This window comes from Chenopodium quinoa, unplaced genomic scaffold, assembly GCF_001683475.1.
Source record: "Chenopodium quinoa cultivar QQ74 unplaced genomic scaffold, ASM168347v1, whole genome shotgun sequence".
Lineage (NCBI taxonomy): Eukaryota > Viridiplantae > Streptophyta > Magnoliopsida > Caryophyllales > Amaranthaceae > Chenopodium > Chenopodium quinoa.
Genome location: NW_018744460.1, coordinates 30056 through 99377, shown reverse-complemented (window position 1 = coordinate 99377; position 69322 = coordinate 30056). Strand labels below are relative to the sequence as shown.

Genomic DNA, 69322 nt, shown 5'->3' with positions numbered 1-69322 from the left:
TCATTTTTCTTATGCTTGATCCTAACTCTTTTAGTGTTTTGCTTGATTCCAAACTTATTTTGGTGCATGCTTCTCTGATTTCTTCTGGGAATTTTTGTGGTTTCTGTAACAAATCACACAAGAAAAGTTAACTATTGTTACAACTAGTTGTATTTGTAGACCATATTCTCTTTGCAACAAAAAATTCATTAAGTAAAATCGAGATATTTAGTTAAGTTTAGTCAAAATAAGTTGATAAGAACAAACTCTTATTATCATTCAATAAAACTATTTAAATGTAAGGTTTATAAAATTATTAATATTAGGTAGATTGTACGTATTTTTAACCATATACCTGTGTTTGAGGATCAAAATAAGCATTAAGAGCATCAATTCTGTAGGCGCATTGCCTAACAAGGCCTCCTAGCTTAAGGTATTGATTCCATGGATGATGGTATCTAAACCGCCCGTGTCCTGGCTCCCACCTTGCGAAATTTGCCTACAATTCGAATAAACGTACATGTCATTTCGTTGAATTCTAGCTAGGAATCATACATTCTCTAGGAGACCGAAACGATGAAAAGAAATTAACGGCATAAAAACGTACCATGGTGTCTTCCACGTTTTTGGAATTCAAAACGCTTTTGTAGCCTTGAAAAGATGTTTTATTTCCATCCTTAGATTTAACTTCACCTTCAGATGATTTCAAGTATATAGTTCCAAATCCTGCAAAATTAGTATTTAATTACGTTACTAAACTATACAACATGTTACATACTTACATAGTTACATGTATGCATGCACTTTAATTCTTTATAGTAAAATAGTATAAGATGACCAATTTATTATGTGTACCTTCTAAGAAAAGACCTAGTTTTTCCATATTAGTGGCAACTGATCTATGTAATTCTTCACCGGCCCAAACAGGAAAAATGAGTGAGTTTATAAGCAAGCTAACGGATCCACCTATCGCGATAGTGGACAATCTTTTGTGCGCCAATTCTACGATTTCATCTGCTCGATACCCTGATATGGATACGAAGCTGAATGTCAATATGGATATCAAGAATCCATAGTCATATCGCGCCTTAATTTTTGGGAAAAATCGCATGAATGTTGATGCTGCAGCTGCATTTTTGTCAATCAAATAATTTCATATGGTTAGCATCATGTATGATGTATATATCTTAGGTTTAAATGTTTTATATATGGCTAAACAATTTTTTTTTTAATGTAATGTTTATATTACTCGTACCAAATATGTAGACAAATAATCCAATAAGGACAGGTTCACCAATCTTGCCACAAAGACTAGCCAAGTGATGCGCCCCAACTCCTAAAGCACCTGCTAGTGAAGTTGCTAGAGCCCTATTTAATCCTTTTCCTAATGTTGCGCCTGAAAAAAATTAACCAATAATTTTAGTTAATTAGTAAAAAAAAAAATCATGCATTTACATAACATTATATTTAAACAATCCAAATTAGTATATACTTACCAACAGTAAATTCAAATACAACAACCACTGTCATAACAACCCACATAGCGGAAACACCAAAACTATTATAAAGAGGTTGAAAATAGTAAAACAAAGACACCAAAGTTATAGCTAGTCCAACTTTGAATGAATGAATAACCCTTCTTGGATCATCCCTAGCTAAGTTTCTCATCATTGTTGCAATGCCAACAACCTTCGCGACTAACCTCTTTGGCAAGTGATGGAGCCAACACCATACTCGCGATACAAGGCTAGTTTTATCATCATCGTGACTAATAACATGATCATTAGTAATAAACCCCATGATTTTTGTGGTTAAATAATGTTATGCTTTGCATTTGCATATGTTGTATGCTAAGAGCAAATGAGTAGTGGGATGATTTATGAGAGTTAATAAAAGCCAAATCTACATATTTATAGGGGAAAAGAATGAAAGATGTGATGTAAAAAGATAAACAAATAGTTATGTCTCTTTCAATGGAAATTGTACAATGCAAGTACAGGGGAATTTTTGTTTATGGTTGTCACTTTCTGCGGTCTGCTTTAATGGTATTTTTTGTATGGTTGGTTGTTAAGTAAAGCAGGATTTTTGTCTGTCACTTTCTATGTTTTTGTGTAGGCCACATACATTTGAAATCATCAATATTAGCAACATTAAAAAAAAAATTTAAAAAAAAAATCAAATAAATAAAAAGAAGATTAAAGATAGTGGCAAACTTGTGTTTTATAGTGGGGTTGAACTTTCCTATCCTTTCATTTTCATAGTAAATTATTTTTTCTTTTTAAAGTGTTACAGTTTAGCTGACACATGATTTTAGGTATTTTAATTGATTTTAGTATAATAATTTGTAATAACAATTTAAAAAAAAAAAAAGGCATGAGTGAGTAGAAGTGGAGAGATGTACTATATACTTTCTCTATTATTTTTAGTTGACAAGTTATTTATATCAAGTGTAACAACACATAAGTTTAAATATGGTTAATAACTTTTATTACAATAGAAGTAGATATTATAAAAATATATATTGAGATGATTTAAACAAGATTTCACATAACTATGCTTTATTATATTTATAAATCACAAAAGTTAATCAAAGTAAAGTTTATAAGTAATATCAAAAGTCAAAGCATATCAAATAAAAAAAATTGAGGAAGTATAAAAAATACATAGTATTAGTGCTAGTAGTTTGCCCAAAAAAAAAAAGGTTCAACGCTAAAAAAAAATCATTAAGACAATGCAACACTTAAAAACAATTATAACATATACTATACTCCCTCCACCTTTTATTGTTTGCACCATTTGACCCAAAAAGATCTCATAAAAGTGGGCCCATCGTGCAAACAAAAGGAGACTGAGGGAGTATATGCTAGTGGAAAGTAATATTTGTAATAATTAAAATTGGCAGCTTAATAATCCCTACGCATTTCCATAAAGAGTAGAAGATTTATGGCATTACCATATAACATATTATTTTTCCCATTGTTTCTAAATACATTGCATGTGTATGCTACTTCATTTATAATATATATGTATACACTAGTGACTACTAATTAACACAGTACGGCATTAGTTAAGCCACAATATATATTACATAAATGTGGACGTTTTAATTTTTTGTAAAAAATACGGAATATTTTAAGAGAGATCAAGATAATTGTTCCAAAGGCTATCCACATATATTATTTACTTTTAGTTGTAATTGAATATCTTTAATTTTGTGATTAAAAATTATAAAAATCAAAGTATTTGAAAAAGTGCATAATATGAATCTAATGACATATCATTTTTTTATAGTGTTTTTATCTTAAAAAAAATAATAATGCACAAATAATAAAAAAAATGGTTAAAGTTTGAGGATCTTTTACCAAAATGGCTAATTTTACAAAAGTATTTATCAAAACAGATAGTTGTAAATTTTAATTCCAAAATAGCTAAAATGTTGACTTGGAAGAAAATTATTTATTTCTTATTTTCCTTTGAACCAGTTTGGTTCACTTTTTTGGTGTTTTTTTTTTTTTTTGGGTTTATTTTAATTTTTTTGGGTTTTTTTTTTTAGTTGGAAAATTTAAAAGCAATATACAGATATACATAATAAAGTCGCTCATTAGAACCCTAATTTCAAGATCACACACACAAAAAAAACAATTTTTTTTATCTGATCGTATCACAAAAAATTGGAGTTTGAAGAGTATTGTTCTATCAACACAACTGCAAAATTATATGACAATAAGGAATTTTAAGGTATTGTTCATCTTTTTCATATTCGCTAATTGTATGCTCTTTGCTAATGACAGCTAATTTTTGTTAATTGGAAGTTTGGAACAATTTTTTGAGTGATTTTTTTTACTTTGTGTAACTTTATAAAACATTGAGAATTGTTGCAAATATATTATGTTGAATGTTATTTCCCAAATTAATGGATATTTTAGCTATGACTTTAAAATTTTCCAAAAAAAACTAAAAAAAAAAATTTAAAAACCCAAAAAACAAGGAATGTGGGCTAACCGGAATTTGAAGGTCATATACTACGTACAAAATTACTGGCCTTTAAATTTTCCAACTACAAAAAAAAAAAAAAAAAAAAAATTTAAAAAAAAAACCCAAAAAAGTGAACCTTTCCGGTTCAAAAAGGAAAATAGAAATAAATAATTTCCTTTCTAAGTCAATTATTTAGCTAGTTTTAGAATTAAAATTTTTAATTAACCATTCTAGATAATACTTTTATTAAATTAGTTATTTTGGTAAAAGATCCAAATTTTGATAAGATGAACATATATGGCTAAAAAATAATAATAATAAAATAAAATAAAATAAAACAAACCAAACAAAGCCAAATTCGATTACATATTGATCGCGTTTTCACAACATATACAAGATCGTGGAGTAACATCATATCCGCAGTGCTATATGACGATAACAATAATTAAAGTTGGACCAATATACTTGTAATAAACCAATTTATATATAGTTTGGTGCCACTATATAATGAAATAATAATAAAACTTTAGCAAAGTACTCCGTACACATTGCTAAATCAGGCATAGGATAGAAAAGTAACTGATTGAATTAACTAATTGCTAATTCGAAGAAGAAAACAAACAAGAGAATGTTTTTATGTTTAACGAAAAATAGAAGTTAACTAACAACATTGGTAAGTAGCTTAAACTCTAAAAATGCATCTCCAACTACTATCAATATCTTCATCACATCATATATAGGGAGTGCCTCTTTAATGAACTACTCCGTACTATACATTCTAGTGTTGTATGCAGGGGCGGACCCACCTTTAGTCATAGTGGGTCCGGTGACACAGTATTTTTTTTTTAAAATAAAATATCAAAGAGACCCCTTATTATAGATAGGCGGTCTCTTTGATGCTGCTATTGGTAACAACAAACAACATCAAAGAGACCTCTTATTAAGGTAGGCGATCTCTTTAATGCTGCTATTGCTACTTAAATATTAAAGAGACCTGTTATTTATATAAGAGGTCTCTTTGATGCTGCTATTGCATTTCGCAATTTTTTTGCGCTACTTTCTTCTTTCATTAAAGAGACCAGTTATATTTAATAACTGGTCTCTTAAGTTATCTCACTTTTTTTTGTATAATTTTTTAATAATTTTTTTTCCCTTTTTATATCTTATATTTGTACAACCGATTTTAATATTTCCCCATAAAGCTTATCAATTAACTAAAAAATCATAAAGTTAATTCAATATAATAATTTTATTGTACCATTTGTTTATAACATGTTATTTGTAGTATTTTCGACTTGTAAAATTGAATTCTTAAGTACTGTATTTGGTTGTGGTATGTATTTTTGTGTCCTATTTTTGGATTGAAATCAATTTGGTGAAATATATATATATATATATATATATATATATATATATATATATATATATATATATATATATATATATATATATATATATATATATATATATATATATACATAAATATAATTTTTGGATTGAAATTAATTATGAACAAGACATGGAAAAAAAAAATTGTACTTTCACAAATGATCAATAATTGATGGTGACACACTATCTCGGAAATCCTGGATCCGCCACTGGTTGTATGTGCATTTGTACTTGAACCATAATTACACATAGAACATAAATAACCAATAGGGTATTAGCCTAGTGCGTAGTTAAGAATGAAGAAGGGTTGTGTACAATATAGTTAACAAAACACAAGTTCAAATCTCATTGTACTTAAAACACATTTATATTGTTGTTGTGACTCATTTAGAACAATAATACATATTCTGGTTACACTTTCAAGTTTTGGTCTAAAGTTGATGAAAACTAGATCTAGAGAAATTCAGTGAGATAAAAATAGCATACGTGAAATAATAATCATTTATAAAAATTATGCTATGAGACAAACTAATTAAACAAGACGTATAAAATAATACGAAGCAATCCTAGTGCGATGGAGAAATTCTAAATTATGCATGGTAAGCAAACTATGTAGAAAATATAAAGATTCTCTTACTAAATTGGTAGAAACCTAACGTTAGCATGCTTAGATCAGAATCAATCCTTATCCAGAGGCCTAAATAAAAAGTAATAATAAAGCTTACATAATATTATAGTGCGAATCATATCGTCTTGTGAGCTGTGACATTTTTACCTTATCAATAATAAACGTACATTTCATTAATAAGAAATTAGGCACATCATAGAATAATATAATTCCGTGTGAATATTATTGTTTTTATATTCTAAACACCATACATCAATCTTTTCTGATAGATTGTAAAGGATAATGGTATACAAATGAATTTTATGTGATCCTAACTCTTAAAAAATTAAATTACCATCCTTCACAAATATTGCCACCAAAATTGTCTCAAATACTCTATGTTGTACCTAATTTGTACATTCTATGCATCCTATATATTTTATCCAAAAAATTCAGAGTTACTCTGTATATGCTTGTACACTAACACATTCTGTATATTTTCTTGCGACTCTCATTCTCAAGTGTACATTTTTAAACATTAATATATTTGGTTTCATATTAGAAAATAAAAAATAAAAAAAATGATGACACATTTAATTAGAAAATTCATATCTTATAAAGAAAATTCGTAGCTTACAAGATTACATATAATAATATTCTCAACATAGAAATTACTTGATAATGGTACCCCTCTAAATTTCAAACACCGTCAAGGGATTATTGCAAATTTTCCAAGGTTAATGGGAAGTCAGTAGTCAGTATAACACAATGTCACTACTCACTAGCATACTCAATCCCATCACCCTCAAATAGTCAAAATTCACCATACATTTGAACCTTAGGTAGTTGTAGCCCGTGCATTACACCGGATTGCTAGTTTTTTTTTTAACAAATCAATTCATTAATCAAAAGCCATACGACATTTACAAATGAAATCTAAATCAACAAATACATAAAATTGAATCAAATAAGGGTTTCCTTTATCAAAACTACGATCGTTGAATAGATCTTGCAGTGTGGTACATCTCTCGCACACATCGCTGGAATATACAACCTTTTTCGGAGAGACGGTCTACAATTTGTTGTAGCCGTAAGGATGATTTTCATCTGATTCACTTGAAAGCCTTTGAAGATTTGACAACCGTTGCGATCCCAGACTACTCTTTACCAACGAACTGATAATAAGGCAAACGATGATTACCTTTTTAATAAACCGTAACACAAAAAAAAACCCTAAACAAAAACTAACGACTTCACCATAGGGAGACGGATGAATATCTCGATCTACACTACTTGTGTAGATTTATTGAAAACTAAATTGCAAAACTAAAAAAAATTAAGGAAAATGGTAAAAAATAGTCTAATTTCCGAAGAAATTAGACTATTTCCAGCCTAAACGGCTAAAAACTTGGAGAAACCCTAGAAGAGAGGAGGAGAGAAGAGGAGAGGCGAGAACTCTTGTCAAATTCTCACCGGATTGCTACTTTAATTATTTCTTGTGATTATATATATGTATTTGATATTTATGGTGTCTTTTTTTTTTTTTCTTTTTTTATTTAGATCTTGTGATTTGCAATTATATATTCATGTTTATAACATGGTTAATGATTAGCTTAGATAGTTAAATAATCGTCCATCTTATAGAGATAGACGTTCTTTGAGTAGGTTCATTACCTGATTACCCTCATCAAGTAGATTAGGAGAAATTGGCTTTTTATTTTGAAAATTGAAAATAAACGAACTTAAATGTTGAATGGTGGTCCTACCCTGGCGGCCTTATGGCTCAAAGTATCTGGACCGTTTTAAGGTTACCATTGGGCCTACAGGAGAATTTTGATTGAAACTAGTAGCTGATTGAGTCATTATTGGTAAAAAAAAAAACAATTCAAGTGCATGCCTTAAACATCACGTAAGTTGCAATAAATTTCCTTAAGTAAATGTAAAACTAATGTGTTAACGTAAGTGAAAGTCAAATAACATATTCCTACTTTCCTATCTACCATTGGACTTTAGAGTTTGTAGTCATAATCTTGATATGACTTTCATCTTCTACCATGAAAATAATGTGTGACATTCAGGAAGCGGGCTGGGGGGCTGCTGGGGGCACGAGTGCATGACATTGTGCTACACAATGTTGATTTGGCCGTGTCTAGGCTAATTGTTGAGGTCGGCATCAGGGCTCATGATTTATGACATGTACGACTGCATATTTTAACATAAGCCCAATGGTACGACAAGACCCAACATGTGACCTATGTACTCGTGTTGTATGTGGCTTGTGCCAAGGTTGGTCCTTAAACCTAACGTCATGGTACAATACTACAATGCCAATACACCATTCATGCCCATAAAAGAAGATTTTGTTACAAAGTATTTAAAGGTATGACCTTTTTTCTCAGATAATTTTTTGATTAGTACACTGTAATTTGTGTAGAGTTACAAAAGGGAGCTGAAATTTTTGTGTAGCATGCTCTAATTTTTGTTTACCACTTAAAATAGCTGGAAATTATAATGATTCCATGCTAAAAAGTAGGAAAAATGAATGATACCATTTAGGTCAAGAAGCATTTTTGCAATCTAAGGCCCAAAGAAGTTTATCATTTAGCAAGTAACCAACTGGACCCAGCCCACATAGAAAGAAAGCCCAATAATTCTGGATCTATGTGGCCAGTGGCCTAATAACCTACATTTTCTCAACCACAATGGAAAAGGTAATGCAAGTACAAAATGTAGGAGTATGAGAGAATGTTGTGGCAAAAGCCTCATTTTCAACAGAATTCAACATCTTAGAATAAATTACGGAGTAATAAAGCGTTTTATGATACAAATATAAGTCATAATCGAGTGTATTATTACCAATAAATTTGTCTTCAGTTTAGTCTCCAAATCTAGACGAACACATTACACGTGTTCACATTCTATTTCATTTTATACTAATTTGATCACACTTGCTTAATCCCAATAGATCCTATATTTTAATCGCCTAAATAAATAGTTGTAAGAGTATTATGGCCTTTATGGGTGATTGGAAATTTGACCATCAAAATTGCTTCCTGAAGTCCTAGTGCAATTCTTTAGAGTATGCCCCAAAAAAAAAAAAAAAAAAAAAAAAACATAATAGTGTGTCGTATTTTTTATATTGTTTGAGGAGCGGGCTTCTTTGTGGTTGAGTAGTTGTTAAAATCTTCAAAACTTCGTGTCAAAAAAAATAATTCTTCAAAACTTATTTTCTTTTCCGGTTGTCTTTCTAATTTTGAATACTTGATACTCCATAATATTTGCTTTATTTATTACCTAAACTAATTTGTTTTTAAACGTCAATCAGTCAATCCTTAATAATTAACTGTCTCTGATTTTGTTGATTTGTATTAACCATTGATTTTATTTATTGCTTAGAGAGGTTTTTTTTTATTTAAAATAAATAAATAAAGACATCAACATTTCACTCCTCCCTCCCCCTTTCTTTATATGGTAGAGATCATTGATTCTTGGGGCGAAATTTTTAAGCTGTTACTCTGTTAGTGTTATATTTATGTGCATAAATGTGTTAATATACATATCAGATTTGATAAGTATTGAACTATTGATTAGTAAACATCAATGCTTATTAAAAAGTTTAAAACATACAAGGTATTGGCTATTAACATAATAACTAAGTCATAAGTTATTATTTTAATATACAATATACACTAAACAATTTTCCTATCCATCTCAAATAAAGTTTTATCTTTCCTCAAAAAAAAAAAAAAAAAAAAAGTTATAATTTTTTAGGTCTACGTTTTTCTTCTTAGGAGCTAAGGCACTTAAAAAAAATAAAAATAATATGTTATCCTTCTACTACAAGCATTACCAAAGAAAAGCTCTTGTAACCGTCAAAAAAAAAAAAAAAAAAAAAGAAAAGCTCTTGTAAAACTGCCACTTGGAATTGGAAAGCTCTGTCAAGTCAGAGACCACCATTGCAGTAAAATTTTTTCTTCTCATCTCTCCTCCTTTTCTCAACCAATAAATTCAATCTTTTTCAAAAGCAACCATAATTCTCACTATAAACAAACTCACAAATTCACAATAACTAAAAAAATTTCTTAAAAAATAAAAAGTTTTCCCCTTTTCTCATCAGATTCCACAAATCTAATGTTAAAATTTCAACAAATCTTCAATTTCAGCAAAACCCATTAATTTGCAATCTGATTCTTTTGTCAAAAAAATTGAAGAAAATTTTTGGGTTAAGTTGAACTGATTGAATCAGGAACTGGGTAATTCTTAATTTACAATGGGAAGTAATAATGAGAGAGAAAATAATGTGCAAATGGTCAATTATTATGCTGAAAATACTGTATTTGTTGCTGTGGGAAAGAATTTCAAGGAGAGTGAATCTGCGTTGACATGGGCAGTGAAGAAATTTGGTGGGAAGAAGAGAATTTGCATCCTTCATGTTCACCAACCTCACTTGCTCACTTTTTGTAAGTTCTTCATCTTCTTTTTCTCTCTTCAATCTCATTATTTTATGATTGAGAATTTTGGAATTGTGAATTTCTTATGATATTTGGAGGTTGAATTTGGTGTGGTTTGGTGTTGATCTAAGAAACAGTGATTTCTTTTGATGTTAAGTGTGATTGACTCCATTATATTGTTAGACCCTTGTTTACTTCACGATCTAATGGAACAGTGAATTAATTTACCACTCCTTTGGTAGGTGGTAATAAATCGCGGGTAGACTGATTGGAGGTGATTTATGGAGTAGTGAAATTTGTAGTTTTGGGTTGCAATTGATTGCCTTATTTCTAACACTTTTTGGGGAGTTCAGTCTGAATTATAAGTATTTAATGTAATATTATAAAGTATTTTTATTAAAATAAGATTATAAGAATGGGTTAATTTTCCCATTGGAATGAAGCCAAAAGAGTAGTTAATCTTTGGGTTTGGATTATACTAATGGAATATTTCAAGGGGCTCTTTGGAACTGTTTGCACTTCATTTTTATGGCGAGGTAGCAGATGGCCATGTTTGGAATTCGGACCAAAGGATAAGTGGAAATAGCTTCATTTGTTATCACATGTTTTTCACACAGGTGAAATGCTTACGTTGTACTCTCCCTTAACATGCCCGTGCTTGCCTGGTAGTCAGAGGAGCCTGTTTAGATGTATTGAGGTAATGTTGAGGCTTGTGAGCAAGATAGGATTGACCTACTATGGTGGAAAATTATATGTTGTGTTTTAGCTTATTGTCTTAGTAGTTAGAATTGTCGTAGTAATGAGTTTGACAGCCAATTGCTGAAGTAGCAGATCCTTCATTGCAGTTGCACTTGAATATAGTATGGCATGGTTGCATATCTACCGCCTTTAGGAATAGTTTCTATGTTTTATGATATTAGGGATAAGCCTGATTGTCGTACAGTGGAGATATAATGGCACTTTGGCACTTCAAGTTGAACCAAAAACATGGAACACTTCCTATAGGTTTCATAGTCCAACCCTTAGACCCCTTTTATATTGGAGTTTTAAGATCAAATCCACCATACCTCATTGTCCATTTTAGTGTGAACTATGAGATTTATTTTCAACTCGAACACCTTAATGGTTGAAGAGAGGTGGACGCAGGCCTGAGCCCCATGACTAATTGAATTCATTGACCTATTCAATTCTGAAACTAGTTTTTGGATGTCTACAATGGCGTTTCAGATACTTTATTATTCTCTATCTCTTATATGATGGACTTAGGGATCATTTGCTGCGGCATTTTGAGTGTTTAACTAGGCCAACGCCAAACTGTCAAGTTTCCTGTGATGGATCTGCTTATAGTGAAATAAAATTCCCTCGTCCATTAATGCCACTATCAGCTCACAAACCAAATATTTTGGCAGTTTTGATTATTGGACTGCTTATTTGCTGCATTTGAGCAACTTTTTATCGCTTGATAATTATCATTGTGAGCCATTACTAAAATACTAACAGAAGTATTCCTGTATTTCTACTGTTTAAAATACTTCAGTAGATGGGAAGTTATCAATCAGCAAATTCAAACAAATAGCAGTCAAGGCACTCCATGAATCACATATGCAGAAACTCCATAAACTCGTCAGTCAATATGTTTCCTTTGTTTCTCAAATGGGGGTAATGCTCACTTTCTTTATTCAGCTGTACTTCATACTCTTTATTGCATCTTTATTTTTTTGAAAATGTTTTTGTTGGTTTGTCCATCTATATTAAGGCAGTTGACTGTATTGACTCGTGTCCCTAGGTGCGTGCAGATAGGATGTGGATAGAAATGGAGACTGTTGAGGATGGAATAGTTAAGATGATTGCTGAGCATGGTATCAAATGGCTAGTGATGGGAGCAGCGGCAGACAAAAATTACACAAAGTATGTGGAGCCTTTTGAGTTTGCATGGTGTGTTAAGATATCATATTAGCTGGAGGATATCAAATAGAACTAAATATTTTAACTAAGCGAATATGCAGGGAAATGGCTGACTTGAAGTCCAAAAAGGCAAAATATGTCTATGAACAATCCCTGGTTTCCTGTCACATTTGGTTTATTTGTAGGGGAAAGCTTATCTGTACAAGGTTCCTTCTTTTCCCTCTTCTTTTATGTATTCCTTCAGTAAAAGGATGTCATTGCAAATTTGTTACCTTTCCTCTTCTTTATCGCATATTCCAGTCTTGTCTACTCTTGGTGCTCTGAATAACTTTAGAAAGCTTATATAAACAGGGAGGGTATTAAAAACTATCCTGGGGTGGATATGTCAGACGCAGCTGAATCGCAAGTTTCTAATATGGCCACCAAAGAAATAGAAAAAATAAGATTAGCTGGTCCTGGTGCAGAATATCCCCCAATTTCACAACCTCTAGATTTGAGTGGTGTGGCTGAAGAAGTAGAACACCTGAGAGTAGAAGATCGTCTCGTAGGTGGACTATCATTGGATTCAGATGTTTCATCTGAAGGGTCTTTGTCAGGATCTTTAGCATCAGACGTGGTGACTGAAGAAGTAGCAAGTGTCAGAGTAAACGATCTTGGTGCCAATACACTATTGTTAGAGGCACAAGTGGTTGCAACTGAATCACAAGATTCTAATATGGCCACCAAAGAATCGGAGAAGATAAGATTAGGTTGTCCTGGTGCAGAATACCCCCCAATTTCACAACCACTAGATTTTAGTGGTGTGATTCTTCCGAGAGTAGAAGATCGTCTTGTAGGTGGACTATCATTGGATTCAGATATTTCATCTGAAGAGTCTGAGTCAGAATATGTAGAATCAGATGCAATGACTGAAGAAGAAGTAGAACGTGTCGGCGCAAAAGATTTTGGTGCCAATTTACTATTGCTAGAGTCACAAGTGGTTGCCAAAGAATCAGGGCCTGTGAGAATGGATTGTATGGCTGATGATCACAGATCACCCCCACGGCTGACATTTCGGGAACGTGGCTCCATCCTCCGGGCCTGTTCTGTTGATTTCAGCTCTGCTATGGAGAAGGATACGGTGTTAAAATCTCCAAACAATAGTAGGACTTCAAATGATTGCATAGACAAAGAGAAAGAGGACCATGGATATGATAGCAACTTGCAGTTATTCAAATTTCGTTCTTCATTCAAATCATTGTCGTCTGAAGGCAAAATGGTAGGCCTCATGAACTCTCTAGCAATTGCATGTTAATCTTTGTCTAGCTCTGAGTTGCTGAAAAATGACATGCTAAAAGACAGTTGGCTATTTTTGAAGAAACGAACAGGACTATGATGTTTTGAGTCTTTTTGCCCTTTAGGACACTGACTGATAGGAAAACTTCTTGAAAGCTCACTGTGGTTGATAAATGTTTGCACAGGCAGGAAAAGCTAAACTGCAAACACCAAGAGAAACTTATGGTAGACTGGAACAAGCCACTTCTGATGCTGAAAACTTGAAACAGTTAGCGTTTGAGGAATCAGTCAAGCGATGGAAAGCTGAGGATGAAGCCGTTGATGCTAAGAGAAAGGTATCTTGCGCTATAGTATACTATCGTCTTCTTTTTTCTCTAACTTTTTGATTGTCCTACTATAAAGCAGGAAGGTATGAGTGAAGTGGAAGGCAAGGATCTGATTATTGGGTAGACCCCGACCCTAGTCAATTAAATTTACTGTGATCAGACTGATCACTCTAAATTTTTTAATTGTTGCAGGCTGATGCTGCAAAAAGTAAATATATTGAGATGGTGAAACAAAGATTAGCAATGGAGGAAGCTTTGGTAAAAAGGAACCTAGAATGTGGAAGAATCAAAGAAGAATATGAGAAGTGTAAGAAAGAACTTCCAATGGTCCAAAATCAATGTTTTGGCCTAAAAAGCCAGATCACAGAATCTGAAATTGCAGCTAAGGAGCTGGAGGAGAAGATTATTTCTGCTGTTGAGCTCTTGATATCTTTCAAAAGTCAGAGGGACCAGTTACAGCTGGAGCGTGATAAGGCTGTCCTAGAACTGAAGAATCTGGAGAATTTGAAGCAACAGAGAACTGCAGCATTGTCCGGCCTACAATTTTCAACATTTTCCTTGGTGGAGATTGGTGAAGCAACTTGCAGTTTTGACCCTTGTAAAAGAATTGGAGATGGGAGATGCGGAAGCATTTATAGAGGGATCCTTCGACATGTAGATTTTGCTATAAGGATGCTGCCAAATGATGGGTTCTTGAGCCAACAGATGTTTGAACATTGGGTAAAATCGTAAATGTACCTTAAGTTTGTACAATCTTTTCTTATTTTTATATGATCAATCTGAACCTCACATATTAGCTATGTTACTCGGACTCTTTATTTCGCCTCAAGTATCCATGTTGGATTTTGGAGACTTGACACTTGACTTTTCAAAATAATAGCCAAGTCCGAGTAACATATCTTTTTATAAGGGGAAGACATTTATAACTTAATATGGGTTGGGAATTGCAGGTTGAAATTCTTAGCAGAATACGGCATCCAAACATAGTGACTCTTATTGGGATTTGTCCGGAAGCGCGTACTATAATATATGAGTACCTTAAAAGAGGTAGTTTGGAAGACCAGCTAGCATGCAGGGGGGAAACTTCCCTTCTGCAATGGCAAACTCGAGTTCGCATTGCAATAGAACTGTGCTCTGCCCTGATCTTCCTTCATACAAATAATCCTCCAATTATTCATGGGAATTTAAAGCCCACTAAGGTCCTTCTTGATGCCAACTTTAAGAGCAAACTTGGTGACTTGGGCATCTTCTTTTTGATCCCACAAAATGAGATTACTATCAAAAGCCAACACTGTACCTCTGTTTATGTTGACCCAGATTTTCTTGAGACTGGAGTAGTTACTCGAGAATCAGATATATATTCATTTGGGATGATACTTTTACGACTTTTAACCGGTAGAACTTCTTCAGGAATTGTGAAGGATGTCAAATGTGCCTTACAGAAAGATAAGCTTGAGTTTATATTGGATTTTTCAGCTGGAGACTGGCCGATTAATCAAGCAAGGACACTGGCTCGAATGGCATTACAGTGCTGTGACAGAAAACCATCAAAACGACCTGACCTAGCTTCGGAAATCTGGAGTGTTCTTGAGCCATTGAGAAAGTCATGTGACACTCAAGCATCATGCTTGCAGAAGAAGGAAAACCGCCGGCCTCCCCCTCACTTCCTGTGTCCAATTTATCAGGTATATTAAGTTATTAAAATGCCATTTTTGCAACTTTTACCACCAGTATATATGAATATCCGTATTAGAGTAAACAATTATCTTATACCTACTTGAATAAGTTTAGCTCACAATGATGTTGTGTTGGAATATTAAACTGATGAATAATGCATATTTCTGTATTGCATTGCTGGATAAGATGGAATGAAAGTAGTTAAGTTGCCTGATAAAATGAATTTTAGGGGCACAATTTATGCTCTTAACTGTTTGCTTTTGTAACGTAATCTACAGGAGGTTATGACGGATCCGTGTACGGCAGAAGATGGCTACACCTACGAAGGAGAAGCAATAAGAGGATGGTTGGACAGCGGCCATACAACTTCACCCATGACAAACCTGAAACTTTCAACCTGTGATCTGATCCCCAATCATGCTCTTCAGTATGCGATCCAAGAATGGCTGCAGGGCTCATAATTGTACATTCTACACATTTCTAGCCTTAAGGTTGCACATAATATGGCTACAGGGTATACTTCTGTAATTCTTTTATCTGTCATACTTGGTTAATAGTTCTGCATATATACCAAAGCCTTAATAATAAGCCTGTGTGGAACCCAAGAATGACCAAATGCATACTGTTGGAAGATATATAATGTTAGTAATTATATTATGCTGGACTACTGAGTATCTAAGTTTACATACTATAATTACTAACATTAAGATGTACTCCAACTTATAGACAATTTTAGCGATAATTACACTTATAATTAGATAGGTTCTGCAGTACAGTGAAGACTAGGGAGAACTAATATTTACCTGTGTTCCCTTCATGTGTTCAAAAGGATTCTGAACTTTGATCAAGAGTTTTATCATCTTTTTAATCTAATAATTTTTTATTAATCCATGACACAATAAAGTTTATTAGATTAATTATTGTAGGCATTTATTCACTGTCTCCTGTCTAATTATCAGATACTTGTCTCAGTGTGCAAAAAATGTTTTGGTTGGCGCATTGCTCATTTTAGTAGAACCAATGTCTTAAAGAACAGGAGAAAGCGAGTAGCTAACTAGCTAGCCTGCGGTCTAGTGCACGCCCATTTGCCCACCAAGTTCAACTCACTTAAGGGAGAGGGGTGAAGGGGGTGTATGTAACCTTAGATAGGCAGGTTAGACCCATGATAATATGCATAATGGTGTAGTTTAAAAATATACGAAGTACGGAGTGTATATATTTCGCATTCATCAAACTTGCCTAATCACCATGGCAAGTAAGTGAAATAACACTCAAATAATTATCCATGTTACAAAAAAAAAGGCGCTAATTGTGGGGAGGAACTCTTTTTAGCAAAGTTGGTTGATAAAGGACTCATTGCTCCACATTGATGAAAGTAGATGGGACTCATTTGATTGGGCTGGCAGGTCCCCGAGTTGTTCCATGGGTATGTTGTATGATGAGAGTTGCCTATCTTTCATTCTTTCCCTCAGCTTTCACCATTATTTGGCCTTAAGTTCAATCAATAATGAAATCTATTAGCTCAAAATACTAAAAGAAAATAGTAGGCAGTCAAAAGATAAATTTGTGTTTAGGTGATATCTGAAAAGAAGTTGGTCCTTGCGTTTCAAAATAATTGTATTCCGTAACATTCTTTTTCAAGGAATTACATAGTTGACTATTAACTTTCATCAATATATAAGAAAACTATAATCACATAAGATCTTGTTAAATATGAAGTTGTTTACAATAACAAAAATCAACGATAGTAAATGTAAATGACAAAGTAAATGCAAATGGTGAATTCTCATTGGTTAACCTAGGTAACTAAATTGTTAGTGAAAAAATGGAAAAGTTAATCACCTAAAGTACCCTTAAATCACAATAAAATCTACAATAAAGTCTAATATAAGTATGCACTACCTCCGTTATTTTTAATTGTTCCATGTTGATTTGTCAACACTCTACATTATTCACCCAATTCATTTTGTCCATCTTGTATTAATTATACATAATAAAAATTATAGTTATGTTGGTCTCATTAAATTCGTTTTGAAATATATTTTCCAAGTATAAAATCTTTATAATCATAGATATAAGTATCAAAATTATGCTTTGCAAACATGCTAAGTTAGAATGGAACCGCTAATAAAAATTAAAAAGAAATTTTAATATTTACTCATAAAAAGTTACGATAGTAAATATGTTTCTTTATACGAAGTATATTTTATAGATGCATTAATTTCACCCAAATTCGAACATGTAATTGCCTAAACAATGAGATATTGACCAAAGTAAATTCAAGATCAATAACATGTTTGTTCCCGATTGAAAAGGAAACTATTATAGCTTTAATTAAATACGGAATATTAATACCACTAATTAATACGTAATCTTATAACGAATTGCTAAACCAGTTTACTTTTAAAAATGTAATTAATACACGTACTTACTTAAGAGATAATTCCAAATCAAATACTGTACTCTAGATGAGAACAATAAAATGAGATTTGAATTTCTCTTAGTAATTTTCCTTGAAAAAGATAGGAGATCTTTCTATTATTAAAGGCTTAAAGCAAGGAAAAAAAAAAAAAAACAAACACACACACAAGGAGAGATTTATCAAAGGTGGCATTTCCCTTGCTCTTCTTCTTCTTCTCTCTCACCGTCTCTAAGCTTTCGCCGACCACCTTTCTTCACGTTCGTGCCCTTTTTCTTCCAGAAACTTCTTCCGTTTTCTCTCTCCTCTTCAACCCAGAAAAGCGCCGGCCATTCTCTATCGATCGACGCTTCTGATTCTCTTTCCTTTGAATCATAAAGTGTCAACTCATCACTGGGTACGTCACACTTTTTTTCAAACTATTCAGCAATAAGTTTTTGATGAATTATTATGATTTCAATATTCTTTGTTGTATTTCATGCCTTCCCAGATCATTTTACGCCTGAAACTTTGTAAAGTTGTTTGAATTTGATCTGATTTTTCCGGGGTTTTGGAATTTTGGTGATCTGCACCCTTTTTGTTTTGAAGGGTTGTAGTTGGTATTTTGATTTCTTAGGGATTTTTTGTTGATTTGGGATCGTCGTGGATCCAATGTAGATTGTGGGTATCGTAGGTTTATTGCTCAATTTGATTTTAGCTCATTGATTTTGGGTGTTTTTGGTGGGTTTTGTTTTCTGATTTTCCCTTTACTTTTTATTCATTTAGTATGTTATTAAGTGCTATTGATTGATTTGATTCGTGCCCTTGTTATTAAAGAGTGGTCTTTTTGTTGCTTGTTTTAGGTTTTTTGGTGAATATTTGTGTACATTGTGCTGTATGTTGTTGGCAAATTTCTGTTGTGTGGAATTTTTGAGACATTGTTGTTTGAATTGTTTTTTATTACTTTTGCGTATATGGAATGCATTGCTCGATTGTTCGGACTAGTAAAGTGTCAGGTTGAGCAGTCATGGTTTAGTACCTAGCCTTGTGTTGAAGATCTCAAACAATTTTTAGAAATGGTGTAAAGCGCCCTCTTGTCTGGTGGCGATCAGGTTGATTGGAAAGTCTTACTTTGTAGTTGTTTAGAACATTTAACTGTTCCGCCATTTCCGCTCTCATCTCATTGAAAAGCTATGCAGTGTACTCAAAGCTTTCAAGGATTAATATAAGCCTTGAATTATTTGGAAATGCAGTTTTTGAGAATGAATACGGTCTCGGCTTTAATCAGGAAGGAATTTGGAACTCACTTGTGGCTGGTCCAAGAACCAATAGAATGGGTAATTATTCATGAGCTACTTTACCGTGAGAAATTTAAGCTATGTTACCTGTATGCAGAAATGATTTTAGCCGTTTTGTTATAAGAGGATGCCAAGGGAAAAAAGCTGATTTCAACAAGGGAAGATGATGAATTAAATAGAAGTTTTACATGAAGGTTAGTACGTACCTCTTTTCCATGTGAGGTAACAACACGTTATTGGTTCCTGAAAATGGAGCATAAGGAATTAAGCAGCCATACAGCTGTCCTAAAGTTTGGCTTCTATCTATGGGTTGCGACCAAGATGTGATCTCGTGATTTCGTGAAGTCCCAAGGAATTCCTATCCAGCAAAAGTAGCTATATCTTTTGTTCCTTTCTATTTCGTTATCGTCTCACTAAGTGATGGCCGCTTTGCATGTCTATCGTCTTGGAGGGTTGGAGACCTGCAGTTCAAAATATCTGGAGTAAACTTCTGATTGTCTTCTCTACAGTTTACTCTAGAACGCTACAGGTGGCTTTGGTATTTTGGTGCTAGTGAAGTCCATATCTGTAACCTGTTTTCACTGCTCACAAATTAGGCTAAGCCTAGATACCTATTAATTGCAGAATTTTAAAATTTGGGCTCAGATCAATTTGTATGCTCATTTAATGGGAAGATATCTGATATCTGGATATTTTGGCAGCAATGGGCTCTCTTAATCTTAGCTCATTAAAGATATGAAAACGGTGATTATGACAAAGACATTTGGGAGAAATAATAACTTGTGGTTAAATAATTCTTCAATGCTTTTGTCACTGGCTCACATCTGTCTGGTCCTTTGACCGTTAGAGCATAAATGTACTTGATTTATTTCCTTCTTACATTATTCTATAGAAGGAGAAAAGCGAATGTTATTTCTTTATTGCACTGAATCATGTTTGACCTTTGACTATCTTATGTTGATATACTTGATTACTTGCATATTATAGGGGCTTGCCATTCATTCAATAAAGTGAAGGCACTTATTTTTTTCATGTAATTTTATGTTTACTCCTAGTCCTGTGATATCTTTATTTTTCATCAATGAGTTTTTTGACCTAAAGAAAAATCATTTGTGAATATAGAGCTTTGAACAAGCATGTCTAATATTCTGATGAAGTCTTGTGTTCAGTACTTCAATTTATTTGGCTACTTTATGTCAGATGACATTGATTAAATTGTTAAGGTCTTACCTGCATTTCATAGATCCATACTATGGTTTCTGAAGAGAAATTTTCTATGCAGTACATTATCCTAAGGTTGCAACCATTACAGTCGCACTTGGAAGATAAATGCCACTTCCACAGATCAAGGCCGCTGGTGCAGCAGATGCAATGAAGACGGAAGATGGAAATGACTCTTTAGACACATTCATCAGACAAGCAATAGGGAAAGAGCCTTTTCTTTCTTTCTCCAGGGCAAATGACAGTCCAGTTCAGTGGATTCAGTTACTTCATGCCTTGGATCAACAAGGTACTAGCAAATTTCTAGTGGTCTAGAGTGTAATAGGATAGAATTTAAGGAGAAGTTCTGGAGCATGTCTTCGTTACAAATCGCTTATACATATGAGGTTACTAGTTCAAAGGAATCTTTTCACTATGTTAAATGAGGTTGACACAATAAAGATGCAATGAATAATGTACAATTTTCTGGGCCCATGCTAAGGCCTATGGCGAGTCTGAATATGTGTACATTTCTAGCAGGTCTGCAGTCAGAGGTCAGGATAAAGGTGTGATTTGTGTAGTAGCACTTTTTCTGATTTTTTTTCCTTCTCTATGTTCCATGGCAGATTTGCCAGGGTGGCCTTTGTTATCTCCATTGAAGGTTCAAATGCAGAAATGTGATAAATGTTCTCGTGAGTTTTGTTCAACTATCAATTACCGAAGGCATATGCGCCTCCATAGGAGGAATTTGAACATCGATAAGGTATCCTTTCTTACATACCTTTTGTCACCTAGCTGAAGCTGTGTTATACGGAAGTCACAAAATGGTTGCTAAATTATGACTAGAAAAACATATCTGTTAAACCTCACTGTCATCCAATTTTTTTTTGTATTTAGCTTTGACTAGTAACCTCTTTTACCTTGGCTTATGTTTATGCACGTTCTACAGGATTCAACTATGAAAAACAGGGGCCTGTTGCAAGCTTTTTGGGATAAGGTACTTAACTTATTATTTTTTGTGTCACCTTTAGGTCATTTCTGTTGGAAGCTCTATTTAAATCTGTAATTTTCGGTTCTTTTGACGCAGCTTTGTCCAGAAGAAGCCATGGAGGTTATCTCATTTGATGACGTTTCTCTTGAGGTAAGAACTTTGTCTGGAATCATGGTTGGATTCACAAGTTTGTGGCTGCTTTAATGTTACTTCGTAGTTAATGTTTATAGAATTTTATTAGTTTTTTGCACCATTTATTAGTTACTATCTGCAGCAGTGTCCTACTACTAACCTTTTCAAAGTCTATAATCTATTAAAATTAGGAAAATTTGTGTAAAAGGACCTTTTCAGTGGTCGATTTTGTTTAAAAGGACCTTTTAAGTGAAAAGTTGTGAAAAAAGACCTTTTAAGTTGTATTATGTTGTGACGGGGTACTAGGCTGAGTTTTCCAGGTGGTCAACGGCGGAGCTCCGGCATTGACTCTCACGTGGGAGTCACGTGACTTTTTAAAAAAGCCCACACGTTTTTTTTCCCCTTTTCCCCCAAATTTCCCTCCTTTTCGAAGTACCTCTTTCATTTTCCCCCTTTCTCTTTCTTTCTCTCTCCTCTTGGAAACCCTAGAATTTGTTCATCTGCAATTGCTCTCAATTTGTTACAGAAATAGTTAACAGATCAGATATTGAGTTCAAAGCTCAACAAGTAAACCCTTCAATTGATGAAGACATTATAGAATGGCAGAAGGATGTGACTAATGCTCTGTCTTCAATTCATTGCTCACCAACAATGGCAGATGGAGTAAATGTCTGGCCCTCCATTTGCACAGTACATAAGTGACGAATTAGAGAGGAGGAGAGAAAAAGAAAGAGAAAGGGGGAAAAATGGAAGGAGGGAAATTTGGGGGGAAAAAAATGTGTGGGCTTTTTTTTTAGAAGTCACGTGATCCCACGTGAGAGTCAATGCCAGAGCTCCGCCGTTGACCACCCGGAAAACTTAGCTTAGTACCCCCTCACAACATAATACAACTTAAAAGGTCCTTTTTCACAACTTTTCACTTAAAAGGTCCTTTTACTCAAATTTTCCTTAAAATTAACATGCTAGGTGCAAGAGTTACTTTCAAATTACTTTCATGTACGTAATCTCATAGCTAGAGCTTATTGGTTTGGAAATGTGATATAGAAACAAGAGAGGATAAGCATATCACATATGAGTTTAGGATTAATAACAGCGTGGAATTTGAATTTTCATACTATATATTCTGTTTGTAGATTTTTTAATATAATTATCTCTATTTTGACATGTTTGGAACACCTGAATTATACACTAATTATATTTTTCATTGATCTGTCTCTAGGGGGGAGTTAGTGGGGGCTCAATTGTGAAGGCATTGACATCATTTATTCGGAAACCTGGATTCACTTCTCTACCACAGAGTTATGTAAGATCTGGGTCTGCACTGCTGGTGAGAAACTAGTTGTGTTTCTGATTATATTTTGACAACTAGCTGCTGCTGCTGCTGCTCTCTCTTGATTATTGTCTCCAATCAAAATCTTTTCTGTTATATCTAGCTTGTTAACAGTATAATCTTAGCTTTACCACTGGTTGTTAAAAATTGCAGGACATTGTCCTGGGTAGACCTTCCAGGTTCCCGATATCGTCACAGGAGCTGTTTAGTATTTTAGATGATGCAAGCGAGAAAACTTTTTTATATGCTGGCACTGCTACATCATTACAGAAGTATGTGTTTGACGGCGAGGCTGGAAAGATTGGGCTTGAGATGAGGAACTTGGTTGCTTGTACCAGTTTCCTTGTTGAGCAGAAAGTGGTAAAGACTTCACTGATTCTTCAGATTTGTGATGTATTCTCTATACAAGCATTTTTTTTTTCTAAATTGTGCACTTCTTCATGATTTATGTTTGGATATTTCATCTGATCTATTGTTTTGCAATTTGCAAATGTTTATTCTCTGTTCATGAGCAGGTCAAGGCATGCCTTGCTGATAAGGATGCTGAAGCTTTAAGGTACCAGAAATTGCTTGTGGAGGAAGAAGAAGCTGCTCAAAAGAGGTATCTTGCTGTTATTATGTTTTTGCAACTTTCTTGACTTAAGTAGTTCACTAAAGATATATATACACTATCCCAAACTACTGGCCATGCTTGACTACTAAAGGTATCTTGCTGTTCAAGCATTATTTGTGCACATACTGCTTTTATTGTGTGTGTGTGTGTGTGTGTGTGTGCGCGTGTGTTAATAAGCTTAATTACAAGCTGACTTCTTCTCTTGAAAGTTCATCTCTGTAAATGTTAATAACTTTTGGACTTCAGTAAAGTCCTTTTACGTAAATTCTGGCATATTTTGAGGATGTTGACCAGTGGATTGAGCCCTTTTTAAATTAAAACTGATGCCTCGGTATACATTGTTACAGACAAGCTGCTCTTTTGGAAAAGAAAAGACAGAAGAAAATTAGGCAGAAGGAGCAAAGGGCAAAGGAGCAAGCCAGGGCAGAAATAGATGATTCTCCTGAAGAAAGTTCCCCTTCTCCGCCAATATCAAGCCCTGTTAACACCCCTGACTCTATTCTAGATGTTCCAGAAATTCTTCACAACTTAACTCTATCTTCTGAGCCTGTTCAAATAATGAATGTAGAAGCAGATAGCACCAAAATTCAAGAATATGAATATGCAGAATTTGATACTTCCCAAAATGTTTATCCTGATTTGGTTACTTACCCCAATGTTGAGCATAGAACATTGCATCGAAATGGCCGAAGGTACGTAGTTAACTCTCGTTGGCAAGTACCAAAATTGCAGAGAACACCTAATGGCTTCCACACCAGTCACAACTATCAGGCACCAAAGCTTGGACCCATGCAAAAGCATGCGTCTTCCAGGGATTCCCGCTCTGCTGCTACCAATGGCATTAAAGTGTGGACCCCAAAACCAAAATCAGACACTGATGAAGAGGGTTGCAAACCTAGGTTACAGATTGAAGCACCAAATCCGCCTAGCCAGGATAAAAAGCATGAAGTTCTAATTGGTTCTATATCTGTCACACTTGGAAATTGTAATAACCTGCAACATGATGAAGATCGTGTTCGAAATTTAGAAAGCAGTGCCTTGGAGGTTTCTACACCAAATGTAAATGGTATTGATGAGAAGCCTATGAAAAATGAGGCAATTCAGGGTACTGCTATTCGTTCAACTGCCAAGTTGTGGAGACTTGTTAGTCGACATGATAAGGGAGGCCAGCTCCCCATCCAATATGCCGGTAGTTCTTGTGAACTTGGTAGCATCCCTTGCAATGATTGTAATGAGGTCCAGCAGACATGTGAAGCAGAGACTTGCTCGAATTGCCGTGGAGATAATTATGCTTCTGTTGAAGGTGGACTTCAGAGAGGCTCAAGGTTTTCCAGCCATGTGGCAGAAGCTTTTCTTGCAAAAAGTATGTTTTCAGTCTCTCTCTCTCTCTCTCTCTCTCTTAACATCTCAGTTATTGAATACTACTCGTAGCTGTTTAGCTGTAATTTGCTTTATAGCCTTGCATGCTTTTCCTAACTTCTTTTGTAGATATAAGGGAATGTGTTTTCGTTAATGAGACCAGTTAGGGTGATTAAAGTTTGTAGAATCTATGGCGTGAGCTGATGTGATATATTGGTATAGATGCTAGTAGTGATATGTCATTAAAATTTAGTAATATGTCAATTGTTTTACTATTTTTTTGACTCTCGATTTTTCACTGTAGGGTTTGATGTGAATATATCTGGGCTAAAAGTTGGTAAGGCATAGCATGGGATTGATGATAAAATTCTGGAATTTTCTTAAAAATTAGATAATGGGTCATGCACCAATCTGTGGAGAGGGAGAATAGTTTAGATTTGCACCCTAAGGGTATATTGGGGAATGAAATAGGTTAAGATTATCCAAAGAATAATGGGAAAAACATTTTTGGACTTGTGAAAATAAATTATAATACTCCCTCCGTCACTTTTCTATGGTTACGTATTCTATTTTGGGGCTTTTTTTTTTCAAGGTTACATATCTAAACTTTCCTAAAATAGACTACTAATTTTACACATCTACCCCCATATTTTTCACACTCCCAATACACTCACCCTCATATTACCTACTTCAAAAGCAACTATTCTCATTTACCAAAATATTTGCATATTTATTTCCATTTACCGAAATATTTACCTACTCCCAAGGCATATATTTCCATTTACCAAAACATTTACCTACTCCAAAACAAATATCCTCATTATACATACTCTCAAAGTTTGTTTCTTCACACCTGCGTAAAAAACCAAACGTAACCGTAGTAAAGTGACGGAGGGAATAATAAAGGGACAGGTAATTTTTTGAGGTATTTAAATCTTGGTCCGAGTGTAAACCATATATCTACTCATAAATTAGTGTACAAGTGGTCTTTTGTTGACATGTTTTGCATTAAAACTCATATAGGGTGGAAGGAGGCTATTGCATCAAGCTATGTGAAGCTGGTCTTACTTCCTGAAGCTAGACCTCCTGAAGGCCCTGATGTGCAGAACGAAAACAAAGGCTCGTCCAGGTTGGAACATCGTCGCATCCTTCATAGTGCAGAGAACCGTTTGGAGAATTACACAAACCTTGAACATTCAGTGGCTGTCAAGTCAAAGGCCAGAGCTAAGGCAGAGAAGGGCAGTAAGGTGAAATACATTCCAAAACAAAAAAGTGCTTATTGAAATTCTGGGGATTCATAGGTGGTATAGCATATGTGCAGTTTTCATTTACTATATCTTACATTCTTAGCAGAGGTTCCAGTTTTAACAGCGGTCTTCTGTCCGGAAATTTTTGGGGGAAGTGATTATTCAGTAGCAATCTAGTTTCTTTTCTTGGTTTCAGGATGCAGTAACCTCTATTTTTGCCTTCAATAGGTTAGATTTTTTCTCATGTAATAAACTGGGGTTTTTATAAGTGATGTTGCAGATCTTACCCTCTGGCTTTTTGTTGGCAATTTAAGGTTTTGGTCTTCTCGTCTCTTTAAAATGCTAAAGTGTATAGCTTCTGAAGTTCAAGATGATAAGTTTAGTATAGTACTAGTTAGGAGACTTAGGACCTGACCAATTGACGTCACAGCAAAATTTGTGCATCTATCATTCTTTCCTGTTATTCCTATAATTTTTTTCTTTTTTTTTTATTTTTTTTGGTGAAATGTTATTCCTATAAATGATATCTATGCTGCATCTGTACATATTAAGAGAGTAAAATGTATTGTGCAATAGTGCTATTTTAAGTCTTCTTAAAAACTAACCCTCAGTCAAAATGGTTTTTTATTTACGTGGAGAGAGTGAATTGTGTATAATTTTATTCCCAGGGATACTAGTAAAAATGGCTTATTATTTATGCGGAAAGAGTGAATATGTATAATTTTAGTCCGGGATACTAGTATAATACGTGGAGTAGCTTGTTGAGAAGATTATACGGAGTAATAGTTACCTCAAGCTTTTGTTGATCTTGAAAACAAGGCGTGTGAAAGGGTGCTTTAAAAGGTTGGTTTTTCTAAGGAAGCTGTCTTAAGAGTTAAGACAGTATGGGGAAGGTATAGATCTTATTATTTATAGCATCATATCCACTGATTTAATACTTAACTGAAATCCACTTTCTACACACACTAATTATAGGATGTATTTTAGAATTTGTTTCTTGTATTACTACTATATAGTATCTTAACATGTCAATACTTTGTACATGTATAATATTAGTTATGCAAATGTTAAAAGGAAAAAAAAAATCATGAAAACTTTGTGAAAAGTGAACTTTTGCTCCACATTGGAAAGATAATGGATACTTTTGATTGATTTTATATGTGGGTTAGTTTATGTTTTTGAAAACATTATACTCCCTCCGTTTTTTTATTTTTTTATTGCAACATAGGTGATGGGCACAAGTTTTTTTTGGTAGTGGAAAAAAGGATGAGAGAGAAAAGTAAAAATACAAGATTGCCTATATGATGATATACATAAACTAAAAAATCAAGCGATGAAAAATAAGGGTACATTTGGTATTTGTAGTATGAAAACAAATATTTTTTTTCCTAAAATAGAAATGGTGCAATATTTGTGATACTTCCTTAAAAGACAAGTGGTGCAATATTAAAGAAAACCGAAAAAGTATTAATAATGATAGACATAGATCGGTTCGTGCACATGATTACTCTTTTTAATATTAACTTTAACACGTTTAGTATCAATTACTAGTCTCAACCTCATAGCTCATGTGTTATATGAACCTCTTACAATTTGTTAGAAATTTAGGTTAGCCAATAAGTTGCCACATTTGAGATCCAAATTGTAAATAATTTCTTCTAAGAATACTTGTATAAACCAAGCAAGATGTATTTTATTATCATGATAAACAAATAGCGCAAATTAAGTGGCAAATTTTTAATCAAATCATCTACTTTTGCTTAAATTAACTACAAGTCTACGGAGTACAATTATAATATTAAATATTACAACATTTACAAGTGTCAACCCTTTGCAAATTAAAATTGACCTCCAAGAATCAAGAATGAATGTATAAACACAAAATTGTTATGGTTTCAAAGATTAAGCCTCTTGAATTCTATAATTGCACAAAGCTTTGAGATAAAAAAAAAATAATAATAATATAAATAAATAAATAAATAAATAAATAAATAAATATGAATCTAGAATAGATGGGGTAGGTGGGTAATTTGGAGGGAGTAATTATAAGTAAGTAACTGATTAGTTGAATTTAGGAAATGCAAATTATAAAACCTACCGTAAATAGAATCGTATTAAGTAAAAATAAACTTTCTACAAAGGAATACGTCTCACCTTAAAAAAAACGGTGGTAGTAGATAGGATGGAATCTTGATACTGGTAGCAACAGTGCCTTGTTCTCCAAGGGCCGCATAATATGTGTATTATATATACCAATCTTTGATGAATGAATGAGATACGAGATTGAGGTGAATTTGTCAGAAAACTCACATTTTTGAGATGTCAAAGATCACCCTTAGGCCATACCAACTGTCTGATGTCGATGATTTTATGCAATGGGCTTGTAACTCAGAAGTGTTAAAATACATCCTATTGCAATTTTTGATAAAAGTCAACTCTTCAAGGGAAGAAGTTGTAAGCTATTTCAAACAAGTGGTCATTAACCATCCATGGTACCAAGCCATCTGCCTGGATGGCCGAGCCATTGGCTACGTCGTACTCGAAACACAAGCTGGTAAGTATGGTATTGATAGGGGTAGAGCTGAAGTGTCCTATGCTTTAGGCCGCGAATATTGGGGTCGAGGCATCACCCCTATTGCATTGAGAATGACTCTCTCTTCTGCTTTTCATAAGTTTACTAATCTTGTTAGGATTGAAGCCTTTGTTCGTCTTGAAAACAAGGCGTCTGAGAAGGCACTCCAAAAGGTGGGATTTTCCAAGGAAGGTGTCCTAAGACAGTATGCTGTATTAGCTGATGGGGAGTGTTTAGATATTAGTATGTATAGTATCTTATCCACTGACCCAATACTTAATTGAAATCTACTAAAGCTTGATCTAGTGGAAAGGTTTGCATCTCACAATCATGAAGTTGTGGGATCCGATCCAACCTCACTAGAGACCCTACACTTTGTGGTGAGGATTCCCATACCCTTTCCCCCTCGCTTTTAAAGGACCTTATATGTTGTTTGATGCACACGTTGTGTTGATGTATTTTCTTTAATAACATATGTTTATATTTAAGTAAGATTTATAAAATTTTCTTGTTTTTGTGATTGATTTTATAAGTAGATTTTATGTTACTTTTTGAAAAGTTCTTACAATGTGAATTGGGCTAAATGTGGACAACTTCAACAATTCATTAATCACGTATGTGTACTAAATTCGAAGGATTAAGTATCAGTTAGATAATTACTAGAGTTAACCTCACTACTCGTATGTGTTATACAACTCTGTTACAACTTATTAGGAACTCACGCAAGCCACAACGAGTTCCTACCTAAGTACTCAGTAGCCACTTTTAAGATCCCAAATTGCCAATATTAACAACTTAAAAAAAAATTGTATGCTAAAAAGGACAACATGAATTCCTCTGTTATTCAGTTGTTTTATCTCTTGTGTTTTTCAAGGATAATGATTTTTTTGTTAAGCTTTTATATGCTTTAGGGCCTACATTTTTTGAACTTATTTCTTAGAATTTGACCCTTATATTCATATGCTTTTGATGTCATTATAAAATTAGATTTTAATATCATTTTTAATTATTATGATATTTATTTTGAATATCATTTATTAATTCTGTATTTTTTTAATATATTAATTATCATCTGCGAGTAATTGTTTTTTTTTTTTTTTTTTTTTTTTTTTTTTTTTTTTTTTTGGTTTTGTTTTGTTTTGTTTTGTAAATCAGATAATATTTTTTTGAGACCACTTCGTGATAATTGATTTTTAAATCTATAAAACATTCCTAATATTAATAAATAACATGATAATATTTTTTTTTTTAATAAAAAGTATGATAATATCATGTAATGAACTTTATGTACATTTTAATTGACATGATCCAAAAACAAAATTCAATGAACATTTCACGATAAGCAAAGTGACAATAAAAGTACATTATAATTGTGAAAATTCTGGGCATTGGCTTAGGAAAAGTCCTGCGTGGTTCCTACACCCAGGTGTATTTTTCCAACAAGGTGTACGCAGGAATTTTCCTAAGTTATTGGGATTGGTTTATATCTTTTAGCTAGGATAGAATCTTGATAGCAACAGTGACTTGTTCTCCAAGGGCCACATAATATGTGTATTATATATACTAATCTTTGATGAAAATGAAATACGAGATTGAGGTGAATTTGTCAGAAACTCATATAATTGAGATGTCAAAAATCACCCTTAGGCCATACCAACTATCCGATGTCGATGATTTTATGCAATGGGCTTGTAACTCAGAAGTGCTTGAATGCATCCTATTGCAACTTTGGATAAAACCCAACTCTTCAAGGGAAGAGGTTGTAAGCTATTTTAATCAAGTGGTAGTCAACCATCCATGGTACCAAGCCATCTGCTTGGATGGCCGTGCCATTGGCTTCGTCGTACTGGAAATGCAAGCTGGTAAGTATGACTTTGAAAGGGGTAGAGCTGATCTATCCTATGCTTTAGGCCGCGAATATTGGGGCCGAGGCATCTCTCCTACTGCGTTGAGGATTGCTCTCTCTTCTGCTTTTCATAAGTTTACTAATCTTGTTAGGATTCAGGCTCTTGTTGGTCCCGGAAACAAGGCGTCTGAGAGGGTGCTCCAAAAGGTGGGTTTCACCAAAGAAGGTGTCCTAAGACAGTATGCTGTATTAGCTGATGGGGAGTGTTTAGATATTAGTATGTATAGTATCTTATCCACTGATCCAATACTTAATTGAAAGCTAGCAAAGCTTGGTCTAGTGGAAATGTTTGCATCTCACAATTATAAAGTTGCGGGATCAAATCTCATTAAAGGTCCTACACTTTGGGGTGAAGATTCTCATACATTTTCTCCCGCTTTTTAAGGGTCTTATAGGTTATTTAATGCACATGTTGTGTTAATGTATTTTCTTTAGTAGTGTAACAAAAGTCGATATTTAAGTAAGATCTATAAAAAATTCTTGTTTTGTGATTGATAAATAATATATGTTGGTTTTATGTTATGTTTTGAAAAGTTCTATGTGAATAGGGCTAGATGTGGACAACCTCGACCAATTTGTTATTTACATATATCAATATATGTAACCTCACAACTCATACGTGTCTACAAGTTTACAACTTTGTTACAACTTACTACCTCCGTTTTTTGTTATTTGCAACAAGTGTACCGTTCACGCATGCTAAGGCAAAAGTTTTACAGCATGGTTATTGAAATATAAGGGCATGTAATTAAGTATTAATCCTACATATAAAAATAAAAAAAAAATAAAAAATAAAAAAAATAAAAAACAAATAAACAAAACCAGCACCACCACCAAAACCCAAAACCAGAACCAGAACCACCACCAAAACCACCGACAACCACCATAACCACCAAACCCGTCGACACTCAGAACCCAAAACACCACCAAAACCACCGAAACCCAACCACCAACCAAGCCTTCACCACCTAACCCACCACCCACAAACCCAGATCCGAAACCCACGAAACCCAAAACCACCTTTCGAACCCAAAACCACCACAGACGCCACCCTAAAACACCCACCTTTCGAACCTGAAACCACCTAACCCACCACCCACAAGATGATGAAGGAGGAGAGAGAAAGTTAATGTTGAAGAGGATGAAGATGGAGAAAATAGATTATGAGGGAAAAGGAAGAAGATGATGAAGGAGGAGTGAGAAAGATAATGGGGAAGATGAAGAGATGATGAAGGAGGAGTGGCTGTTGGGGGTAGATTGATGATTCTGGAAAGATAAAAATAAGTTTAATTGGATTAGATTAGTTTTTAATCAATTATGTTTAAGTATGTAATTGATGTTATAAAGTCTTAAGTAAGGGTGTTTTTGTAATTTCATTTTAAAAAAATTACTAAAAATAGAAAGATTGGGAATGTTGCAAATAATAGGTAGCACCCCTTTCGAGTAAATGTTGCAGATAATAAAAAACGGAGGTAGTATTAGGAACTCAGGCCACAACCGTGTTCCTACCAAAGTAGCTACTTTTAAGATCTCAAATTTCTAATATTAACAACTACTCCATAAAAAATACTCCGTATTTTTTTTTTTTTTTTTGAAAAAAAAAGTAAGATGAAGGATCCTAATGAACCAACACCTCTCATAGACTTAGCCAGCCTAGCTCCGCAGGTTATCGTTTGAGAGTAGAGGAGGGAGGCAAGGGAATCCCCCGTACTTGTATGTTAATACGAGTAAGATAACATGAATTCCTCTTTGTCTACCACGTCTTGTGTTCTTCTATCCACACGACAATCCTCTTACCTCGCCACTTGTCTTCCTCTTACAACCCTTCTTCTTCTCATCCTTTCACAAGCCAGAAAACTATAATCTCCATCATTTCTTCATCCCAAAAAAAACCTCTCAAAATTTCACATCTTTTTCTTCATCTTAATAATGTCAGGTGGAGTTGGTCCAACCTGTGATATAACCTTCCCAAAAGAAGAACAAACCCTTGAAACATCCCCAAATATAACATCAAAAACCCCCAAAAAAACTGGCAAAATTTTCTTCTTATCTTTACGCCAGTTAAACTGTTTAGTCATTATGATTGTATTAGCTGCTAGTGGTATGGTTAGCCTTGAAGATTTTGGTGTTTTTATTTTTTCTGCTATTTACATGTTCTTTCTCTCCAAGTTTGCCTTCCCTACAAAAATCCCTACCATCCAACAAAAACCCGTTTTCGACCCGAATAGCAAGATTCTTGGGTTTTACATCTTCTTCGCCGCGGTGATCGGGTTGTTTTTACCCATTTTGTATATTTCTCATGGTATATTAGAGGGTGATAAAGAAGGGATCAAAGCAGCTGCTCCTCATGTTTTTTTACTAGCAAGTCAGGTTTTTATGGAAGGTGTTTCGGTTTCGGATCGGTTTTCGTTGCCTATTCGGGTTTTTATACCCGTATTTTTTAACTCGTGTAGGTTGATCACTCTGAAAGAGTGGCTTATAGAGGAGATGATGAAGGGTAGTGAAGGTAGGAATGGTGGGTCTTGTGCTAGGTTGTGGGTTGGAAGAGCTCTTGCTGTTGCGAATGTTACTTTGTGGTCTTATAATTTGTTTGGGTTTTTGTTGCCTGTTTATCTTCCTAGATCATTTAAGAAATATTACTCTGGTAATGGTTCAACTACTACTTCCAAGGAGGATTGAGAGATGTCAAAAACTGACCCGACTCGGAATTTGGCGGGTTGAACTCAGCCTGTTTGTGATCAACCCTTCCGGTGTGGTCCGTATATGTAATGTGTTGTACAGTTTTTGCAAGCTGATAATTTGTATCATAGTACGAGTAGCAGAATCATATCCCAAAGAAATAGGCTTCGTTTGGCGTATGGGAGAAATTAGACTGCTTAATTTGTATGTATAGTTTTATGCATATTTTTAGCTATTCAAACTTTGATCTCACACATTCCAAAAGATAACAAACTTGGAATGAAATTATCACTTAAGGTGCATATTAAAGATACTGATTGACAAATTTTATAACTAAATACTACGGAGTAGTATATTTCATGATCGATGATTTCTGTTCGAAAAGATGGCTAATTTTTTTCTGGTTCTCAAGAATATCTGTAAAGACAGTTGTACAAATAAAAATCTAAAAATGGAAAGATAGATTTACAGTCGATTTTCTGGTATGTGTTAAAACATTTGCTAGTTCAAACTGATACAGAAAGCATTGCATTTAACAAGAAACTTTTCTGGTATGTGTTAAAAACATTTGCTAGTTCAAACGGATACAGAAAGCACTGCATTCAACAAGAAACTTGTATAAAAAAAATAAAAAATAAATAGAAGGGACACTTAAAATCCAGGGGAAAAATGTGCAAAGAACAAATCTATGAGCCTATGGTGTAACTGAAGGTATACAAATGTTCAGAACCAAGTTATTTCCCAACCCCAACAATATACAAATTTTTGCAACTAATAGCCTAACCGCCCATTTTCCATCGCTTAAGCATGGCAAATACAGTGTGCAAGATATAAATATATGCACACGCTTAGGACGAACAGCTAACCCACACAGAGGAGCTCATCCTCTCTCATGTCATTATTATCTTTGTTGTAAACCTGGTTACATAAATGAACTGTTTCAGCCAGAAGCCCAGAAAGGACACGTCAAGACACAATCATATCCCTCCAAAACACTACTAGACTAACCTGTATATCTTTGTGTAGAGCCATTGCCACTTGCAGATATGGGGGTAAGTCGTTTTCCTTGGCCCAAAGAAAGAATCTCTTGCATTCTTTCAGGCCAATCTGAATTCAATCTCCGAGCAAAGTCCTCTACCTCCCTATAGTAAAAGTGTACACATCAAGTCGTTGTGTTTGATAAGTAAACTATCATGAATGAATACTTCTACATGAAACAAATGTTTGAGTAGCATTTGATGCAGATTATTCTGCTGGAGCAATGCACATCTGCACATCTTAAATTTGAAATGACAGTGGGATGCCCCAGCAGCTCAATTTCCTTTTCGAGTTCAGGGTCCTAATCTATCTGATCGTACTCGACTGCTGCTAATTTATCTGGGCTTATCAAGAAAACTTATCTTAAAATAAGTAAAATGTAATTTGAAGAAAACAGGACCCAACTTATCCCCAGAACTTCAGTTGTAACTTGTAAAGTTTTATGTCATAATGTTCATGTTTGTTGTTTATTCTTCGAAGAAATAAATATCATCGCAAACATATTTCTTTCTAACATGTTTTAAAATGTTATAGTTCTTTCTAGGGTTAAGAAAATCATACTACTTATACAATTTTTATAAGAAATCATATAAATTTTGATGGCTGGACGTTCCTTGAGGCCAATAAGGGAATCCTATCATCTTGTTTCACCATTTGAATCAAAGGTAGAATTAATCCAAAAGTTGATGGAAGAATGTGCATGTAATAAAATGTTGATGGAAGAATTTATTTGTGGTTGAATAATGCTGGATAATTTCCCAGGTAATAGGATATTCCCAGCAAAACCCCTTAAACAAAACTAAAAAAAAAGGATTTTAGTTTTACCCAAAAACTTCTGTTTACTTAGGTCAATAGAATCATATTCTATAATTTTGTATAGCACAATGAGTGTAGCATTTGAGCAAAAAAGTTGATCATGGATGCATGCCAAAAATTCCCACAAACCTGTCAAGTTCTTCCTTCATTGCTGGATCCAGCTCATCATCAATATCAGCCTCATCAAAGTCAAGCTTAGGTGAAAAAGAGCTCAAAGGGTCCAACGATTCTGAACTAGGACCCGAATCCAACACCATTCCATCATTAGCTTTGCCATTTTCATAAATATGGGATATACCATTAGCCACCTGATTATCACAAGCAAACAAGTATACGTTGGTAGGAGTGTAGGACAGATAGAAATGAGTAGAAGAAAAGAAAGGTCAGTAACCTTGTGGTCTCCATTTTCACTGTTTGAGGACACTTTAGAGTGTGTTTTCTTCCGACGATTTTTCTTTTTGCTTTTATTAGTTTTAGCTCCTTTTGAATCTGCGTGGCAAAACCCAGATAAAGATTGTGGACTAAAGTTAAATCAAGGTGAGCTCAGAAGACATTAATACAAAACCCAAAACATAACACGCTTTCTAAATTCCAGAATTTATCAAACTGCAGGTACATCTTAATGGAGGAGCTTCAAAAGAATCATAACCAATATAATCTAAAAAATTAAACCAACAATGTGGCATAGTAATTATGACAATATTAACTTTTAAATAGACATTTTCTTTACTCTTAGGATATACTAAAGGAGGGGTGGAGGGAAGAAGATAGCAAAGGAGGCTCAACTTCAGATTTCATCCAGCAAGTGAAAAGCTCTATTATATTTTACAATATCGCCAGTTAGAGAGGTGAAAAAAGAAAAATATAATCTACTTATCATGGAGAAGGGAAATCTATCTTGAGAAGGTTACAACGTAAGGACCCCATCCCCACCTAAAGTTTTCATCCCCATCTCCACCCCGCTAGGTGCAAAACTCCAACACCACAACTCAAAAATAAGCAAGCAAGGGTAAATTAAAAGAATAAATGCACTCCTACCAATTTTGGGAAACAAGATTTGCAGTGCTTTGACCAATGATAAAACTTCATAATTTAAGTCTTGATCAGCTTTCAAGCAAAGGCCAAATCACATGCAATATTACAGTTTTGAATTGAGTATCTCCCATAAGAGAAAAAAACAACCCTAGAAAGAAGAAGCCTTTGGGCATTTGAGAAGTTAACACTTTGTTAGGATTGAAAGAAATGGAGGGAAAAGAAGGGAAGGGAAATGGAGGGATGAATTATCTTTCATTTGAATAACAAATGAGAAAGGAAGGTATTTGGAGGGGAGAGAAATGGAAGGATTAAATTGTAAGAAATTGATTTCTCCAACAATAAAGAGATTTGGAAGGAAAACTCATCATTCTCCCCTCCCCTCCCCCTCCCCCTCCCCCTCCCCCTCCCTCTCCCTCCCCTCTTTTTCCTCCCCTTTCTCTACCCAAACACACTATAAAATCCAAAAAGTTGCTCCTTGATCCACAAAGATACTAAATCTTCCCACTAATAATGAAAAAGTTTCATGCATTAGTAAGTGTCATAAAAAATATAAGGCTCTGTTTCATTTCAACAGATCTTTACTGAACTAAAATTACTTTTCTTGATTAAAGCTTATTGTTACTAATAATTTTTTTTATTATTTTTTTTAATGGTAGCAACTGATTTCTGCTGATTTAAACTGATTATTACTGATTTAATAGTGTATATATGGTATGGTTTTACTGTATATAATGACTGAATATTTTATTACTATATAACATTACTGCATATCTTCTATTTCATAACAGTAGAAATACATTTTCATAGTACTAAACTGACAAAGTTTATCAAATGAGGTGATGAGAAAACAGCCAAATTTTATTGTACACATACTCAAACAAAAAGAATATGTTCAAGTCAAACCTCTTTTACACATAAAAATCACCTAGAAGGGTTGGATAGACTCTTGCTTGTCCGTTCAAGATGAACAAGGCTCTCTCAGTTACCCAATTAATCTGCAACCCTCATCCCCCGGCAAAAGAAATTGAGCAAGACTTACAGTTACCAAAGAAGCTCACCAAACTCCCACATCAAGTCACTATTACCACCCAGTTATAAACAAATTTAAAGAAAGTAAGAACCAACAAAGAGAGGCAACAAATTTAATTGCAGCTCAAAATTCTCAGAGGATGCCTCTAACACATGACAGCACCAAATAGTTTAAGGTAGATCACAAATTGTGCACTCAGTTTCCTTAAAGGCTTCTGCACACCAATTAATAAGTATGCGTTATACTATAAATAAACATAAGTTTCAATTTTACCGTTCTCTCCACCATTTATGAACGACAAAAGATCATCAACAGAGCGTTTATCAACATGCTCTTCTTCAACTTCAATCTGAAATACGTGACAAAACACACAAAAGATATTAATGCTCAGCATGTTGAAACTGATATTATTATTAAACATTAAGATACACACACTTTTACACACTTTTTCAATTCACACGTCATAATGCAAACAGCTTTATAAAACAAGATTCTGATCATTAATTAAAAGTGGTGACCCATGCAGCCAAACTTTGGTACTGATGAGCATCCATATTGCCATTCATATGTAACAATTACCAGTATGCCCTAGAGCCTAGTGAAATAGAATTGTCCCACCAGGCATGATAAACATGAATCAACCTCAATAATGCTGAGGAAGCTGTAAATAAGTAAGCTGTAAATAAGTGCAAACACTACGAAGTATTATCTTACACAAAATTAGATACATAGTCTCTACATTTCAAATGGTTTATCAAAAAGCGGTGTAACGAATTAGGGATGATGAACTGATGGTATTATAATATTAGATTGCAGTACATCTGAAACCCCAGTCTAATCCCGATGAAATTGTGTACCCCATATAGGCAGGAGCAAGTGAGAGACCACAGGTGCATTACACCCCTTAAATCAAAATTTTAATATCATGGTTCCTAAATCCAGCTTCCTTAACCATAGCTAGTACTTCAAAAATCATAAATAGAGTAGAAAAATAAAGACACGGACACTACAGTAGCAAGCACCTTCTTCTGTTCTCTTTCTTTCAATTCCTTCCTCTTTCTAGCATATAATCGATTCAGCAGTCGAATGCGGGGATCATCAGTCACATTTTTTAAAGGCTCCAACTTCTCTTCCTGTGATACACAATCAACTTTATGTCAACACGAAGTGAGCCACATGATGTATACATATTTGTCTTGCTACCAACAAAAATTAACCTCTGTAAGATCATCAGGTAAATTGAATATCTCACGTATCTCCTCTGGAGTCTTCCCTTCAATTATTCGAGCAAGTGTGCGGCTTGTAAGATCAACCAAAGGTTTTAATTGAAGGCTATCAGCAGCAGATGTTAACTCGCATAATTTTTTGGTATCTAATCTGATGAACCTATCATCAAATGCCTTCCGCTCCTAAGATAAACAAAGAAGGGAAGAAAATGAGTCATATAGCCTCTAGTACAAGACATAAGATGTTCTTCATGCCTAATCATTAAAATTTAATAAAACAAACAAAATGAAATTTACTTAGCAACTTAAGCACAATATTCTTCCACAATAAAACACCTTAATAGAGTGGCCAGGCACTTGATGAAATCGACAATAATCCAGAATTAAACCCAGGGTTGCTGGATTAACCCGTTCTGGAAGTACAATAGCATTTAATTTAGAGGACCCCATGCCTTTTTGAAGTATTTCGCGGCATATGACGGGGCAAAACATAGCAACTTCTTCCTCAACTTGCTGAATTGACCCATCAGCAGTCTGTAGCCAAACATAAGACTTCATCTGCATGAAGAAATCACAAATCAGATCCTAGGGATGAGTAAAGAAATATCCACTCAAGACAGCACCAAAGTGTGTCACAATATATGTTTTAATAAAAGTTGTTTTAAAATCATCAACTATATTGATAAAATCACAAACCAATTTAGAAAAAGACCTTAAGAGTAAAGGACAAGTTATACTATAAAATAGCCCATCTTTTGGCAAGCAAATGATGATATTAACAAGGCTGGCCCTTAGCCAGTGCAGCACAAAGGGCCCAAATTTGATTGGGGCCTCAATTAGTAGAAAAACCTATACTATATACTAAAATAATCACCAAATTGGACACTTGGCACAATTATATGAAAAAAATTCCCTCCAAAATGCTATTTTATTTTTTATTTTTTAAAAAATTCTATCAAAAAATTTTAAAATTATTTTGACATGAAAAATATTAATGTAACATACAAGAATTTTAAGGATATACATTAAATAAATTTTTAAAAAAATTACATAAGTCAACATTAATAAATCTTGCCATTATACCTGTGCAAATACTAGTATAAATAATATATACACCGCAATTAATAGATATATATACTAAATGTGGCACAATGGTTTAGTGCTTTAAGATACGAAGTGCATAAAAAAGGTCTGCAGTTCAATTCCCATTGATTACCTTATTTTTCCCATTTTTTTTGAAAAAGCAACTAATGCCTATTATCCCTATTCCACAAACATTAATAAAATTCCTTATGCATTTCATTTTTAGACATAGTCCATAACCAATGCCTTTATATTTCATTTTTGGTGATTACAACATTAATATAATTTGTTCTTTGGGTGGGGATAAAACAAGGGCTTTGTTTTGTTAAAAATTATAAAAATAAGCTGGGAGTATAAAAGCTTATTTTTGCAGAGCAAGGATGAGTTTAGAATTTCTATTTCTTTTAATTGGTAATTTGAATGGATTTTATTCTCCTTATTTGCACACGGCCTCCAAAAAGGTTGGATGGCCCACAGACAAGTTATTGAACATACCTCTGATTTGACCACTGCCATTGCTCCTTCTGGCATTAGACTATACCCTTATGTGTAGCTTGATGATGAAAACAGTCTCTAATTTCTTGTGAGAAGAAATTTAGAAAAGCAACCACCAATTTGAAATATATTTGTCTTTATTCCCTTTCACACAACGAACTTTATTATGGTTATAAAAGTCTTAATTCCTTGTTCACAACTTTCACCCACTATGTCACCCAGCCTTGAACATGGAAAGGATGTGACCATGACACCTGACACAGTACTCCTGCAAATGAGACAAGCAGGACATCAATATCAAGGTTTTGTATGCTGGTGAATCCATGAGCATAGGTCATTCAATAGAAAAACAAAAGAAACACATGTATTGGATATGTTCTATACATATTATTTTCAGATAACTTCTGAAGTTCTCTACCTGTAGTTTACGGCTTATTACCCAGTTTATTTTACAAGTTGGTACCTTCAGCTAGTAATAAGTGACAAAGCTATCCTCATTCAGAGCTCCTTACCTTGTTTTGAAAACTAGATTAGAAGTATACTAAGATATTTTTATTAATCAACAAATTTTTCAGAAAAACTGATATTTTTTGGTGTAGTAATGAATATTATGTACACCACTTAATTCTTTCATGGCCATATCAAGCACAACAGCCATATTTTCAGCCACATTTGGTCAACTATTTCCGCCCAAAATAAACCTATATTTACATCTTTAAAGTGCTTAAAATTGCCAAAATATAATACCAATAAAAATTAATCCTTTTCTTTACTGTCACCTAATAGCAACATGCATTTGATTATACAGTAGGTGAATATTTAAGTTCAACTTCAAATTACAACAAACCAGACAATCTCAAAAGAAGGTTTCATCTGGCCCTGTCAGCATGTAATTAAGAACTATTTCTGATTACAGCAGATTGAACAATCTAAAAAAGGTTCCATATTGCCCTATCTTCCAGTACGCACAAGCCACTAGATTTACCATCTCGGGAAGCTAAGTTCCACATCCACAAACAAAAATTTCCGATCGATTTTTGATAAGACAATGCTTTAATCTAATCAAATTTTTAAAACAAAGTATGTTTCAAAAGCTCCTTCGCTTAGACACACAATGCTGCTTGCATCCTACAAATCTTCATTTCGGTATGTGACTTCACCTTCTAGTTTAAAGTTTTCGGCAAGTTTCAAGTTTTCAGCAAACAGAGGCATAACCCATGAAAATATGTTCTTTTCATATAATGGCTTAAATAATTCTTTAATCAAGTCAAAATCACACCCAAAAGTCCATTTCACTTAAAGCAACGGATAGCAACAGTCTCAAGAGTAAGATCAATATGCTAAACCCATTACCATTTTCATCAACCGAACAATCGACGATGCTAATTCAACTACCATACTTCTCAATCAACTAAATGAATCAAAATCCCAACACTATAGAACTCTAAATTAATAACATTTACAAATAAACACCGGCAAACAAAAACACTAAAAATCGAGAATAAAGAGCTCAATTCAATTAAAAATAGTCTCAACAGTAACACCAACATATTCAATACAAGTCCATTTTATCAATTGAACAACCAAACACTTCAAAATGGCACCTTTAAATTGATTAAAAAAACAATAAAAAGCTCAAATTGGCGTAAATTTGCAAATTAATCAAGAAAAGCGATAAACTAGATACAATTTAACCAATTTAATTAGTAAATTAAAGCAAACTATGTTGAATAATCAATCAAATTGCGAGTAATTAGAAGAAGGAAAATAGTAGAAATGACCTTGAAATGAGAAATGGGAGATGAAGTCCGGCGAGAAGCATACGCCGGCGGCGAAGAAATGGAGGAATTGACGGCGGCGAAGATGGAGTGGAGTTGGTGGCAAAGAGAGAGTGTGGGGAGGAGAGAGAAAGAGATCGAAGAAGAAATGAAGGGTACCAAATTTGGGGAGAATTTCAGAGGATGAACAACTGGGTTTGTTTCTACTGTATGTCTTACTCGCGTGTTCTATCTTGTGCAACCTCGTCCTTAAGTGTCAGAAATTGATCCGATTCGAAACAATTTGACATAATCTAAGTAACCCTATTTGAAATGATTTGACATAATCCAAAGTAAACCGGTTCGAAACGATTTGACAAAATCTGAAGTAATCCAATTTATATATATCTGTATGTTTTTGTTGAAAATATTATATTTACCCGAAATGCAAGATATGGTACTTCGTATGTAATAATGCTATGTATACAAAACACAAAATGTAATTTGGAGACACTTACTTTGTACTTTTATTATTTCATTCATTTGAATTTTATCAATTGTTGTTAAGGAAAAAATTATCATTTCTATATACTATTTAAACACGTGGCGCTTTAATTCAAGTCTAAACAACCTTAATTCAACCACTTTAATACTCTTAATGAGCCAAGTTTGAGTTAGGTTGTTAGTTTATATGGCTAATAATTATCCATAGTTAATACTCTTAAAAGTATTACCATACAACATAGCATAAAGCTTTCTTTTACAGTTATTACAAATTTGTTGTGTTATGAATCTCTTTCTGTGTGAGAAGCCATTTTTTTTTTTTTGGAGCCTTGTTTAGAAAATAGCTTTTATATATATATATATATATATATATATATATATATATATATATATATGTATTTTTTTTTTTTTTTTTTTTTTTTTTTTTTTGTGGAGTACTTTAACATGTCTTTGTGAGTAGAATGACCATAATTAAGTTTCTTTCATGTATAAGTAATTAAGTATATAACTATTACAATTGTTGTGCTATGATCCTTCTTATATGAAGAAGCCCATTTAATTTGAGAGAAAAATATGTAACATTGTTAGCCCAAGTGTTAGGACCTCTTTGAGAAGTTTCTTTGTTAAGTTTTGGAGTATTCTTACATCTTGTATGTCGAGTAACTAGAAGTAAATCTTGATAGATGAGAAAAAAAAAAATAAGATAAGTGAGGAAAAAAAGAAAATACAAAGAGTTTTCCAAGAGATGAGATTAATGCTCATCTGTGGTCTAGTTTTGCTCAAATTAAGACAAGTGAATTTATTTCACAAGAGATGAGATTATCTCAACGTTGGTGATGTATTAACTACTAGTCAAAGTTCGGAATGTTGGTTACACTCACATTATAATTCAGGGTGTTATAAATCAGGGCGTTGAGGATAATTTTGCCAATTCGTATCTTCTGTCTGTTTATGCTGACTGACAGCCGAACCAACGCCATCTCCCTCACTTTTAACGATATCTGCCATTCAAAGGTCAATCCTACTCAGCCCGTTCTTCCTCTCTCTAACTCTCAATTAATCTCTCAGTTTTTAGTATTTTCTTCAATTAATACTAACCCTTTTCTTAATTTGAGGGATCAATTGCCAATTCTTTCTAATTCTCCAAAATTTTAAACTGGGTTTCTCGATAATTTATTGCTGATATAAGTTCCTTGTTCACGTACTCAAGTTATGTGATGTTCTGCCAAGATGATTGTTAACTCACATGAATTTGTCACCTTTTAAGAAAATTGGTAAGTAATACGAAGAACTTTATTATCACGGCCCCTTTTGTAAAACGGTCATAAATTATGGGAATGTTAATGAATTTATGTCAAATTTTGCGAAGAATGTACATGTTCAATTCAATACCATGTGGTGATGAATACGGAGTAATTTATTCACATTCCCGCGCTTACCAAGGGCCATAAGATATTTGCTGCGGAAAGATCAAAGCATTAAGTTTTATAACTTATATAATTTTGATAGTTTATGGGGTGCTAGATTTTATAATGCAGGTTTCTACAACTGAATTTGTGTTGTATTAGAATGCAATGTGTTAATTAGAATGCAAATGGATACCAATTCCTCAATTATACTAATTTGGGAATTTAAAGTAATTGTAAAAAATGTACGTAGTGACTAATGAATACGGGGTAGCATATATAATTCATTCATGATTTATGTTACCGGGACTCTTCATTTACCTCATTGGATCCTCGACACTTGACATGGGTCTGGACTCTGACATTTCATTTTATGCTAAAACCATGGAATTTGTTTAATTGTTATTTTGAAAGGAAACTTGAGAAACCTAGATAAAATAAGTCGTAACATGATATCAGCAGCATTTCTTCTGGCAAAAGCTGCACCGAAGGCAGGGCTAAGTACCCGGCGGTAAGCACTGGGCTTTACTGGCACTGCTGCAAGCCTGCAGACCATGTCAGGTAGCCCCTCAGACAGAGACAACGATCAATCCTTCGCCTCGTATCAAGGTTCGTGGGTGCAATGGTTAGTCCTATGCCCTTAGCTATGCTGATGAGAATGGCAAATGGGCAGTTGAGTAGATGGTTGAGTATAAGGGAGTAAGGATCCTTATCGATCCTATATCTCTAATGCATGTTATAAGGAAACATGGATTTTATTGATAGCAAGCTCAGGTCAGAAAATGTTTACATTATTCCTAACTCTAAAGGGCAATGTAGTTGTGGAGAAATATTATTGATTAATAGTTGCCGCTACTAAATCTAAAACAAATACTATGACTTCCTTTTAGCTAGTATCACTCAACTGTTACTGTAAATGAGATTTTCTGATTATTAGTTACATCGCGTCGGTTTTAAGCATGTTCAACTAGTAATGTACATGCCTTTGGTGACCATTTGAAGTTCAGATGGTTGTTAGGAATGATATAGATCATAATTTTCGATGTAGATGAATTTACAGTTTTACATATGATTGCAATGGTAGGATTATACCGTCTGTCTAAGATCTTGGTTTGTGTGATACATTTTATTGTGGCTTTTCCGTATTCCATGTATTGAATTGTTCTCCTTTTATCATACAGGGCTAGCAAGTTGACCGCCATGTGAGGAAGGTTGGAGGGTGCCCAAGACTTAATTGCCACCAGTCAGACAGTCTCAGCATTCCTGTTAACGCTCAAGACGGAAAAAGACTTTAGGATATGTTGTTTGTTGTCCATGGCATTGACAGTACTGGCCTCATTACCATTGTCACAGGTTTTTTCTTCAATTTCACATGTATATATTTTAACTTTGCTTGTGCTAATGTATATTTTTATACATATGTATAAATCGATTTTCTAATATACTTTGTATTCACATAATTTACTATAAAAATATGTTCGATTCTACTTTATTTTCTTTTCTGTTTTGAATAATGCATTAAATTCAGAAACATTTTTTAGGTAAAGCACATGGATGCTGCAAGAATTGAAACTATTGTGGATAAGTTCACAAAATTGGAGTAATGGTGTTATAGTATGGGGTTTCTCTTATGATAACTATTAAGTTGCAGGAGCAAACTGCGGCCTTAATTGCTGAAACGACGCAAGTTCTGCATCATTTGGTCTTCATGTTATGGAGTTAAATTTGAGCCCAATGGTGTCAGTCAGAAATTTTGCATCAGACAATTACTCTAATCATCCCCTGAATCCTCTAATGTAAGAAGATTACATATGTTTAAATGTTTTCCATGTTTATTATAATTACTCTGTGCTTGCAACTACTAGAATCTTCAACAAATATATCATTGCTACAATTCTGCCGAGAATAACTGCATCAGATAAAATCATTGATCGTGCAATTCGTGCTTATTTTTTATGGAATCTCCTGTTATTGTATATTCTTCTTTCTAGCTTTACACAATATCTTTTATCAAAGATTACTTGTAATATATGATTTTATCTTGGCTTCCAATTATGCAATGCAATACTTAAATCCATTCAACCTTTACGGTCCATTTGGAAAGCATCAATTAGTGACTTCATGTGTGATCATGTATTACAATTTCTTTGGCAATGCAAACATTTTCATAAGTATGTTGAAGATCTTGCCACTAATAATGAGGTGGTAACTAAAGAGGGAAGGATTGTTAATGTTTCTTTAGTATGTCATCGATTTAAAAGCTTAAAAAATCCATTTTGATAGACTCAATTATCCATCAAGTAACATGTTAATGTCTTCATGATCCCTTGGAAAAATTAATGAGTTAAAGGTGCCTTTAATTCTGGTTTGTTGGTTTATTTTCATTGCTTTGAGTAGAAATTTGTTTAAATATGGACAGGTATTTTTCATATGCTAAGCAAACTTGACCTCAAAGATGCTCCACGAGCAAGCTCGAGATGTCACTCCGGTGTGGATTGGATATTGCAAGATTTCAGCATGGATTTGATATAGTTATACTCTGGTGAGTGGTGATCAATTATATTAATTTTTTATTGGTTTACATACAATTTGTGTGATATTACTTTTGTGTAATAAAATTCCGTAATAAAGAAGCTTGAAATGGCTACTGCTGACCTGTTAGAGCTGACAAGAGGTAATGAATTATTGGGAGGGGTGATCTTATCTGATTGTTTATTCAAAAGTGCTTTGATATAAATGACTTAGTTATAGTAAAAAAAAAAAAATGTATGAACAATAGTACCACCATTATATATAGTTGGAAGAGTTGAACTCTATTCAGGTTACTACAATTATAATCAAGAGATAATCAAAATGTGGTTTTTTGGAAGAAAAAAATCATCTAGATTTTCTGGATCCTCAACAGCAGAGGAAGTTACTCATGGAATTGATGGTACCGGCCTTACTGCCATTGTCACAGGTTCATTCTACAACATATGTTTTGACAGGCAAACTGTTACCTTACCTGTGTTTGACACAATAATTTAACTCAGCCGATCAATTTAATTAACTATGTCTTGCAGGGGCATCAAGTGGGCTGGGTGTTGAAACAACGCGTGTTCTTGCTTTACGTGGTGTTCATGTTATGATGGCTATTAGGAATATTGCTAGTGGAAGAGATATTAGGGCTAAAATACTTGATGAAGTTCCAAGTGCTAAAAATGATATAATGGAGTTAGATTTGAGTTCAATGGCATCTGTTAGAAAATTCGCATCAGATTATAAGTCCTCTAATTACCCCCTCAACATTATTTTTTGTAAGAACTTTGGCATATGTTTCCTTGTTTAGTACAGTTCTCTTTTCTTTTGCCTTGTCATTGCTATGTGCACGCTTAAAGTTTGTTAAAGAGACTACTGCAGCAATCTATTGATTTTCTGGTTATTCTTAGAAACAATGCAGGAATTTTTGGCACCCCTTTTACTCTCTCTGAAGACAACATAGAACTACAATTCGCAACAAATCACTTGGGTGAGTCTTGCTGTTAGTCAGTTTTAACACAAAAGATTAATGGTATTTCTTACTCGTAGATTATACAAAACAGACATTTCTCAGATAATTAACCATCTGCAGTATATACATCATTATACTCCTCGATTCCCATGATTCTAAACATAATTAACCATCTGCAGGTCATTTTCTTCTGGTACATTTGCTGTTGGACACTATGAAAAACACTGCACTGGAAAGTGGTAAAGAGGGGAGGATTGTTAATGTTTCATCCAAAGCTCATGATTACCCAACTCGTGTAGGAATTCATTTTGATACACTCAACGATTCAAAAGGGTAATATATACATTAATTTCTTATGGATTTTGTAAGGTGCATGTAATAATGCTTGTTTTCTGGTTCTAAGCCTATGAATATGAGAAATTTGAGGACAAACAAACATACTCTTTCATTTGTCAAATGTAATTGTTTCGTGTTATTGGACATTAATCATCAAGGATATCTATTGCAATAGCTCTTAATGATGGAATCTCCGGTTCATCTGTGCAGGCTTGCTTAACAATTTTTTTATGTGCAGGTATTTCGGCCCTTTAGCATATTGCCAATCAAAGCTCGCCAACAATTTGCATGCTAATGAGCTAGCTAGACGTTTCAAGGTAGTCCTTCCATGACAATAATCATATATGAATCACGCATTCATCCCTTCTTACCTGCAGTTTGTTTTCAGATATGATGTATCTGTAATTATTCAGACACTAATTTCTAATTCATTATTCAGAATGACTGGGTTCAGATAACTGCTAATTCTCTTCATCCTGGAATAATATATACAAATATTTTCCGCTATAACAGCTTTTTTGATGGTATGTCTTGCTTTTCTTTTGGAAGTATGATAAGTAGCTTAATTAACTTTTTGAACAGGTATTTTTCGTAGGCTTTGCAAATATTTCTTCAAAGATGTACATCAAGTAAGTTACCTTAAACCACAGATTAAATTCGCCGGTCACCACAATTACAAAAAAAATTGTATGTGATTCAATTATATTCATATATATATTGATGCATGATGATCTTAACTCATTATAGGGAGCAGCAACAACATGTTATGTGGCTTTGAATCCAGAAATAGAAGGCGTAAGTGGTTAGTATTTCTCGGACTGTAAACTAGCCAAGCCTTCAAAGCTATCACAAGATGTCACTTTGGCGCAGCAGTTGTGGGACTTCAGCATGGATTTGATCAAATAATGTGTTACGGATCATCCAACTTAAACTGTGTTTGGACGATTTAGGTTGTCCAAGTTTTTTTTTTTTTTTTTGGGTGCACTCATGGGATTAAGGCTTTGATTGAGAAAGATAAGGCCAAAGAACTTAGGTTGTACTCCGTATTTGATCAGCAAGAAACAACTGGTTTGTAATAAGGGCAAGCCCAAATCACTTAGTATATTGTATTCAATTGTGAAAAAATCATTCTTTACTAATGAAAAAACGTGGTATTTTCCTTTTGTTTTTACAAATGTGTCACAACTCACAAGTGAAAGTGCAAAATGTACTCATCAAAGAAAAGAAAGTGCATGCAAAATGTAAGTTAAGCAAGTATTTATTAAAAAAAAAAGTATTAATTGTATTTTTCCTCAAAAAAAAAAAATAATAACAAAAAAAGCATTAATTGTATTTTCTCTATTCCCCTCAAAAAATTGTATATTATCTATAATTCAAAAAAATAAAAATAAATAAAAAATATTACCCTCATTACTCCTACCATATGTCCCCACCCCCACTAAGTCATTTCCTCATCCTCCTTAATTTTAGTAGCTCTCAATTACTCACATAACCCATCCCTAATTACTCCATATACTATTCTCTTTCCTCCCTCTTTATTTCTTGTCTGACATCAACCTGCATCTTCTTCTTTAACAAAATAAACCCTTGCTTTTCCACTTTTATGGATTTCGTTAGCTTAAATTAAAGCTTGCCCTTTTCTTTTATACACTCTAAATTAAAACATATTAATTTTTTCCTGTTATTTCAAACCCAAATTCGATGTATTCCTCTGTTAGATCTAAACATATGATTGAAGCCTTTGGTGAAGATGTTTGGCTTGATACAGAGTTTCAAAGAGCTATAGCCTGGGATTCCGAATCACAATTCAATCCTGTTGAAGATACTCCTTCAGATCTACGCTATTCAACTGGTTCTCCAAAAAATTATCCCGATTTATCAATTTTGTGTAGGTCGTTAGTACTTCGTAACCGTAATAATTGGGTGGGCGGGTGGTGAATTAGTTTGGAAGAACGTGGGTGGGTGGTGAATTAATAAACTAATCAAGCTATCACTATCATGCTTTTTATGACACAAACCCACTAGCAACCCTTTCCATTTCCCTTGCCTTGGGTTCTGAATCTACAGGAAGCGACTCGAACTTTCGGGAATGGAGGTAGTACTTTATTGATGAGCCTTAGAAACAAATGACAATGATCGATACAGTTGGAAGTTGGTACATTAGAAACAAGTTATTGATGAGCTCAGTACAAGCAAATATAAGCTGAAACAAGCAGAGTAACATAGCCTATTTAATTAATAATATCAATAATAACCGAAGGCATAATAATAATCAAAATGAGGTTTTTTGGAAGAAAGAATTCATCTAGATTCTCCGGGTCTTCAACAGCTGAAGAAGTTACACATGGAATCGATGGTTCCGGCCTTACTGCCATTGTCACAGGTCCATTTTTCAATTCATGTTTTGACAGGCAAATTATTAGTTTACTCGTGTGTTTGATACGAACTAATCGATTTAACTATGTGTCTTGTACGTATGTAGGAGCATCAAGTGGCTTGGGTGCTGAAACATCGCGTGTTCTTGCCTTACGTGGTGTTCATGTTATCATGGCAATTAGGAATGTTGCTAATGGAAAAGAAATCAGGGCTAAAATACTTAATGAAGTTCCGAATGCTAAAATTGATATAATGGAGTTGGATTTGAGCTCAATGGCATCTGTAAGAAAATTCGCATCAGATTACAAGTCCTCTAATAATCCCTTAAACATCATAATGTAAGAACTTTGGTGTCATGAAACATACACTACTCCTTAAGTTTTGTTGAATACATTATTGATTTTTCGGTTATTTCTTAGAAACAATGCAGGAGTGTGTGCACCCCCTATTTCTCTCTCCGAAGACAACATAGAACTGCAATTCGCGACAAATCACTTGGGTGAATGTTCTTTCAGCTATCAGTCCTTTAGTTTAAAGATTCAGGGCGTTTCTTAGACACTAAATCTCTGTTATTCACTATGAGAAACGTTTTTGTTTCTCACAGTGGCAGTTTTGTAAATAAAATGTACCACCGTGACTAAAGTGGTACAATCTTATCATCCATTTCGTAAATAAAATGTACCACCTTAACTAAAGTGGTACATTTTATTTACGAAACTGCCACTGTGAGAAACAAAAACATTTTTTTACAGTGAGTAATGGGGGCGCCCTCTTAGTTTATAACAAGTTCTTATTATATTATAATCTGCAGGTCATTTCCTTCTAACACATCTTTTGTTGGACACTATGAAAAACACTGCACTAGAAAGTGGTAAGAAGGGGAGGATTGTTATTGTTTCTTCTATAGCTCATCGATACGCAATTCGTGGAGGAATTTGTTTTGATAGGCTAAACAATTCACCAGGGTAATACATCAATTTCTTACATAAATGCTACTTTGCTGGTTTTTTTTAATCCTTCTAATCTTTCACTTGCCAAAAGTTATTGTTTTCGTGCTATCGGACATTGTCGAGGATTGCAATATCTCATAGACTCATACTGATGGAACCTTCATCAATCGGCTCATCTGTATATAGGCTTAATAATTGTTAATATGCAGGTATTTTGGTAGTTTCTTTGCATATTTCCAATCAAAACTCGCCAACAATTTGCATGCTAATGAGCTAGCAAGACGTTTCAAGGTAGTCCTTAAACCATTGGCCCCTTATTACTGGCAATTTTCTAATTTATTCGTAGTTATTTTAATTCTAATTTGATAAACAGAATGACAAGGTTCAGATAACTGCTAATTCTCTTCATCCTGGAGCAATATATACAAATATTTTCCGATACAAAAGCTTTTTAAACGGTAAGTTTTTCTTTCCTATGCGAAGTAGGATAGCTTAACTCGATCGTGTACATTCTACTTAAGATGGTTTTAAAAATACATGCTTAAACTGAACAGGCATTTTTCGTATGGTTAGCAACTTTATCTTCAAAGATGTACATCAAGTAAGTTACCTTAAACCAAAAACCAAGATCATGATCACCATACTTAGCTTACAAAAATAAAAGCGCGATTATTTTATGTTCATATCGATCTCCTAATGATGATCTAAAATTAATATAGGGAGCAGCAACAACATGTTATGTGGCTGTGCATCCAGAAGTGGAAGGCATAAGTGGTGAATATTTCAGCGACTGTAAAATAGCCAAGCCTTCAAAGTTATCTCAAGATATCAATTTGGCGCGGAAGTTGTGGGACTTTAGCATGGATTTGATCAAATAATAATGTGTGTTATGATCTTATGGATCACCCAACTTAATTAAACAGTTGAACTGTGGCTCGACCTATATGGTTATTATTTTGGAGGCTGTCCCGATCCATCACTTTGATAAATAAAATATGTAAATAATTGTGGGTATACATTTATTTACTTATTTGCCCTCATTAATGTTGATTATTTTTTTTTTTAACTCTTATTAAAAATATTTCTCTATATATTTTTATTCATTAATGTTGTCAACAACTAAATTTGTTACGAGTACATTTTTTTTACGGCAAGAAAAAATATTACTTCCTTTGTTCTTTTATTATTATTATTATTATTATTATTATTATTATTATTATTATTATTGCACCATTAGTTATTTTATGCTTGCCAATGCATTACTTTGCCTATTAATATCTTTAATTATACTTTTACAAGAATTATAAAAAAAATTGATACTTAAAATGTAGATTTTAAGACGAATCTAATTAGATATCACATGACTATATTTTTTCTTACGGATAAATCACAAAAAATGGTCAATAAACATTATGTGAATAGTGTAATAGTCTTTATGGTGAGAGTGAGGGATAGCTAAGTGGTTAGAGCTTCCCTCCCGATTCCAAGAGTTCCTTGGATCGATTCTCACCCCGCCTATGTGGCTTTCTAAACACCCAAAAAAAATAAGTCCTTACGGTGCAATAATAATAAAAACACGGAGGAAGTATCATTAATGAATAGCCATATGGCATTTATAATAATAGTATTGATTTGTACACCACAAATTTAAAGAAAATAACATAACTTTTACTATCAAAATCATAACTAGTTTGCATATTTGTTACATAAGATCAAATCAAAAGAGTTATCCGGACATGACTAGCTATGACGATAAGCCGCTAGTCACCCTATATCTATATAAGAACCAAAAAAATTAAATTAAATGAAGATAATAATGATAGAGCACGCGTCATACAATTAGAACAATTGGAAGTTGGCACCAAGGAAACAACATATGGTGGTCTAGGAGGACCCCGCTTATTTTTTTGGTTAGATTGTCATTACATGATGAGGACGGCATTCTAATTGTTCCACTAAAACTTAAACTTCATCTGTTCCACAAATACTGCAACAAAGATGAAATTACGCATCTCAAAACACATTTTATATGTTAAATATATATAATTATATAATAATAAAAATTATAAAAAAAATTGATATTCTGAAAGTATTTGACGAGATAAATCTAACAAAACCCCACACGTATATAATTTGTGGTCAAACAAGCATGATGAATAGTGCAAAAGTCCAGTTGTTGTAATATTACTAGAACGGAAGAAGTATAATACCTTTGGATCTTCAGTGGTACTATCTATTTATAAATTTAGTACCATTAAGGCATAAATACATTTATAGTACCATTACATGCATATATGATACCACTAAATATTCAGTGGTATTATTTGATTATCCGGTAATACTACTCTAAATTCAGAATATGTATATATTCATACATGTGTAATTTTTAAATGTCCCTTATTATGCACCAACAATTACAATGCTATCCTCCCTTTGAAATGCCTCGTGGTTTAGTCGGGCTAACTTATCATTGAATTAATTACCGGAGTACTGCGTAGTTAAATAAACATTATTAAAGATAATAATTATGGTGGTCTATTTATTATTCTTGCTGTCTCCTGCATTTTAGTTGTCAAAGTATTCAAATTTTTTTTTTTTTTTTTTTTTTTTTTTTTTTTTTTTTTGGTGCAATCAAAGTATTCAATTTGAGATGACTGAAAATAGTACTCCCAAGTCCCAACTTAAAGATAAATAATTAGATACGTTTGTCAATTTGAGCGTTTCCCTTTGTTAATTGATAACATTTTAATTATTTTATAGATTAAAATAACTTGTTATTTTCACAAATAAATTTTTCCTCATACATAACTACTTCCAATACAACGATCATCATATTTCAAAACATTTACCTACTCTCAAAGTAACTAATTATTTACAATATTGATCTTGAAAGAGTTTGTATTGGTACCCTTTCATAAAGTTTAACAACTTTAGCGGATATTGATTTAAGCCCTATTCACTTCACCTTATTTTGTTGAACTTAACTTATTTTTGCTAAACTAAAATTATATTGTTGATTAGTTTTTTTGTTTTTTTGTTTTTTTTTTTTTTTTTTTTTTTGTTTTTATAATTTTAAAGTGAACTGAAGAGAAACTTAATAATAATTAAGTCCACTCTATTTTTCTATAAAAAAAATAAATAAGAATAAAATAAAATAAATAATTATCTTGTCTCTAGTGGTCTAATTGGGCTAACTTATGGTTGAATAAATTATAGTTAAATATACATTAAATGCAGTAATACGTACAAGCAACAACTCAATCATGAAGATGGAAAAGTGAGATTCCAACCCAGTAGGGGCACTTCTCCTCACAAACCCCCCCCCCCCACCAAAAAAAAAAAAAAAAAAAAAAAAAAAAAAAAAAAAAAAAAACCTCAATCAATGGAGGGTAGTCTATTTATTATTCATGCTATCCCATTTTAGTTGTCAAAGACGTGAGATATTCCAAAATAGTTAATACTAGTAATTCGTAAGAAACTACCAAAACATTTAATGTATATATAAACTCAATTTATATTGATCAAATTTAATTTAAAAGGTGGGAACATCACAATAATTGTTGTACTCTTATTTTTAAGAGCTTCCTCAGCATTTATACATTGCAAGCTAGAACTCAAGAGAAACAGTCAATAGTGTAATCAAAATGTGGTTTTTTGGAAGAAAAAATTCATCTGGGTTTTCTGCGTCTTCATCAGCAAAAGAAGTTACACATGGAATTGATGGTACCGGCCTCACTGCCATTGTGTTAGAATCCAACCTCTTTGTTATGTATTCTTCTTTATTTTCCTTATATTTTCCTTATGTAATGTCTCTTTAGTCTTTCTTTTTATTTTTCTAGACCCTAGGGAGAATTATTGTGTTACTGTCATTTCAACGTTCACTTGTAATTCTCTACTAATGCAATATAAAGCTCTTTAGGGAGCGAATGGTTATTCAATCAAAGCTCTCTACCCCGTTGTTATTGCTTTAAGACTTGTGTGTTGTTTAAGCCTTTATAGATATTGTGCTTGCCTTGTTTTAAAGCATCCCCCACCAAACCAAGAGACCCTAGAGACGTCCTCATTTTCGTCGGTTCCGCTTGTGCCCGCTTCGAAGTATCGGCCGTCACAAGCCCCGACTCCGCACTCGTTGTTCTCGTGCGCCCTCTTGAGACACCGTAGGTCCGTGTTGCTGTGTGCTCACGAACCTCCTTGCTTTAGGCTTGCGCCCTTGTCGCCAAAAGACGAGAGCGCGCCGCACGATCTGGTGTTGAATCACTCGGACCGTGACAGTTTGGTATCAGAGCCAAGTTTGCCGTAGAGATGGCAGAAGAAGGAGAGATGCATGAATACACATTCGAGGAAAGACTTGCTTGGCTTGAAGGCAAGTCCGAACAGTGGGCTATGCTTGAAGAAAGGCTGCCCAAACTCGAGGATATTGTAATAAAACAAGCCGACCAAATAGAGAGGCTTGCCGCTACTGTGGATGGGTTAACAGAGCAACTTAACTTCGTGCAAGGCGTCGCTGATGAAGCACATGATAAATGTGCAACCTTAATGCGTGCCCAGAGAGGGCTCGGGGGAAGTGGAGGTGCCAAGATAAAACCTCCCAAGCCACGGACCTTCAATGGCACGAGAGATTCAAAAGAAGTCGATAATTTCATTTTCGACATGGAGCAATACTTTCGGGTCTGTCAGTTGGAGAATGAGTTAAAAGTTGATACCGCCACTATGTATTTGGTGGATGATGCAAAGCTTTGGTGGCGCACCAAGTACACCGACATCCAAGCTAAGAGGACGTCAGTGGATACTTGGGAGGATCTGAAGAAAGAGCTGATGGCCCAATTTTATCCCGAGAATACCGAGTTTGTTGCTCGCACCAAGCTCGCTGCTTTGCAGCATAAGGGTTCCATCCGGGAGTATGTCAAAGAGTTTTCAGCGTGCATGTTGGAGATCCACAATATGTCCGAGGAAGATCGCCTATTCAACTTTGTGCGTGGTCTTAAGGAATGGGCCCAAAGAGAAATTTGGCGCCAAAAGATTGATACTTTATCGGGAGCCATCGCTGCAGCCGAAAGGTTGATGGACTACTCCTCAGAGAAAGGACAAGGTTTGAAGAAAGGGAATAGCGGGCCGACACCGAACCCTCCTAGGAACTCCGGACATGGCTCGCAACTGAGCTCCAACAACTCGAACAATAGATACAATAGGAGTGGGGGAGAAGACTCTCGGAAAAGTGGAGCTTCTTCCTTCTCTAGTAGAGGAAGCACCCCTAGTTCATCTTCGACAGCCAGGCCATTGACGTGTATCCTTTGCAGAGGACCGCACAAGTGGTTTGAATGTCGACACAAGGGAGAAATTGACAATCTCCAAAAGAAACTGTCCTCCATGTCCTTAGAAAACCCCGAGGGTGAAGAAGCCGATGAGGTAGTACCTAGTGAAGGAGAACATTCCAGACTGGGGGCCATTCGCATGATGTGCGCTATGGGAAGAGAAGGCTCTGAGGGCCAACCCAAAAACTCTGGATTGATGTATGTGAATGCGTTGGTAAACGGAAAGGAAACTCGTGCCATGGTGGATACCGGTGCTACCCACAACTTCATTTCAGAAAAGGAGGCAAAAAGACTTGGGTTGAAGCTCCTACCAGAAGGAGGCAGTATGAAAGCGGTGAATTCAGTTGCCAAACCGATCCACGGCGTTGCCAAGAAAGTAACAATGAAGCTGGGAGATTGGAGCGGACAGGTGGACTTTACCGTTGCGCCAATGGACGACTTCAGCTTGGTGCTCGGCATGGACTTCTTACACTTTAGTAAGGCAGTCCCGATGCCTTATCTTAGATCTATTCTGGTGCCCGGACAGCAACCATGTCTCCTCCGAACCTGCGATTCGGGAAAAGGGCCGAAAGGGCCCCTCCTTTCAGCAATGCAATTGGAGAAGGGGTTGAAGAGGAACGAGCCCACGTTCCTAGCAACACTTTCCACGAAGGAAGATGAAGCAAGTGGAGACTTTCCGCCTGTAGTTGCCGAGCTACTATCAGAGTTCCAGGATCTCCTCCCGAAAGACCTACCAAAAGTTCTCCCACCTAGAAGGACAGTGGACCATGAGATTGAGCTGGTTCCAGGGGCGAAACCCCCAGCACGAAGCCCTTATCGCATGGCCCCCCCAGAATTGGCTGAACTCCGGAAACAATTGGAGGACTTGCTTGAGGCAGGCTTCATCCGCCCATCAAAGGCTCCTTATGGGGCTCCTGTGCTTTTTCAGAAAAAACAAGATGGAAGTCTTCGATTGTGTATCGACTACCGAGCATTAAATAAGGTTACGGTGCGCAATCACTACCCTATCCCTTTGGTGGCGGATTTGTTCGATCAGTTAGGGGATGCAGTGTACTTTACAAAGCTAGACTTGAAGTCTGGCTATCACCAAGTTCGTATCGCCGAAGGAGATGAACCAAAAACTGCTTGTGTGACGAGATACGGGGCATACGAATGGCTAGTCATGCCCTTCGGCTTGACGAATGCACCTGCTACGTTCTGTACTCTGATGAACCAAGTATTTCGAGAGTACTTAGACAAGTTTGTGGTCGTGTACCTCGATGACATCGTTGTCTACAGCAAGACTTTGGAGGAGCACCTCGTGCACCTAAGATTGGTCTTCGAGAAGCTGAGAGAACATCACCTTTTTGTGAAACGAGAAAAGTGTGCCTTTGCGCAGGAAGAAGTCGGATTTCTTGGACACTTTGTGGGGAAGGGTCGATTGAGGATGGACCCAAAGAAGATATGTGCTGTTCGCGATTGGCGGGATCCCAAGAACCCCTCTGAGCTGCGATCCTTTCTAGGACTGGCGAACTATTATAGAAGATTCATTAAGGGATACTCAGAGATCGCAAGTCCCCTCACCGACCTATTGAGGAAAGATTGTCGTTGGGAATGGTCAGGGCCCCAGAAGGAAGCTTTCCAGAAGTTGAAAGAAGCAATGGTGAAGGAGCCGGTCCTTGCCCTTCCAGACATCACCAAACCATTCGTGGTCGAGACGGATGCTTCGGATTTTGCTTTAGGAGGAGTGCTCCTCCAAGAAGGACATCCTATTGCATTCGAAAGTAGGAAGCTGAATAATGCGGAGAGAAGGTATGCGGCACAAGAAAAGGAGCTACTAGCCATTGTGCACTGCCTAAGAGGATGGAGGCACTACTTGTTGGGGTCAAAGTTTACCGTCCGCACAGACAACACCGCGGCGAGTCACTTTCTCACCCAACCCAAGCTGACAGGAAAACAAGCTCGGTGGCAGGAGGACTTAGCTGAGTTCGACGTGGAGTTCACCTATAGAACGGGATCCAGCAATAGAGTTGCCGATGCCCTGAGTAGGCGGGCCGATCTTGCTGCGATGTACAAGTTAGCGCCAATGACGGCAAGCAGCATTGCCACATCCGTTAGAGATCAAGTTCGTGCTTATCTCCCAGATGATCCGATGACAAAAACCATAACAAGGATGATTGAAGAAGGGAAGACTAGACGCTTTTGGTTGGAAGATGGCCTCATCTTCACCAAAGGTACAAAGCTGTTCATCCCCAAAGCAGGGGGATTGAGGAAAATGTTGTTGAAGGAATGCCATGATACGCTGTGGGCGGGACATCCAGGTTGGCAGAGAACCCTCAGTCTACTCGCGATGGGGTACTACTGGCCAGGAATGAAGGAAGATGTGATAAGCTACACCAAAACCTGCCTTGTGTGCCAGCAAGACAAGGTTGACAGATAGAAGCCCGGAGGCCTCCTTGAACCTCTTCCTGTACCAACTCGACCGTGGGAGAGTGTGTCGATGGACTTCATTAGTGGCCTCCCGAAGGTTGGCCAGTTCTCTTCTATCATGGTGGTGATAGACAGGTTCTCAAAATACGCAACGTTTGTACCCTTGCAGAAGGCTTGCGGAGCAGAAGAAACGGCATCTCTCTTCTTTAAGCATATTGTGAAGTACTGGGGATTGCCAAAGAGCATAGTAAGCGACAGGGATACCAGATTCACGAGCATATTCTGGTCTGAGCTATTCCAAATGATGGGGTCTGACCTCAACATGTCGTCAAGCCACCACCCTCAATCTGATGGGCAGACAGAGAGATTCAATGGGCTTCTCGAGGAATACTTACGTCACTTTGTGAGCGCCAACCAGAGAGATTGGGTGAGACTCTTGGACGTCGCACAACTTTGCTTCAACGCTCAAAGGAGTTCTTCTTCCAACAAAAGCCCCTTTGAGTTGGTCATGGGTCAACAACCTCTCCTCCCGCACACAGTGGCTGACTGGGAGGGCGGTAGGAGTGCTCAGGCTCGAGATTTTACAAGAGAGTGGAAGCAAAACACCGACATTGCAAAAGCCTACCTAGAGCGAGCATCGCGCCGGATGAAGAAATGGGCTGATCAAAACAGAAGGCCAGTTGATTTTGCTATTGGGGACATGGTGATGGTGAAGGTCTTACCAGAACAGCTGAAGTTTCTCAGAGGGAGAGATCGTCGCCTCATTCGGAAATATGAAGGCCCCATCCGCATCACTAAACGGATTGGGAAGAACGCATACAAGGTAGAACCGCCTGCGTGGATGAGGATTCACCCCGTCTTCCACGTTAGTCGTCTAAAACCCTACCATCCAGATCCCGACGACAGCAACCGCAACGTCAGCTACCGCGCCAACATCAGAACCAGGGCAAGAGCCACCCCTACAACAGAAGACTGAAGCTGCTAAGATCTTAGTGTAGATTTTGTAAGTCGACGAGGACGTCGACGAATTAAGTGGGGGAGGATGTTAGAATCCAACCTCTTTGTTATGTATTCTTCTTTATTTTCCTTATATTTTCCTTATGTAATGTCTCTTTAGTCTTTCTTTTTATTTTTCTAGACCCTAGGGAGAATTATTGTGTTACTGTCATTTCAACGTTCACTTGTAATTCTCTACTAATGCAATATAAAGCTCTTTAGGGAGCGAATGGTTATTCAATCAAAGCTCTCTACCCCGTTGTTATTGCTTTAAGACTTGTGTGTTGTTTAAGCCTTTATAGATATTGTGCTTGCCTTGTTTTAAAGCATCCCCCACCAAACCAAGAGACCCTAGAGACGTCCTCATTTTCGTCGGTTCCGCTTGTGCCCGCTTCGAAGTATCGGCCGTCACAAGCCCCGACTCCGCACTCGTTGTTCTCGTGCGCCCTCTTGAGACACCGTAGGTCCGTGTTGCTGTGTGCTCACGAACCTCCTTGCTTTAGGCTTGCGCCCTTGTCGCCAAAAGACGAGAGCGCGCCGCACGATCTGGTGTTGAATCACTCGGACCGTGACACATTGTCACAGGTCATTTTTACTCTTGTGAATAATAAAAACTTAATAAGTAGTATTGATTTATTAAACAAAGGGTGTTTCAAAACAATTATGAAAAACTTCTTGTACTCAGCACAACTTTTAACTCCGTTATTTATCGATTGATCCACGATCTGCAGGAGCATCGAGTGGCATTGGTGCTGAAACATCACGAATTCTTGCTTTACGCGGTGTTCATGTTATCATGTTAGATAAGAATATGGCTGCTGGAACAAAGGTTAGGAATAAAATACTCGAAAAAACTCCGAGTGCTAAGGTTGATATTGTGGAGTTGGATTTGAGCTCAATGGCATCTATTAGAAACTTTGCATCAGAATTTAAGTCTCTTAATCAACCCTTGAACATTCTCATGTAAGAAAGTTTAATTTGCATCTTTTTTTTCTATTTCCCTTGAGTCTTAGATTCTTATGCAATGTAGTATAACTGCTTGTATATTTTCACTTTGTTACCTAGAAATAATGCAGGAGTGTTCGGCTGCCCTTTTACTCTCTCCCAAGACAACATAGAACTACAATTCGCGGTAAATTACTTGGGTGAGCAATCTTGCTAAATACAAATTAAAGGAGCATATATGTAGATTCTAGGTGCATCCATTGCTTTCTCTCCTCTTCCGTCTCTGTTTAGTCCCACATTAAGAATCAAAAAAAATTGCAACCTACATTTTGTAGACTAATTATACTTGCACCTCAACTTCCATGATTTAATTATTATCATCTGCAGGTCATTTTCTGCTAACACATCTGCTGTTGGACACCATGAAAAACACGGTACTAGAAAGTGGTATACAGGGAAGGATTGTTAATGTTTCATCAATATTTCATCTATTCACATATCGTAAAGGAATCCTTTTTTATGAACTCAATGATCCATCAAGGTAACACATTACTTGCTTCTAGACTACGTGCCCTTTGGTTAATTAATGTGTTATAGGTGTATAAATGAAATGATTCTAATGTACTCTTATGACTTTTGACTACCACATTTTTTTTAAAATGGATGGTTGAGATTATTTGTTTTTTGATTTATTTTTAATTAGTAACTTTAATAAAAAAAATAATTTTTTAATTATTTTGAATATATTTTTATCTTCTAGAAATTATTTTTTAACATTTTTGAAATTTTGGAAATAAAAAATATATATATAATAATTAAAACATGATATTTAATTAAAATTATTAATTCAAAATAAATCAAAAAACAAATAATCTCAACCATCTATTTTAAAAAATTGTTGTAGTCAAAAGTCATAAGACTACATTAGAATTTTCAGTATAAATGATCATGGATTTCTTATTGCAAATTTGCAAGAAGATTACATATATAGGCCGGGAACCATAGATTTTAATCTTATGTACATACAAAGTATTTATTACTAAGAGCTGTATCTTTGATTGCACTCATCCACTATATATGCAGGTACTCTAGATGTGCTGCATATGGTCAATCAAAACTTGCTAAAATCCTGCATGTCAGAGAGCTAGCAAAACAACTTAAGGTAACGCGTTCAATAATGTTATTTCGTGACAAATAATCCATCATGTACACACTAATCAGAAATTAGCCTCTCTGATTCTGCAGCTTTCAAAATACAACTACGATTATTCTGATGAAAATCCTTTTGTTGATCAGGATGATGGGGTTAATATAATAGCTAATGCAGTTCATCCTGGATATGTTTATACCAAAATAGTCAAAAGTAACAGATTAGTAGATGGTACACGTCACTTTTTATTGCAAATTGTTGTATATCTGATCTATTATCTTGCCTTAGCCTACTCTTGTTTATGTTTTACAAAATTTTTTTGGACGGAATTATGGTTTAATTGTGCATTGCTTGGATGCAACAGCTGTTAACACACTTTCGAGACCTATTAATTATTTTCTCACTAAAGATATTCCACAAGTAAGTGTCGTGAAACACAGCACACATGATCAAACTTGCAATGTTTACTCTTTCGCTTCTTCTGATGATAAACTCGTTCGTTGCAGGGAGCAGCGACGACATGTTACGTGGCTTTGCATCCACAAGTAAAAGGCATAAGTGGTGAATATTTCAATGACTGTGATTTAGCCAAGCCTTCTAAGCTAGCTCAGGATAACACCTTGGCTAGGAAATTGTGGGAGTTCAGCATGGAGTTGGTCAAATAATGTGTCAAAACATAATTATTAATGTGTTGGTTCTTGATGTTTAAAATAAATGTAATGCGTAATATTATGTAAAGCAACATTAAAACTCAATGATAAATAATTATACCATCTCCGTTCAAGTTATTTGCAACAATTAGACATTTTCTACTCACACTTTATATCAAATCATTGCAAATAATATGAAACTGGGGTGGCATGTATTGTGTATATAATAATACAAGTTAGCGTACTGCTTTGCAAAATAGTACTTGTACTCTCCTTTTTTTTCTATACTGGTTTAGATATTTTATTTTATTTTTGAACAAAATCAATTCATTAATAAAAATCAACCGACATTTACAAATGATTCTAAATTAATAAATACATAAATTAGAATCAAATAAAGGTTTCCTTCACCAAAGCTACGATCGTTGAAAAGATCTTGCAATGTGGTACATCCCCTACACACAAATCGCTGAAAAATGCAGCCTTTTCGGAGAGACGGTCCAACGATTTGTTGTAACCGTAAGGATGATTATTATATGATTCGCTTGAACACATTTGAGAATTCGACAACCGTTGCGATCCCGAACAATATTTACCAATGAGCTGACAATAGGGCTAGAGCTGTCAATTCAGGTAAACAGGTCAGGTTAGTGTGGATTAGGTCAACTCGGGTTGGGTTAATGTCGTAACCTATGCGGGTCGGGTTCGGGTTGAGTCATGCTTGAGTTGGGTCACGACGAGTCATACATCTTATCGAGTTTAGGTTGGGTCAATAACAAGTCGGTTACATTCGGGTCAGGTGAATAATAGATCGGGTTTAATTCGGGTTTTAAAGGGTTAAAACAAGTTAGGGTCATTCTCGGGTTCGAGTCGGGTTCGATTCAAGTCAATAATTTGTGAGTTATAATCAGGTCAGGTCATTATCGGGTTCGTGTCGGGTTCGGTTCAAGTCAATAATTTGCGGATTATAGTCAGGTCGGGTCATTTCCAATTCTGATCATGTTCGGGTTCAGGTCTCAAATATTGGGTTAATATGGGTCTCGGATTAATTTCAGGTCGAGTCATATCGGGTTTGGGTACATAGAGTAGTTTTAGCCTTACGAAGTTACGACTTTACGAGTAACTTAGTTTATATTTAGCATATATTCTCTAATTATTATATATATCTTTATTTAGCTAGTCAATATCTACAATAATAAATATATATACTATAATTAGAGAATATATGCTAAATATATTCTAACACTTAGAAATGAGCAAATAGCTATAATTAGTTTATGTAAGGAGTCGTATGTATTGAACTATTGACTATTGAACTTCTCATAATAACTTGTTTGCACAAGCACACAACTACACAAATGTATGACACACACAAGATGTCATTAATTTCATATAATATAATCTTATATTCTTATTTGCGTGGCGAACATCACATTCTTAGTAGAAATAATTTAGAATTGAGTATGTAACTATATAATTAACTATATTGATATGGTGGTCTATATTGAATTTAAGGTGATTTGAAATCGGGTTAGGTCAATAACAGGTTAGATTGAGTTCGAAATGGGTTAGGAACAATTCGGGTTGAATTTGGGTCTGGTCAATCACAAGTCGTATTGATTTCGGGTTGGGCTAGTAACAGATCGGGTTGAATTTCTAGTCGGGTTAGTAACAGGTCGGGTTAAATTCGAGTCGGGTTGAATTCGAGCGGGGTAGTAATAGGTTGGGTTAAATTCGGGTTTTGACAGGTTAAAACGGGTTTGGTTCAATCTCGTTTCAGGTCGGGTTCGGTGGTTCAAGTCAATAATTTACGGGTTATATTCAGGTCGGGTCATCTCCGGGTCGATTCATGTTCGGGTTCGGGTCTCAAATACTCGGGCTAACCCGGGTCTAGGGTTGGTTTCAGGTCGGGTCATATCGCGTTCGGGTCACCATTTTTTCCGGGTTTAAATGGATCGGTTAATAATCGGGTTCGGGTAAATTTTTCAGGTCGGGTCAGCTTTTGACAGCTCTAAATAGGGAAAATGATGATTACTTTTTTTTATAAGCCCTGACACACAAATAAACCCTAACGAAAAACAAACAACTAAACTAACAAAAACTAACGACTCCACCATAGGGAGACGGACGAATATCTACACTACTTTTGTAAATTTATTGATACCTAAAAAGCAACGTTGTAGAAAAAACAAGATTAAAGGGTCGGAAATAGTCTAATTTCCGAAGAAATTAGACTATTCTCGGCCTAAACAACCAAAATATTATAAACCCTAGAAGAGAAGAGTAGAGAGGGGAGAGGAGGGAACAACTAGGATTTTTACTTTATTTTGTTTTCTGGTGTTATCTAAAAGCTCGTGTCATTGTTACTGGTTTAGATATTTGACACTAAATACAATTTGAATTAATTTTCAAAATTATTCACAACTATTCGGAGTAAATAATTTTTTTTTTTTTTTTTTTTTTTTGGTGAAACTGCAATTTTGTATAAACATTTATGGTAAGATATACAAAAAAACAATGCATAATTCGGAGTAAATAATTTTTTAGGTTCTTATATGCAAGTCATTTCCTTCTATTCTTCTAACACATCTTTTGTTGGACACTATGAAAAACACTGCGCGAGAAAGCGGTAAGGAGGGGAGGATTGTTAATGTTTCATCTATAGCTCATCGATACACAATTCATGGAGGAATTTGTTTTGATAGGCTAAACAATTCACTAGGTATGTAATACATCAATTTCTTACATATCTTGTATGACTCATGTAAATGCTAGATTGCTGGTTTTAATCCTTCTTATGATAGATAACTAGTATGTGGTTCGGGCGCTACATCGGGTTACTCCTTTAATCAAACTTAGCGATTATATGTATTTAATACTTTTGGTTTCTTTATTTCCTTTTTTAATTAGTCCTTGTGATTTGCAATTATATACATTTATTTTTCATATTTATAACATATGGTTGCTAATTGGCTTAGATCAAACAAATTTTTAAAAATTAAAAAAAAAATCCCAGCCATCCCCTCCCCCACCCACTGCCAGCCCCCCTTCCCCCGCCAGCGACTGGCGGCCAGTGACACCTCCCTCCCCGGCGCCGGCGTCGGCAACCCACCCCTCACCTTATCGTACCAGCTCACGCGCAATAGATCACCAATTCTAACGGCCTCACCAAAACTCCCTCGCCAACAACACAATTAACCAACACCCACACGCACCACCAATTAAACCCCCTCGCGCACAAAAGCACACACCGCTTCCAGGCTACTGCTACGCCAAATGAACAGCCACGCACCCCGCATCTCCACCACAACAACCGCACTTAGAAACAACCGGCACCAACTCCATATAGCAGCCCCAAAGTAGAACAAAATAGAGAATCAACATGGTTCGGGCGAACCAAGCAAATCCAAATTCAAAAAAATCGAACCATTTCGCTATTAAGCTTTGCCTGGTTTAATGAAGCCCAAAGGTCAAGAACTCACGATAGAGGGAAAGGGGGCGGAGGAGGGGTGGTGGTGAGGAAGCGGGAATGGGGAAAGGGAGGGGGGTGGTCGCCGGCACTGGGGGACAGAGGTGATCGTCATACAATTGGAACTTGGAACTTTGGAAGTTGGCACCAAGGAAACAAGATATGGTGGTCTAGTTGGGGCTAACTTATCGTTGAATTAATTACAGTTAAATAAACATTAAAGACAATATTTATGGCCTTTTATGGTGGTCTATTTATTATTCCTGCAGCCTGCTGTCCCATGCATTTTAGTTGTCAAAGTATTCAATTTGAGATGTCCGAAAATAGAACTCCTAGTCCCAACTAAAAGATGAATACGTTTGTCATTTTGCGTTTTCCTTTGTTAATAAGTGGTTACATTTTAATTGTTTTTTAGATTAAAATAACTTGATATTCACATACATACCTACTTTCCGTACAACTATTATCATGCATGTATCGAAACTTTTACCTCTATTCTCAAAACAATTAATCATAATTACAAAAATATTTACCTACTCTCAACGTAAATATTCTTATTTCCAAGGTTGGCTTAATGCCTTCATGCTTGACATATGTGATATCTAATCATTATTTTTCACTCTCTTATCTTCAATAGTAATTACATAAAATCACGAAACGTAACAGTTTTTCAAAAACAGAGAGTAGTAAAAATTGCAATAGTTCGTAATAAACCACAAAACTATTTAATGTGCTCGTATAAAAAAACACAATTATCATTGGTCAAAAATCCTTACATTTTAAAAAGTTTGAAATAAATAATGTTTGGACAATTATACCTTGTATAATGTTTATTTAATTATGTGCCAATAATAATGTTAATTGCCTCTTTTTTTTAACTATTAAGAGTAGTGTGTGGACATTTATACCTCTAAAAGTATTTGTTTACATATTTTCCCTGTTTAATGTTTCCAATAACTAAAGTTGTAACATAAATTCAAATTGAAAGAACTTCCCAGATATGAATAGATATGGCACGTACATGAGCATTAGCCACTCTAGTAATTTAAAAGGTGAGAGCATCCTAATAACTGATATACCCTTATTTTTTTCATTCCATAAATATGACAACTAAAATGAAACGATGGTACTTGCTAAGACTCAAGAGTATCTCAGCCTCAATTTCTACTTGCTTAATACTCAAGAGAAACAATCAATAACCAATAATTAATAAATCAAAATGTGGTTATTTGGAAGAAAAAATTCATGTGAATTCTCTGGATCTTCAACAGCAGAAGAAGTTACACATGGAATTGATGGTACCGGCCTCACTGCCATTGTCACAGGTTCTTTTCGCTCTTGTTAATACTCTTAATTAATACCAATCGTAGTAATTTACCCTCTTCGTTCCTTTTTGCTTTTCCTATTTTCCATTTTACACCCTTAACTGCTCGAGTAATTTTTTCTTAGATAATTTTTAATTTTGCTTTAATTAAATTATTTGGTTACTACTCTAAGATACGGTCTACAGCTTCTAATTATATGACAGTTATGGCATTTGCACAAATAATGCAATAAAAACTCCATTTATCGATTGAACCACGACCTGATCTGATCTGCAGGAGCATCGAGTGGCCTTGGTGCTGAAATATCACGAGTTCTTGCATTACGCGGTGTTCATGTTATCATGGTGGATAAGAATATGAAAGGTTGCATCAGAGTTCAAGTCCCTTAATAATCCCTTGAACATTCTAATGTAAGAAGGATTTCAATGTTTTTTTCCTTCAGTATTAGGTTCTTAGTTGATAATTCGTACAGTTTAGTAACAGTATATATCCTTTGTTTCTTAGAAACAATGCAGGAGTGTTGGGCTGCCCTTTTACTCTCTCCCAAGACAACATAGAACTGCAATTCGCGGTAAATTACTTGGGTAAGCAATCTTGCTAAATAGAAACAAGGAAACAGACATCAAGCTTTTCTTGTATAAGAAATTTTTTTGGGGGTTATGAAGGTTTAAAACAGAAATATGTGGATGTTCAGTGCATCCATTGCTTCTCTCCTCTTTCGCCTCTATTTACTTGTTTAGTCCTACCATAAGAATCGAAAAAATTGCAATCTACATCTTGTAGACTAATTACACCTCAACTTCCATGATTTTATATATGGTTTTTGCCTTGTTATAATCTGCAGGTCATTTTCTGCTGACACATCTGCTGTTGGACATCATGAAAAACACGGTACTAGAAAGTGGTATACAGGGGAGGATTGTTAATGTTTCATCGATATTTCATCGATTCACATATCGTAAAGGAATCCTTTTTGATGAACTCAATGATGCATCAAGGTAACACATTACTTTCTTCCAGACGACCCTTGGGTTAATTAATGTGTTATAGGTGTATTGCAAATTTCCAAAAACATCACATAGGTCGGGAACCATAGAATTTAATCTTATGTACATACGAAGTATTTATTATTAAGTTGTATCTTTGATTGCGCTCATCCACTAATCGTACTATCTATGCAGATACTCTAGATTTGCTGCATATGGTCAATCATAACTTGCTAAAATCTTGCATGTCAGAGAGCTAGCAAAACAACTTAAGGTAACGCGTTCAATGTTATTTCGTGACAAATAATCCATCATGTACACACGATTCAGACATGCATTAGCCTCTCTGATCCTGTACTGCTCGATCTGCAGCTTTCAGAATACACTACGATTATTCTGATGAAAATCCTTTTGTTGATCAGGATGATGGGGTTGATATAATAGCTAATGCAATTCATCCTGGATATGTTTATACAAATATAGTCAAAAGTAACAGATTACTAGATGGTATTATACTTCACCTTTTATTGCTAATTCTTGTATACTTGACAAATGTTTTTGGACGGAGGTATGGTTTAATTGTGCATTGCTTTGATTCAACAGCTCTTAATACGCTTTCAAGTCCTATTAAATATCTTTTCACCAAAGATATACCACAAGTACGTGTCTTGAAACACACATGGTCAGACTTGTATGCAATGTTATTCCTTCGTCTCTTTTTATGATAAACCATCTCGTTCGTTGCAGGGAGCAGCGACGACATGTTATGTGGCCTTGCATCCACAAGTAAAAGGCATAACTGGTGAATATTTCAATAACTGTGATTTAGCCAAGCCTTCTAAGCTAGCTCAGGATAACACCTTGGCTAAGAAATTGTGGGAGTTCAGCATAGAGTTGATCAAATAGTTAGTGTGGTAAACGTAACTGCTTGTATTAAACTATTAATGTGTTAGTTCTTGATGTTAAAAATAAATGTAATGCTTAATACGAAGTATCATGTAATGCAACATTGAAATTCAATCATAAATAATTATTGTTCTTTTCATGTATTAGGTATAAATAATGCAAATTAATGTATTGTCATGCAACTCTTTGTTTTCTTTACTCTGTTTCTTTCTTATTTAGATTCTTGACACTTGCAATTTGAATTAATTTTCAAAATTATTTACAACTATACAAAGTAATAATGTATTTATGTATTACAGTAACATTTATGGCATTATATAGGA

General features: G+C 35.0%; 10 protein-coding genes and 1 pseudogene across 14 annotated transcripts in view; 9 read left to right on the top strand and 2 right to left on the bottom strand.

Annotated features, from left to right (window-relative positions):
• The window catches only part of LOC110697329 (aluminum-activated malate transporter 2-like), a 2269-nt gene extending 425 nt beyond the window's left edge, over positions 1-1844 (bottom strand). The window contains exons 1-6 of the mRNA XM_021874713.1: positions 1476-1844; positions 1235-1375; positions 835-1107; positions 587-705; positions 335-478; positions 1-103 (exon numbers count right to left, since the gene is read on the bottom strand). The exon at positions 1-103 is cut by the window's left edge and continues 425 nt beyond it. Of these exons, the coding sequence (XP_021730405.1) occupies positions 1-103; positions 335-478; positions 587-705; positions 835-1107; positions 1235-1375; positions 1476-1779 (1084 nt within the window). The 5' untranslated portion in view covers positions 1780-1844. The remainder of the gene's footprint in view (positions 104-334; positions 479-586; positions 706-834; positions 1108-1234; positions 1376-1475) is intronic.
• Positions 1845-9847: 8003 nt separating this feature from the next.
• Positions 9848-16471, top strand: LOC110697037 (U-box domain-containing protein 33-like). 3 transcript variants are annotated; one of them, XM_021874372.1, is made up of 9 exons: positions 9848-10410; positions 11942-12060; positions 12188-12309; positions 12408-12512; positions 12658-13564; positions 13767-13916; positions 14100-14627; positions 14858-15592; positions 15863-16471. In XM_021874372.1, the coding sequence occupies exons 1-9, from the start codon at positions 10221-10223 to the stop codon at positions 16043-16045; spliced, it is 3039 nt and encodes a 1012-aa protein (XP_021730064.1). In that variant the 5' UTR covers positions 9848-10220; the 3' UTR covers positions 16046-16471. The 3 variants fall into 3 exon arrangements, with proteins under 3 accessions (XP_021730064.1, XP_021730063.1, XP_021730065.1); XM_021874371.1 differs by having other exon boundaries at positions 11939-12060; XM_021874373.1 differs by lacking the exon at positions 9848-10410 and having other exon boundaries at positions 11959-12060; positions 12198-12309.
• Positions 16472-17760: 1289 nt separating this feature from the next.
• On the top strand, positions 17761-26615 carry LOC110697036. Of its 3 annotated transcripts, none has more exons than XM_021874370.1 (11): positions 17761-18400; positions 20563-20790; positions 21107-21243; positions 21430-21477; positions 21568-21621; positions 22823-22930; positions 23087-23293; positions 23449-23534; positions 23894-24909; positions 25929-26152; positions 26259-26615. In XM_021874370.1, exons 2-11 carry the CDS (start codon positions 20610-20612, stop codon positions 26271-26273), a joined length of 2076 nt encoding a protein of 691 aa, XP_021730062.1. In that variant the 5' UTR covers positions 17761-18400; positions 20563-20609; the 3' UTR covers positions 26274-26615. The 3 variants fall into 3 exon arrangements, with proteins under 3 accessions (XP_021730062.1, XP_021730059.1, XP_021730058.1); XM_021874367.1 differs by adding an exon at positions 19236-19319 and having other exon boundaries at positions 17763-18400; positions 25929-26615; XM_021874366.1 differs by having other exon boundaries at positions 17764-18400; positions 25929-26615.
• Positions 26616-28471: 1856 nt separating this feature from the next.
• Positions 28472-29008, top strand: LOC110697328 (uncharacterized N-acetyltransferase p20-like). The gene has a single exon (XM_021874712.1). The coding sequence runs from the start codon at positions 28472-28474 to the stop codon at positions 29006-29008; it is 537 nt and encodes a 178-aa protein (XP_021730404.1).
• A 1295-nt stretch (positions 29009-30303) lies between these two features.
• LOC110697435 (putative ribosomal-protein-alanine acetyltransferase) lies at positions 30304-30888 on the top strand. The gene has a single exon (XM_021874809.1). It carries the CDS (start codon positions 30304-30306, stop codon positions 30886-30888), a length of 585 nt encoding a protein of 194 aa, XP_021730501.1.
• A 1391-nt stretch (positions 30889-32279) lies between these two features.
• LOC110697035 lies at positions 32280-33634 on the top strand. Its single transcript, XM_021874365.1, has one exon. The coding sequence runs from the start codon at positions 32560-32562 to the stop codon at positions 33307-33309; it is 750 nt and encodes a 249-aa protein (XP_021730057.1). The 5' UTR covers positions 32280-32559; the 3' UTR covers positions 33310-33634.
• A 115-nt stretch (positions 33635-33749) lies between these two features.
• Positions 33750-42045, bottom strand: LOC110697034 (SKP1-like protein 21). Its single transcript, XM_021874364.1, has 10 exons — positions 41814-42045; positions 40033-40300; positions 38791-39012; positions 38446-38637; positions 38251-38361; positions 37502-37577; positions 35555-35652; positions 35293-35471; positions 34318-34451; positions 33750-34227 (listed from the first exon to the last, which is right to left on the bottom strand). The coding sequence occupies exons 2-10, from the start codon at positions 40066-40068 to the stop codon at positions 34211-34213; spliced, it is 1065 nt and encodes a 354-aa protein (XP_021730056.1). The 5' UTR covers positions 40069-40300; positions 41814-42045; the 3' UTR covers positions 33750-34210.
• A 4507-nt stretch (positions 42046-46552) lies between these two features.
• Positions 46553-49148, top strand: LOC110697032 (short-chain dehydrogenase TIC 32, chloroplastic-like). The gene is made up of 8 exons (XM_021874363.1): positions 46553-46658; positions 46762-46993; positions 47128-47207; positions 47369-47522; positions 47764-47842; positions 47965-48049; positions 48108-48154; positions 48273-49148. The coding sequence occupies exons 1-8, from the start codon at positions 46553-46555 to the stop codon at positions 48330-48332; spliced, it is 843 nt and encodes a 280-aa protein (XP_021730055.1). The 3' UTR covers positions 48333-49148.
• Positions 49149-49645: 497 nt separating this feature from the next.
• Positions 49646-51891, top strand: LOC110697030 (short-chain dehydrogenase TIC 32, chloroplastic-like). The gene is made up of 8 exons (XM_021874362.1): positions 49646-49908; positions 50008-50239; positions 50321-50400; positions 50713-50866; positions 51061-51142; positions 51225-51309; positions 51406-51452; positions 51571-51891. Exons 1-8 carry the CDS (start codon positions 49803-49805, stop codon positions 51727-51729), a joined length of 945 nt encoding a protein of 314 aa, XP_021730054.1. The 5' UTR covers positions 49646-49802; the 3' UTR covers positions 51730-51891.
• Positions 51892-54290: 2399 nt separating this feature from the next.
• LOC110697029 (short-chain dehydrogenase TIC 32, chloroplastic-like) lies at positions 54291-62570 on the top strand. The gene is made up of 9 exons (XM_021874361.1): positions 54291-54591; positions 60144-60153; positions 60300-60531; positions 60634-60713; positions 60901-61054; positions 61597-61675; positions 61810-61894; positions 62028-62083; positions 62170-62570. The coding sequence occupies exons 1-9, from the start codon at positions 54496-54498 to the stop codon at positions 62326-62328; spliced, it is 951 nt and encodes a 316-aa protein (XP_021730053.1). The 5' UTR covers positions 54291-54495; the 3' UTR covers positions 62329-62570.
• Positions 62571-66643: 4073 nt separating this feature from the next.
• Positions 66644-69173, top strand: LOC110697031 (annotated as a pseudogene).
• Positions 69174-69322: the final 149 nt, after the last annotated feature.

What these genes read in the sequence shown, in the direction of transcription:
- LOC110697037 (XM_021874371.1), top strand. Translation starts at nt 10,221, where the DNA reads ATGGGAAGTAATAATGAGAGAGAAAATAATGTGCAAATGGTCAATTAT. An exon ending in GCAGACAAAAATTACACAAA is followed by an intron (nt 12,310 to 12,407) that starts GTATGTGGAGCC and finishes GCGAATATGCAG; the next exon opens with GGAAATGGCTGACTTGAAGT. An exon ending in TCCTGTGTCCAATTTATCAG is followed by an intron (nt 15,593 to 15,862) that starts GTATATTAAGTT and finishes CGTAATCTACAG; the next exon opens with GAGGTTATGACGGATCCGTG.
- LOC110697036 (XM_021874367.1), top strand. Translation starts at nt 20,610, where the DNA reads ATGCCACTTCCACAGATCAAGGCCGCTGGTGCAGCAGATGCAATGAAG. An exon ending in TTGATGACGTTTCTCTTGAG is followed by an intron (nt 21,622 to 22,822) that starts GTAAGAACTTTG and finishes ATCTGTCTCTAG; the next exon opens with GGGGGAGTTAGTGGGGGCTC. An exon ending in GATCTGGGTCTGCACTGCTG is followed by an intron (nt 22,931 to 23,086) that starts GTGAGAAACTAG and finishes TAAAAATTGCAG; the next exon opens with GACATTGTCCTGGGTAGACC.
- LOC110697328 (XM_021874712.1), top strand. Translation starts at nt 28,472, where the DNA reads ATGTCAAAGATCACCCTTAGGCCATACCAACTGTCTGATGTCGATGAT.
- LOC110697435 (XM_021874809.1), top strand. Translation starts at nt 30,304, where the DNA reads ATGAAATACGAGATTGAGGTGAATTTGTCAGAAACTCATATAATTGAG.
- LOC110697035 (XM_021874365.1), top strand. Translation starts at nt 32,560, where the DNA reads ATGTCAGGTGGAGTTGGTCCAACCTGTGATATAACCTTCCCAAAAGAA.
- LOC110697034 (XM_021874364.1), bottom strand. Translation starts at nt 40,068, where the DNA reads ATGCCAGAAGGAGCAATGGCAGTGGTCAAATCAGAG. An exon ending in TACCTGATGATCTTACAGAG is followed by an intron (nt 38,362 to 38,445) that starts GTTAATTTTTGT and finishes TGTGTATCACAG; the next exon opens with GAAGAGAAGTTGGAGCCTTT. An exon ending in AAGAAAGAGAACAGAAGAAG is followed by an intron (nt 37,578 to 38,250) that starts GTGCTTGCTACT and finishes CACGTATTTCAG; the next exon opens with ATTGAAGTTGAAGAAGAGCA.
- LOC110697032 (XM_021874363.1), top strand. Translation starts at nt 46,553, where the DNA reads ATGTGGTTTTTTGGAAGAAAAAAATCATCTAGATTTTCTGGATCCTCA. An exon ending in AGCTAGCTAGACGTTTCAAG is followed by an intron (nt 47,843 to 47,964) that starts GTAGTCCTTCCA and finishes TTCATTATTCAG; the next exon opens with AATGACTGGGTTCAGATAAC. An exon ending in TCTTCAAAGATGTACATCAA is followed by an intron (nt 48,155 to 48,272) that starts GTAAGTTACCTT and finishes AACTCATTATAG; the next exon opens with GGAGCAGCAACAACATGTTA.
- LOC110697030 (XM_021874362.1), top strand. Translation starts at nt 49,803, where the DNA reads ATGAGGTTTTTTGGAAGAAAGAATTCATCTAGATTCTCCGGGTCTTCA. An exon ending in ATTCGCGACAAATCACTTGG is followed by an intron (nt 50,401 to 50,712) that starts GTGAATGTTCTT and finishes TATAATCTGCAG; the next exon opens with GTCATTTCCTTCTAACACAT. An exon ending in TCTTCAAAGATGTACATCAA is followed by an intron (nt 51,453 to 51,570) that starts GTAAGTTACCTT and finishes AAATTAATATAG; the next exon opens with GGAGCAGCAACAACATGTTA.
- LOC110697029 (XM_021874361.1), top strand. Translation starts at nt 54,496, where the DNA reads ATGTGGTTTTTTGGAAGAAAAAATTCATCTGGGTTTTCTGCGTCTTCA. An exon ending in AGCTAGCAAAACAACTTAAG is followed by an intron (nt 61,676 to 61,809) that starts GTAACGCGTTCA and finishes TTTGTTGATCAG; the next exon opens with GATGATGGGGTTAATATAAT. An exon ending in TCACTAAAGATATTCCACAA is followed by an intron (nt 62,084 to 62,169) that starts GTAAGTGTCGTG and finishes CGTTCGTTGCAG; the next exon opens with GGAGCAGCGACGACATGTTA.